General features: G+C 39.3%; 3 protein-coding genes across 6 annotated transcripts in view; all 3 read left to right on the top strand.

Annotated features, from left to right (window-relative positions):
* Positions 1-14,465, top strand: part of MATN3 (matrilin 3) — a 15,762-nt gene extending 1,297 nt beyond the window's left edge. Inside the window, exons 2-7 of the mRNA XM_014956763.1 lie at positions 676-1,245; positions 5,640-5,762; positions 6,199-6,321; positions 7,443-7,565; positions 10,090-10,212; positions 14,167-14,465. Coding sequence (XP_014812249.1) covers positions 676-1,245; positions 5,640-5,762; positions 6,199-6,321; positions 7,443-7,565; positions 10,090-10,212; positions 14,167-14,291 — 1,187 coding nt within the window. The 3' untranslated portion in view covers positions 14,292-14,465. The remainder of the gene's footprint in view (positions 1-675; positions 1,246-5,639; positions 5,763-6,198; positions 6,322-7,442; positions 7,566-10,089; positions 10,213-14,166) is intronic.
* A 5,865-nt stretch (positions 14,466-20,330) lies between these two features.
* Positions 20,331-62,802, top strand: WDR35 (WD repeat domain 35). 2 transcript variants are annotated; one of them, XM_014956913.1, is made up of 28 exons: positions 20,331-20,435; positions 21,167-21,284; positions 22,050-22,121; positions 24,283-24,375; positions 25,895-26,023; positions 26,218-26,351; positions 27,826-27,991; positions 28,089-28,234; positions 30,278-30,403; positions 33,681-33,866; positions 34,486-34,518; positions 35,654-35,714; positions 44,989-45,133; positions 46,370-46,439; positions 47,548-47,601; positions 49,347-49,456; positions 50,989-51,199; positions 51,782-51,862; positions 51,993-52,129; positions 52,758-52,961; positions 54,854-55,000; positions 55,531-55,663; positions 56,603-56,713; positions 57,810-57,974; positions 58,996-59,136; positions 59,954-60,110; positions 60,744-60,984; positions 62,067-62,802. In XM_014956913.1, exons 1-28 carry the CDS (start codon positions 20,412-20,414, stop codon positions 62,212-62,214), a joined length of 3,543 nt encoding a protein of 1,180 aa, XP_014812399.1. In that variant the 5' UTR covers positions 20,331-20,411; the 3' UTR covers positions 62,215-62,802. The 2 variants fall into 2 exon arrangements, with proteins under 2 accessions (XP_014812399.1, XP_014812400.1); XM_014956914.1 differs by lacking the exon at positions 34,486-34,518.
* Positions 62,803-64,033: 1,231 nt separating this feature from the next.
* TTC32 (tetratricopeptide repeat domain 32) lies at positions 64,034-66,421 on the top strand. Of its 3 annotated transcripts, none has more exons than XR_001413648.1 (4): positions 64,034-64,164; positions 64,254-64,414; positions 65,469-65,672; positions 65,731-65,946. XR_001413648.1 is itself a non-coding variant. In XM_014956727.1 (4 exons), exons 1-3 carry the CDS (start codon positions 64,046-64,048, stop codon positions 65,594-65,596), a joined length of 408 nt encoding a protein of 135 aa, XP_014812213.1. In that variant the 5' UTR covers positions 64,034-64,045; the 3' UTR covers positions 65,597-65,618; positions 65,679-65,946. The 3 variants fall into 3 exon arrangements, 2 of the variants coding, with proteins under 2 accessions (XP_014812213.1, XP_014812214.1); XM_014956727.1 differs by having other exon boundaries at positions 65,469-65,618; positions 65,679-65,946; XM_014956728.1 differs by lacking the exons at positions 65,469-65,672; positions 65,731-65,946 and adding an exon at positions 66,247-66,421 and having other exon boundaries at positions 64,254-64,374.
* The last annotated feature ends 4,531 nt before the right edge of the window (positions 66,422-70,952 follow it).

Here is a 70,952-nt window from a genome sequence, read left to right as displayed (position 1 = left end):
AGCTAGAAATATTTGTGTGAATGTTCATTTTCACAGGTAAAATTCCTTCATAAATAATAAATTCAATTATTTCTCTGCTTTGGAAACCTTTAAACAATAACAACTTTTACAGAAACATTTATCACAGCGTCGTTTGCATCTTTTTCCTGTTGGCCTTTATTTCTTCTTCTTGTGTATTTTGGATTATGAATTACAAACAAGAAATAATTCCTAAGCAGCAATCTAAATTGTTTCTATCCTCAAAAATATCATTAGGATCTGTTCACTATGTAATCTAGTCAGTTGTTTTACCTTTTTATTGCTGTAGCTTATAAAAATGGCTTTCAGAGGCTTTCTGAAAATAAGAAGTAAGTATATATTATTGCTACACTTGTGTGTTGGCTGCTAACATGTGAACTACAACCCTTTGTTTCGAGGATAGTTAAACATTTTGTGGGCTCAAATGTGGGCCTATCTTTTAATACTTAGAAGTGTTCAATTATTTATTCCTTGTCAAAGTTAATCTTTAAGAATTTCTAATGTGTCTCTCACTGTAATTTTAAGCCTCTTCCTAAAAAGTCCAGAGTGCCAACATTTATCTGGCAGTAGTTTGCCGCGACGGCTCTCGCTGCCCCGCGGTGCGAGCTCCGGTCCCGTGCAGGAGATGACTGAAGTGTTTTCCTTCCTCCTTGACAGACTCTGCCTGCAAGAACCGGCCCCTAGACCTCGTCTTCATCATCGACAGCTCCCGTAGTGTCCGACCTGAGGAGTTTGAGAAAGTGAAAGTCTTTTTGTCAGAAATGATCGATACCTTGGACGTCGGTGAAAGGACAACCCGCGTGGCAGTCCTGAACTACGCCAGCACGGTCAAGGTAGAGTTTCCCCTCCGGACCTACTTTGATAGAGCATCTATGAAGGAGGCTGTATCTCACATCGAGCCCTTGTCTGCTGGCACGATGACCGGCCTCGCCATCCAAACTGCCATGGATGAAGTCTTCACTGAGGAAATGGGCACCCGGCCAGCAACCTTCAATATCCCCAAGGTGGTCATTGTTGTGACAGATGGACGACCGCAAGACCAGGTTCAAGACGTGGCAGCGAGCGCCCGGGCAGCTGGCATCGAGATCTACGCCGTCGGGGTAGACAGGGCAGACATGCAGTCCCTGAGGATAATGGCCAGCGAGCCACTGGATGAACACGTCTTTTATGTGGAGACCTATGGTGTGATCGAAAAGCTGACATCCAAATTCAGAGAGACTTTCTGTGGTAAGGTGGTCGGTCCAAGAGGGTAGTGTAATTTGGCTCATTTTGGCTTCTCCTGTGGTTCTGCTCCCTAAGAAAGAAGGTTTTCAGAAGTGTTATGTATCACATTTAAATATTTCCTTTGCCACCCGTTAGGCAAACAAGCCATCCCTTTTATTCAGTGGAGGCCAAGTAATGACCTTTCGTTTTGAATAGTGACCTTACCATGCAGGTTACAGACCTGGTTTCAGTGGACCTCCTTGTGCAGTTGGTCCCATTTAGTGCGAGAGAAAGCAGGGCAACCTGGCTGGCACTCGGCTACAGACATTTTCTGACTTGCCGAGAGCGCACGCTGGAAGGGTGGAAGGGTGGAAGGGTGGCTCCAAAGAGTTCCTTATAGATTCAGAGTCAGAAAATCAGTGTGGTGTGGGAACCGCCACGCTAGCTTGAGAAATTTGTTGCAGGATGAAGAAGTGCCTGAACAGAACGGCAGGTCATCTCAGGATAGGCTTTCTTTCTGAGCTGCCATTGCTGGGCTTTTCCATTATTCCAAAGTCACACCTTTCTGTGTTTCTCTGCACCTTGATTTAGACAGGGAACTGTGGGATGGTTTGAATTAGCTTCGCTCTCCCCAGGCTGGGCTTGGAAAAATGCTGGATGTATGTTTGGTTTGGACTAGAACTCCAATAACGATGCTAGGCCAGTGTGGGTTCTTACTGTCATTTACAGAAACAAAAAGGTCACCTATCTGGAGTATTTAGAAATGCCTATAGGTAGGTATGACACAGCCCTACTCACAAAAATCAAACAATGACTTTTTGGCAATTAAAAAAGTAGGTTTTTCTAGTAAATTTCAAGGAAATTACTTGTAAAATAATTCTCCAGCAAGTAATGGGTAAAATCAGGTGTAAAGAACATTTAAAGAGAATTAAAATAACAGCCGTTGCCTTGGGCACTTGGTTGGCAATGTGTTAGTTTGTTATTTCAGAGCCTTACTAAAAATTACCAGCATACGTTTGGAATACGTTTAGAGTGAATAGACCTTTTTTTTTCTAAGTATGAAATAAATGTGTAGGACCATCTGTAGGCAGGACACTTTGCCCAATAATTAACATAGGAAATGCCTTGAGGTTTGGCTCGACATCACGCTGTGTCGCTGATGTGACCACATCCTCTCTCTGGTATCTGGAAGTGTGTCCAAGTGCCCACCTACCTGGACAGGTATGTGAGCTGTGAACATAGCACTAGTTTTCCACCGATGTTCTCGCCAAAGCAAGTCCTTTTGTAGCACCAAAGAAAAATCTCTTGTTCCTTAGAGTAAACCTACTGTTTATTGTGTGAAAGCATAGGAATTATTCCCCTGTGAAGCTGGAGGATAAACCAAAGAGGGCTCACACATACACACTTCTGAGTTTCCTACATGCAGTTAGCCAGAATATGTGGGATTCATGGCCAAATGTGGGGTAAAGAGAACAGTTTTTCAAAGGGTTCCTATGAACCAAATGAATCTAAGAGGGCTTTGTAAGACAGTGTGGGTAAACTGGGTCTTTTCCAGCTCCAGACTGCTTCTTGGTCAGAAATCTAGACTCACCAGTGACAATTAGGATTTTCTTCGCTTTGGCCAAAGGCAAATAAATTTGTTTGTAGGGTGAACTGAAAACAGGAAAACTAATGTTCAGGGGCAGAATAGTTGGCTAAGATCAAGTTCTTGATGCATTGAGAGCATCATTCAACATGAGACCATCCTGGGGATGGAAAATCTTAGCCTTGAATTGGTGTCCAAGCCAGTGGAAGCTTGACTTTCCTACCACAAAAATCTGACCAGTTCAATCTGAGCTTCTCAGTTATGGTTGAAAATGTCACCCGCAGATTTTTTTCGTAAGTCGTGGAGATGAATCCTCTTATTCCCGAGGGTGTAGCAGAATGAAAAGATGCTGTCTTGGTTTGAGATTTGGTTTTGCCAATGGAAATATAAGACACACTTTCTATCAGCCTTAGTAGGGCACATCTAAAACTTCCATGTTTCAGAAAATGGGCAATGTTGCCTTGTCTTCAGAAGTACATGTGAAGATTCAAACATTCTTGCTTCATAGAATCATAGAATGGTTTGAGTTGGAAGGAACCTTAAAGATTGTAGAGTTTCAACTCCCCTGCCATGGCAGGGACATCTCCCACTAGACCAGGTTGCTCAAAGCCTCATCCAGCCTGGCCTTGAACATTTCGAGGGGTGGGACATCCACAACTTCTCATTTCTTGTCTCACCACTATTGCTTTGGAGTTTGATCTTACCAGTAATCAATAAGAGGGTGTAGCAGAATGAAAAGATGCTGTCTTGGTTTGAGATTTGGTTTTGCCAATGGAAATATAAGACACACTTTCTATCAGCCTTAGTAGGGCACATCTAAAACTTCCATGTTTCAGAAAATGGGCAATGTTGCCTTGTCTTCAGAAGTACATGCGAAGATTCAAACATTCTTGCTTCATAGAATCATAGAAGGGTTTGGGTTGGAAGGGACCTTAAAGATCATCAAGTTCCAACTCCCCTGCCATGGGCAGGGACACCTCCCACTAGACAAGGTTGCTCAAAGCCCCATCCAGCCTGGCTTTGAACATTTCCAGGGATGGGACATCCACAACTTCTCATTTCTTGTCTCACCACTATTGCTTTGGAGTTTGATCTTACCAGTAATCAATAACCACATTGTAACTATGCATGTGAATAACATCTCAGGTAATAACAAACTTGTCTTTCCATTTTTCTCTTTTTTTTCCCTTTTATTTTCTCCTCTTTTCTTCCTTTCTGCAAACTTGTCTTTCCATTTTTCTCTTTTTTTCCCCTTTCATTTTCTCCTCCTTTCTTTCTCCTTTCCCACCTTTTTCCTCCACCTTTTTTTTCTTCTCTCCTCACCACCTTTTTCCTCCACCTTTTTTTTCTTCTACCCTCTTGCTTCATAGAATCATAGAATGGTTTGAGTTGGAAGGAACCTTAAAGATTGTAGAGTTTCAACTCCCCTGCCATGGCAGGGACATCTCCCACTAGACCAGGTTGCTCAAAGCCTCATCCAGCCTGGCCTTGAACATTTCGAGGGGTGGGACATCCACAACTTCTCATTTCTTGTCTCACCACTATTGCTTTGGAGTTTGATCTTACCAGTAATCAATAACCACATTGTAACTACGCATGTGAATAACATCTCAGGTAATAGCAAACTTGTCTTTCCATTTTTCTCTTTTTTTTCCCTTTTATTTTCTCCTCTTTTCTTCCTTTCTGCTTTCCCACCTTTTTCCTCCACCTTTTTTTTCTTCTCTCCTCACCCCCTGCCTTCTCTCTCCTCTTCCCTTTTTCATCTCATCTAAATTTAGTCCTCTAAAAATCATCACAGTTTAAGTGAGTAGCTAGGTTTGCTTCACAGTTTGTGGAGAGAAACAGGGCATCTTGAGGCGACCAAAGAAGCAGCAGATCCAAAGCTAAATACACTTGAGAAGACTTGGTCAGAAGTTAATTATGTAGTTAGACCATCTGTGAAGGAAATGACTGTCAGCACACACAGTGCATTGCAGGGACAGCCCAGCATTGCGACAGTCATTTTGCCTGCCACACTTCTATCAGCTGCCATCCATCACGCTGCTTTTCATGTCACTGCTTTCTGTTTTCTCAGACTGATGAAGTAGCCTTATTGTCTGCTGGGCATTTAGCTGGTCCCTGAAAATCGAATCTCATTGTAGTTTGTAGTTTCAGCTTCTCCAGACATTATTTCTGTACTGTCCTTCAATGAGGAGGTTCACGTGCCCGTAAAGCTACTTTACTGTAGAAACATTTCTCCATATCCTCTTTTAGTCTTGACTGTTTAAACCTGATGGACCAAGGCAGCTTCAGCCCTCACATACCCATCTTGCACTGGTGGGTTTCTTTGCTGGCTGATGCACCTGGACCATCATTACACAGACACTCTTCTCATCCCTGAGAAGACAGTGTGTTGCCCTGCTGCCTCTGAATCATTTTTCTCTTCCTCCTGGTCTCCTGGGATTATTTGAGCTTGTTGTCTGTAATAGAAAGGGACTGGATACAAAAAGCCAGAAGGTCCTTTTCATTGCCGAGTTCTCATTTCCAGTGGAATGTTACTGAAGGCTTAAAATCTCTCCCTGTTGCACCCTTTTCAATTCATCTTGTCTTTCTGCTACCTCAGGTGGTGAGTTATTTCAGTGCAGTTGTTCCAGTGTCATTTACGACCTCCTTCTTCTGGCTACAGAATGATGCAAAAGATGCCAGTAGCTTTAGTGATAGTGACACCGCACTGACATTTATTACTCCTAATCCAGCAAACGGTGCAAGATGAACTTTTGTAAACATAATAAATTATTAATGACTGTTTCTTTCCTTTGGGATTAAATGCCTTTTCTGTAAATGCCCTTTGTAGCTGCGAATGTGTGTGCGCTTGGGACCCACGACTGTGAGCAGGTCTGTGTGAGTAACGGGGGCTCCTACCTTTGTGACTGCTACGAAGGCTACACTCTCAACCCGGATAAGAGAACCTGCTCAGGTATTGCTCCTTTGGTAAATGTTTTTAACTAGGAAAAAAATAAATCACTTTTGAACACCGTAATGGGATTTGAGAAGCTACTCGTGTACTTCTGTTGAAACAGTGAACTTCTCTGTCTCCTTCAATAATAATAAATCTAATCATAAATAATACATAAAAGTCACCTGCAAGTAATGATGAGAAATAGTTTGATTCCATCACCATCCTTTTTATTATGCCTACAGATCCATGCATTAGGGCCAGATGCCAAAACACAGTCTTCAGATGTAGACACTGCATAGATATTTTCTCCTACCTCTTATTCTAATTCCTTCAGTTACTATTGACATTTTTGAGCCGATTCCAAATAAAAATATATTCAAAAATGTGAACATGCACTCCGTCCCAAACTGCTTTGTATTAACAATGAATGGTTTCTCTGACACGGCTCTTGCAGCTGTGGACATGTGTACACCTGGAAGGCACGAGTGTGATCAGATCTGTGTGAGTAACAACGGGTCCTACGTCTGTGAGTGCTACGAAGGCTACACCCTGAATCCAGATAAGAAGACTTGCTCAGGTAAGAATTAATAATACATGAAACTCACAGAGACATGTTTTCTCTGAGTTACCCTCATTATTTCTTGTTGAAAAATTGCTTACAGACATCAACTCTTAAAATGAGAAGTCACCTGTAGCCTTTCCCCTTGGTTCCAATAACAATAAAATTGCATTTTTCTTTAAATGTTTTGATTAAAAAAATGCAGTTTGGCACTTACCTACCATGCTATGGTATTCACAGTACTTCATGAACATTACTTATCCCCTGGGAGAGGATGAACCTATTTTAGAGATGCCTGCCAGTACTGTGTCTCCACTGGAGACTGAGTGCCATGAGGCCATAGAGAACTTAAAACTTGATGATTTTCTCACGTCCTCTCTGTCTCTTCTGTTGAAACTCAGGGGTTTTTACTGCTCCCAACGTTGTGCAGGGCTCTGCTATATAGCAACCCCAGTCTTTCACTGGCAGCAGTTTCTTTCCTACCCTCCAAATACTTTTCCGGATTGTTTCTTTAAATCCAGAAGTTTGAAGCAGCACCAGCCTTAGGGTAGCTATTTTATAACTAGTAAGTGCATCCCTCCCTTTCAGAGCTCATAAGCGTTCTTCTCACTGAAGTTTTCACTCCTTATTTCTGCTTATTTCTGAAGAGAGAACATAATCTTCTAGTGCTTCTGCTTTTTTGTTTGTTTGTGTTCTCACGAGGCTTTATATCTCTTTGCCACTTAATAGTATTTCTACATATCGTGCCTGGCTTTTTGTGCCTGCTTTCAGCTCATGGATGAAAGTACAGAGTTAAAGCTGGATTCACCACAGTTACTGCTAATACCGCAAGAAACAAGTTCTGCCTGGGCACGTGGCAGGTTATTGCTCATCTCAGTATGGTGTTTCAGCTTCATCCTTCCTGGGGATATCCAGGACTGCTAGAATTGCTGAGGAAAATCAGAATTGAGTGAGATGTGGTACAGTAATGTCTTGCAGTCCCAATATCTGCTTCCTCCATTAAATAATTAGTAACTGAATTCAGTTGTCTGCAGCATAATGTAATAATGTAGTAGGGCACTGGTTGAATCCTAATTAAATTGTTTTTAGAAATGCTGAAGCATTAAGAGGTTTCTTTTCTCAAACACGGTTGACCGCAGCCATGGACATGTGCACACCTGGAAGGCACGACTGTGCACAAGTCTGTCTGAGCAATGATGGATCCTACAGCTGTGACTGCTTTGAAGGCTACGCTCTGAATCCGGATAAGAAGACTTGCTCAGGTAAGACCTGATTTCACTGAATTTCACTGAATTACACTGAATTTCACTGAATTTTAGAGTTGGAAGGGACCATAGAGATCATCTAGTCCAACTCCCCTGCCGAAGCAGGATTGCCTAGAGCTAGAGCATGTTACTCAGGACTGCATCCAGGTGGGTCTTGAAAATCTCCAAGGAAGGGGACTCCACACCCTCCCTGGGCAGCCTGTTCCAGGGCTCTGTCACCCTCACCGTGAAGAAGTTTCTCCTCATATTTGAGTGGAACCTCTTATGTTCCAACTTGTGCCCGTTGCCCCTTGTCCTCTCACTGGGAACCACTGAAAAGAGTCTGGCTCCCTCCTCCTTCAACCCTCCCTTGAGATACTTGTAGGCATTGATAAGGTCTCCCCTCAGCCTTCTCTTCTCCAGACTAAAGAGTCCCAGCTCTCTCAGTCTCTCCTCATCAGGGAGATGCTCCAATCCTTGAATCATCTTTGTTGCCCTTCGCTGGACTCTTTCTAGTAGTTCCCTGTCCCTCTTGAACTGGGGAGCCCAGAACTGGACGCAGTACTCTAGGAGGTATTGTGTTCAGCTAAAAGCATGTAGCTTTTAAAAATCAGGTTAATTTATGTTATTTTTCTGATAAATTATGCAAGAGTTTCTGCACTGAAAACACAGTGCAACTTTATTTCTTTGTGTGTCCAGTAATAATTTGAGACCCGTGACTCTTCAACAGTTGTGTGAAGCTTGTAATTGGTATAATTAAAATGCCACGTGGCATTTCCCTGAGGACTTTGCAGCATTTTCACACCCACGGAGCACAAATTGCCATATCCACCTGAGAGAGGAGAAGGATAACATATTTGGTGGGAACATGTGATGTGTAGTACCTTGTCAGAAAACTCTTCAGCAAAGCAGCACAAGGGAGTGAGATGAAGGAGAGCAAGGACTGTGCTGGGAGAGAGGTTACAGTCTATACCATCATGAGAGTGATCACTCTTTCTGGTGGATGTGCTGGGACTATAATAAATATTCCAGCCTTAGAGCTCTAGAGGATGGAGGGAAATATTCTTTCCCAGTTTTGGCCTCATGCGGCGAACAGGAGCATAGATGTAGCCAGTACTTAAGAATGTATATATAAATATATAGTACCTACAAATTAAGATGCATTCTCTACCCTTTTCATTTATTTAGGATTTGAGCTTCACTCATTTCTTGGATGTCTCACTGATGCTTTGTTTACACAAAACTCTTTTTTTTTACTTTCGTCATAACCCCTTTCCTTACTACATTTTGTGTGACAAAGCACTGAACCTCGGCTTCCCGTTCCAGGAGGCTCCCAGACAAATCTCTCCAGTTAAGTCATGGGTTTCGCATCTCCAAGAGGTGAAGCTGAAGGGCCTCAGTATTACTTCCTGCCTAGTTTAGGAGCTGATTTTATAAATACAGTTCCTAAGATTAATTCTCCCCTGGCATTATACAGATGCATTAAAGATCTATGAGGGACTGTGAATTCAGTTAAGCATTCCCTTTAGGAGCCCAATCCTGAACCTCCTTTCATAGCACTGATTCCCCCTGCATAATCAAATTTCAGATTATTTCCCTAACATGCTTGCTTTTTTTCTCTTTTAAATCTCATTTTGCAATAGGCTGCTGATTTCTCAACCATCCAGGTCTATAATAAAAACAGTTCAGGTCCAGGAGGTGGTCCTTTCTCTATTTCTCTCTTTATTTCTCTCTCTCTTTAAGATTATTTCCCTAACATGCTTGCTTTTTTTCTCTTTTAAATCTCATTTTGCAATAGGCTGCTGATTTCTCAACCATCCAGGTCTATAATAAAAACAGTTCAGGTCCAGGAGGTGGTCCTTTCTCTATTTCTCTCTTTATTTCTCTCTTTTTTTATTTCTCTCTCTCTTTTTATCTTTCTTTCTTTCTTTCTTTCTCTCTTTTTCTTAATCTTCTGTCTTTCTTTGCCTATGCCTGACTGAACCTCCTTACTGCAAAGATATCCAAATATAGGAACTCCTTCTCAGCTTGGCCTTCAGAGTTGACGTGTTAAATTTGGCAGAAAACATCAGCCTCACACATCAAGTGCCCACTTTGTAACTGGCAGCGGGTGCCACGTCTCTTTTTTTTTTTGCAGCCATGTATACTCTTCTGTTTATGGTCTTTTTACTCCACAGAACAGTGTCTTACCCAACTCAATTAGAGCTGAAATAATGCCAAATACTCTCTTAAAATCCAGCTATTTGTTCTCTGAAATTCCTTTGGATAATTATTTTGTAATTGGGTCACTGCTGGTTCAGTTCCTTCTGCAATTTGTTACAATTGCAAAAAAAGGTGTTGCCAGTGTTCCAAAAATCGTATTAATTGACGTGGATAGCCAGATAAAAACACACTCTGTATACCCCGTACGGGTAATACATGCTGGCTACAACCTGGTTTGAATCCAAATGAAGATATGTTTGCAAATGGGAATTATTAACATCAACCAAACTGAGGTTTGGGTATGAATTAATATTCTTCTCTTCTCTGATGCCTTCCTCAGCTATGGACATGTGTGCACCTGGGAGGCACGACTGCGAGCAAGTCTGTGTGAGAGATGATCTCTTCTACACCTGTGACTGCCACCAAGGCTACACCCTGAACCCAGACAAGAAGACTTGCTCAAGTAAGAGCAGATTGCTGTTCCCTATTTCCCACACTCTCCCCAGCTAAGGACATGTACTGGAATTGCTCTCAGTAGCAGGTTAATGCATTTGGATCTGTTTGAGAAACTTTCACATGCATTCAAGTGTTACAAGACAATTCTATATCACTCTGCTTTTTCTACTTCAAGCAACATTCAGAGACCTAAAGCACTCCCCAGCTAAGGACATGTACTGGAATTGCTCTCAGTAGCAGGTTAATGCATTTGGATCTGTTTGAGAAACTTTCACATGCATTCAAGTGTTACAAGACAATTCTATATCACTCTGCTTTTTCTACTTCAAGCAACATTCAGAGACCTAAAGCACTTTATATGCAACAATGCTAATAACTGCTTACCATTTGGTCTTTCTTTATCATCTTATAACTAAGGCCTTCACTCTACTTAAAAATAATATGCAATATTCAGCAAACCTAGAACTGAGAAATACCTGAAGAGAGAGGAGCTGAGGTTAGTCACGTAGTCACACACTTTGCAGTACTGTGGAAACTGTGTGCCACTGTGCAGGGGACAATTTGAGGTGGTGTCCTTCCCTCCAGCCTGAATTCCATGTTGCTGTTTCTTTCTTTAGTTTCTCACCTTTGGAGGTCCCTTCTGGCCTGGGCAATTCTATGATTCTATGATTCTATGATCTTATAACTAAGGCCTTCACTCTATTTAAAAATAATATGCAATATTCAGCAAACCTAGAACTGAGAAATACCTGAAGAGAGAGGAGCTGAGGTTAGTCACGTAGTCACACACTTTGCAGTACTGTGGAAACTGTGTGCCACTGTGCAGGGGACAATTTGAGGTGGTGTCCTTCCCTCCAGCCTGAATTCCATGTTGCTGTTTCTTTCTTTAGTTTCTCAGGTAACTTAGTGTTATAGTAAAAATGTGATTTTAAAAAAAAAATATTTCTTTTCTTCCTGGTCTCCTTACTGTAAAGTTATTGTGTGCTGGAAACTTTTCCTAGCACGCCTTTGGAGGTGATCTGGCACTTCACATCTGGTGGGTTTAGGCAGCTGTGGTCAGAGTGAGCGTGGACTGTACAAAATAAGGACCAAGGGAGACCCCAGTAAGGCCATTAGTTCATATCGCTGCCCCAGGGTGAGATCAGTTACACATCTCAGTAGTTCCTGGTAAGATCCACATAGGATAGGCTCCCAGTACGGAAAAAGATTGCCATTGGGAAGCCTTAAAAAAAAGTTATCTTTTTTTTGGACAACTTTCTCCAAAATGCATTCTGTAGGAAGTGTAGTATGAGCACCAGGAAGCCATGGCTGTGAGCAGGTGGATCGTATACCTGCAACTGCTATGAAGGCTTAACCTTAAATCCAGAGGAGAAAACATGCTCAAGTAATTATTTAATGTTTGGGTTTTTTTTCCCCTGAATGTATCTATTGAAGTACCTCTTTTAAATCTGTTAAATCCTTTTAATCTGTTTGAGAAACATTCTATGAACTCACAAACTCCCTGGAAGTATAAAGCCTTCTCATTCTTTTCTCACTGCGTCCACTAATATTTTGAGCTAGTTTCATCCTTCTTGTTTAGTTTTAGCAGATACTGTATTTAAAACTGCAGTTGACTCTTACTTATCACCACACATTAAAGGACTTCACTGTATTTAAAAAAAATTAGTTTCATCCTTCTTGTTTAGTTTTAGCAGTTATTGTATTTAAAACTGCAGTCGACTCTTACTTATCACCACACATTTAAGGACTTCACTGTATTTAAAAAAAAAATAATCAGTTATAATCCACATTTCCTTATGAAATGGGAATAATTGTGGGGAACTGTCAAGGCAGGGTTCTGTGGCATCTCTCTCCAGGGCATGAGACGCAACTGTGTACCAAAATGTGAAGGATGGTGGGGAGTCAGAGGTAAATGGAACTGGTGTCAGAAGAGCTACTGCAATGCTACACCGTATGTTCTTGTCCACTCCTCCAAGCTGAGTGGGGCAGGCATGAACTCACCAACTGCTTTCCCTCCACATGGGCAATAAAGGCATCAACTGCTGGCAGAACCTCCGCACCATTTGATGGAGAATCATAAGTAAAGTTGGGTTGGAAAGGACCTCAAGAGGTACCTAGTCGGATCTCTGGTTCAGAGCAGGGATAACTTGCCATCAAGTGGCTAAGGACCTTGTGTAAGAGCAAAGTTATAAAATACATGGATATAGCCAAACACCATCTGCAAAAATAGTAATTTTTTTGTAGGTCTGGACTTAAAACACAAATGCAGTATAAAAACACAACCCTAGTGTGCTTTGTACGACTTGTTGGGCATCCCAGTGGCAACGGGAGTGTCCAGAATTTTGCATACCAAATACTGCAAGACTCTACATTTCACAGAAGGGCTGTAGAAGACTTCATGGTACCCTTGGGTGGTTTCCAAAGTTGGTTGGAAAAGTAATTTCGTTAAAACAGACATCATCCAAGGAGGATCTGTATCTGTCATTGGAGAGTTTAAATGCAAACATAAAAAAATTAACTGGCAGTTGGTTGGAAACCAACCATGTTGGTGTGATATTTTGAACTGGCCTTCCTCCAGCTGAATCTCAAACAGCTCTTCTTTGTACACGCACCATAAAGCTGGCAGAGCGTTCCAAAAAAGGGAACTGGACGAATATGGGTTCAGTGGAGTCAAGGAGACAACAGTTTCAACATTGGCTCTAAGACAAATGAATTTCTATGCTGCCAGAAGTGAATCTGTTCATAGATTCTTTCAGTGAAACACTGAATGAACAACCTTTAGAAATGGATATATTTTAGTCATTATCTATAATACAAGCAGCCATCAGTTTCCTTGCAAAATGAAGATATCAATGTCATAACACAAAAAGAGAAACCAAAACAATTCAGGAAAAAAGAGGAATTGTATCAAAGTATAACATTTCTATTACAATGCTGTTATAATGTTCACATAATTTGTTTAGCAGTGATCAGCTATGTACATAGAAGAGTAATTTAATAATCTGCTGCTCTTGCTTTTGCAAGCAATGTAAAAAAAACTCAGAAGTGCTGTGTTTGGGAGTGGTTAAGTACCCAAAATGCCATTACAAACCAGCTTTGACAGGGCAGAAACCTTGGTTTTGGATAGATAGCTTTAGATTCTATTTAGGTATGAAGAAGAAATCCTTTACTATGAAAGTGGTGAGATACTGGAACAGGTTGCCCAGAGAAGTTGTGGATGCCCCATCCCTGGAAGTGTTCAAGGACAGATTGGATGGGGCTTTGAGAAACCTGGTCTAGTAAAAGATGTCCCTGCCTATGGCAGTGGGGTTGGACTAGTTGACCTTTAAATGTCCCTTCTAACCCAAGCTATTCTATGGCACTATGATTCTTCTGAAGAGAAGCCCAACAAGTTAGTCATGGTCTTAAATACAGTCTGTTTACAGTGACGCCAGTGTCCTGTGTGGACAGTCTGATGGTCAAAGTACTACTCACAAGACAGAGAACTGGACTGCAGGTTCATCACAGCCTGCATGGCACTCATTTTTATTCCGAGGGTACCCTGCCTCTTGGGGTGGGGGATATTCTAAATGAGAGGGAGAGAGAACAAGTGAAGGAAAGATTCACTTTAGTCTAGCAATTAGAATTGATAGGGGAGGCTTGTTGGTCTTCACCTCTTTTTGTATGTAATCCAATAATGGTCTAATTTAAAGAGTGCAGAGGATGCAGGTAAGCAGGTGAGGAACTCCCAGATCTGGCTCCTCCTCAGTTAGAGTCAAGCTTTCTCTTGCGTGTCCTGTTTTCAGACTATGACATTCATATCTCTGGCTGATGACAGACCCCTGTTCATTGCCATCCCTCCTGCCTGGCTGCCCTGGGTTGCAGCTTGCTGTAGTCTCACAGCATGAGTTCAACTCCCATTGCAGAATCAAGCATCTTAAATGTTCAATGATTGTCATAAATATTCTGTTTTCTCACTTAGGAGCCATAACGAGCAGTCTTATAACTGAAGAATCCTGTAAGTGTGAAGCCATAGCTGCCCTGCAGGACTCAGTGACCTCAAGTCTTGAAGCTCTGTCCACAAAATATATCCTTTTTCTTACATGACCTTCTGCATTCAGCTCTTTACCGGTATTTTAGAAGCAACTGCTTTAATGGTAGGCAGGGAAGAAACATACCTCAAAAGAGAATGTATTTTCCTGGTAATTTTAGAAATGTATTGGAGCAAAATCTTGGTTGTTGCAAATACCATTATGTTTCCACATCCCATGAAGGGCTTTAGTATCGAGATACAGATAAAATGCACATGCCCACGGCACCTAGGTGCTATGTTGAACATCAAGCACTGCTTTGTTTGTAATTTCACTGAATTTCACTGAATTTTAGAGTTGGAAGGGACCATAGAGATAATCTAGTCCAACTCCCCTGCTGAAGCAGGATTGCCTAGAGCTCGAGCATGTTACTCAGGACTGCATCCAGGTGGGTCTTGAAAATCTCCAAGGAAGGGGACTCCACACCCTCCCTGGGCAGCCTGTCCCAGGGCTTTGTCACCCTCACCGTGAAGAAGTTTCTCCTCATATTTGAGTGGAACCTCTTATGTTCCAACTTGTGCCCGTTGCCCCTCGTCCTCTCACTGGGAACCACTGAAAAGAGTCTGGCTCCCTCCTCCTTCAACCCTCCCTTGAGATACTTGTAGGCATTGATAAGGTCTCCCCTCAGCCTTCTCTTCTCCAGACTAAAGAGTCCCAGCTCTCTCGGTCTCTCCTCATAAGGGAGATGCTCCAATCCTTGAATCATCTTTGTTGCCCTTCGCTGGACTCTTTCTAGTAGTTCCCTGTCCCTCTTGAACTGGGGAGCCCAGAACTGGACGCAGTACTCTAGTTGTGGCCTCACCAGTGCAGAGTAGAGGGGGAGAATGACTTCCCTTGACCTGCTGGCTACACTCTTCCCTATGCAACCCAAGATACCATTGGCCTTCCTGCCAGATGATTTTACTGTCGCAGCAAATGCTCAGTTTTGAACCCTACCATTAGTAGTGTGTGTATGTCCCAAAATTTTCAAGTCACCGAAAACAGGCAGCGTGACAACAGTCTGACCCTTGCTGCAGTTATTCCTCTGCATCCCAGCTCTGTAGACAGGCACTGTCCCAAGGAATTTTCACGCACCTTCTTCTTCTCCGTGAAAAGGTGCTAGCCTATTAACATCCAGCTGCTGGGATCTATTAGGATGGGAGAGCTGTGAGGCAGGGTGCTGAGGCTGGAGGCACGGGGTAAGCCTCGGATCCGAGGGACACCTGAGGTGCAGGCTGGCTGGTGGCGCTGGAATTTGCCGGCTTCATTTGTTGCACTGCGATGCCTGTGGCAGCGAAGAGAAATGTGGTCAGTCCCTGGATTAGACATTTCACAAACAAGTAGGAGAGAAAAAACAAACAAAAAATGAGAAAGTGGTGAACTCTGTGGTACCACAGCAAACCTGAGTCCTAGAATAAATGCCCTCAGATGGCATGGCAGGGATTAATAAATGGACGTTAAAGTTGGGCAAGCTGTGATTCAACATAAGGCACAATTTTTAGAAGTGCGAGCTGTTGATCACTGGGACAATTTACCAAGGTTTTCCTCACTAGAAATTTTTGAGACTCCACGCTTTTTTTTTTTTCCTGTAAAAGATGCTCTTGTTCAAATAGGAATTGATTTAGGGGAGCACTACTTCTGTGGTTGTCATCCTGATCCCAGCATCTTCAAAATCAAGGAAAAACGGGGTATTTAGAATTAATGAAAGAAGGAGAGCAAAGCAGGTCACTACTAAGTTTTATATGTTAAGTTATTGTTTATACAGATAAATGAATTTTTCAGTTCACCAAAATTTCTGAAAGACAAATGAAAGCTTCTGTGAAGGACACAAGACTTTCCCAGTTCTTGAAAAAATTCAAGGTTATTTTTATAAGGTGTAATTGCGAATCCCTCTTCTTGCAGCATGCCTGGAGTTCAGTTTATCTGCCTGGGAAAGGTGAAGGGAAGACTCTGATTTTCCTTGGATTATAATTCCAAGAGTCTAAGTATTGCATTATAATATATAATTCCAGGAATCGAAGTAGTTAAAACTGAACACCAAGATAATTAACCCTGTCATGTCAATAGTAGCACATCCTTCAGAGAACAATCTTTCTGCCTGAAAGAGCTAATGTTAAACAAGAAAATGTGGTGGTTTGAAGTTATGAATATATTTTATTACAGAGAATTGAGACTTTCTTTCAAAGTTATTCTTTGGTGTGGAATTTGCATCCCTAGCATCCTTCAAGACAACTTGGAAAAAGCAGCAGAGAAAATCACCTCAGCTCTGAACATCATTTGGTCCAACTCCTTCTAAGAAATTAGGGTTGTTGAGATCATTTGGCAAGTTGCTAGACCTTGACAGATCTCTAAAATGTTTTGAAATCTCTGGTTCAAGCATGCCTTTACCTCATTTAGAAAACAGACTGTTTGTTGAAAATGCAGCAATGAGAAAGATTACATATTGTCCTTAACAACTGACCACTAGATGAAGTGTCTGAGAAGCTGCAGGCATATCAAAGCAGACAGCAGGTTGTCTGAGCTGTCAATCTACTTAATTCTAAAATAATCTTTCAGAAGCAAACCTTTTTATTGTGTTCAGCAAGCTTTATCATGTTGCACAGCTTACAAAACAGCAGTCGGTTTGTTATTATTGACTAATGTCAAGAAGACTTCAGGAAGACAGCAGTCTTGAAAATGCAGTTACTCTGAGGATCTTCATGTACTGTCACTTCATAACCATAAAGCTACCTGTACCTGCTGTGCTTCAGTTCATACTACAAGTAGTACAGCAGGTATTGCTTTTCTGCAGTAACTTTTCTACAAGTAGTACAGCAGGTATTGCTTTTCTGCAGTAACTGTGTTTTTATTCACTTATTTAAAAGTAAATACAGAAAAAAATGAATGGATACAGTATATCACATTATATAAAACTGTGAAATGGCAAGGCAGAGTAAAAAATGTGCCTATGTCATCTGTCCATTAAATGGGAAAGTAATTTGGGGTGTTGTAACTTATTTTAATAAAATAAAGTATTATCAGCACACGGATGTTGGAAGGTTTTTTTGTATACAGCTTAAAGGATGTGTGTTATGAAATAGTGTTTAACAAAAACAAGGGAGCAAAACCTCAAAGATACAGGAGGCATAAATGGAAAAAATTCACATAATTAAACAGGACACTATCTCCAAGTCACACAGTTGTAAAAAGAACCATTTGATTTTAAAACCTACAAGCCCTTGTTAATACAGATAAAAGGTTTAATAGTAATTTCAAGCATTAATAATGTTGTTTAACACTCAGAAGTATGAAAGATGTCCTCCAATTTAAGGCTTTTATCCTGCAAAAGTTACTTACGTTATTAGTCAGTCATTCCTGTTGTCATATCACGGACTTTACTGGGGCTACTTGTGTCAATTGAGCTTGTAGGATAAAACAAGCTAACAATTAAAAAATTTAATTGTTAAAGAAACCCACTCATTTTGCACACTTGACATTTGTAATCGTCCAAATGCTTTAGAAACTATATTTAAATACATCTGAAGATGGAATGAAAACTATGATTATTATTCTTTTCCAACATATTTCGTAGAGCTTTGCAATATAATTACACAAAATTCTGTATCAGTAGCTGGTATGCCGAAAAGATACTATAATGACATCTGTGCTTGCTTCATACTCTGCAGATAATAGACACAAACAATTGGAAGGAAAATCAGTGGGCAGAAGTTCAGTTATGTTCACTGCACGTGCGAGTGAAACTTCAGATATATCTATACAGGAATGTTAAGTTAGAATATAACGCTAACTAGCACAGGTGAACATGGGACACTGCTAAAAATGAGACTATAAACTCTCCAAGACTGACGGATTGGTCTGTGGTTGATATTTTGTGATATTAATTTGCTATAGTTCAATTAAAGTTAGTGTGGGACAACCTAGCTATGCTACACTTGCTTCCATACAGTGCTGTGTATGCATATTTTTTCTCTAAGTCATGGAGTTTTACATCCAGCACTTTTCTTTGCTTACTTTCATGTCCTCTGCTTAGACATGGGTATTATAAAAGGATTTATAGGGCCAGAAGCATGCCTTGGCCTCCATAATTGGTAAGAATAAACAAGTTGTAAATATAATGCAAGACTTTTCAACTTCTTGGCAACTGGGAGTGGATGACATCAGTCCCATTTACACTAAGGCCAGTTGTCAGACGAGATGTATAATTCTATACAATAGTGGAAAATTGTCCTGGAGGCCAGATGTGTCTTGCAAGCTGTCAGCTGGGCAGGCTTTGTTCCATGCATTAGTATTTGTAACTCCGTTTTACATTAAAAATGATAGTATTTACATTCAACTCCTCTGAGTAATTATCTTTTCTCACTTTGTGAGCACCAGATAAAATTCCAAGGATATAAGCAATTTCTTAAAAATAGGACATACCAGCATGTTCTATTGCCTGAACATCTTTATTTTAAAGAAATATGTACTTGTTGATACGGAATAAGTAAGTATGCTGTTTTAATTATTGGGGCAGTAGAACTTCCAGAGAACTGTTGTGAAAAGAACTAAATTTGATCTTTTGGATAGTATTCTAAAATTATTTTTATTCTGCTTAAAATGAGAATATAATAGATCTAATATTTCAATTGGAAGGGACCTACAACAATCATCTAGTCCAACTGCCTGACAAGCACCTTCTAATTACCTTTAGCTATCTTATTCAGCTCCAAGATGCTTACAGGGGTTCAGCCAGCTTTGCTTTATAGTTCTGTCTTACATATGTGCTTCTAAATTGGCATCAATCAAATAGCTGGATGTCCAGTGCTCCTCACTGATACACATTCACGTAACTTCAATAAAATGATGTGACAATGACCTTTGGCTGGTTCTATTTCTCTACATTTACAGCTAGCTTCTCTGAGCAGAGGGAACGCGCTAAATTTGACAAGACACAGGTCTGAGAACTTGGCTTCACCATAGTCTTTGACTGTGGGAAACTAACGGAAGATTGGCGAGGAGGACTGTAAATATGCTCAAGTGACTCGCATGTGGGATGCTGGAAAACACATATTTTACACTAATTGTTGCTTACTTTTGTGCGCTCAACAAGTAGAACATCTGCACTTAGATAACATAGGCCTGGGGTGGACTCAGGGGCACCTTATCAACCATGCCTGGGATTCTTGCCCTGCTGTTGAAGAGATCAAAGCACAGCAGAAAACTCTGCCTGCCAGAAGAATCCTTGACATACAGGCCCAAGCAGCAAGTGGGAGCTCTCTCGCTCCCTCACTCCCTTGCTAACAAGGACTCTCGTGCTATTAAGGACTCTCACTCTGTGGTGCCTGCGTCCCCTGCTTGCCTGTCTCTGCTTGGGTGCTGCTTTAGAGGTTCCCCGATCCACGAGGTGTTGACATTAAATTTGTTCTTTGCCCTTAATCCATGGTTTTGTGGTTGTTCCTGCGTCCTGCCTGCATCAGCTCACACATCGACATTGAACAAATCGCTTGTATTTTAGTGTTTGTGTTGTGGCTAATTGCACTGTGGAGTACTTAACCGCCATGAAAGTGAGGGGGATGCCCTTGGAGACACGGCACTTCTATTCCTCCCACATCAAGGCGGTGAGTTTTTAGAGCAGGATGCAGAAGACACAGGACAGACTGTACATCTCCCTTTCCTGTCAATCGGCTACAAAACAGCTTTATTTTGCAGCTAGGTCCAACCTAGCTTGGCGTCAGTGCTGCAGAGCCCCGCTGCTCCCGAAGGCCCCTACACTCCTCCTGTGGGCACACACCCAGGGCTTGACCCTTCCCCCGGCCCTCAGTGTCCAAGAGCTTTATAAGAGCAGCCACCCGGCTTGCTTACCGCCTTTGACCCACCGAATCAAGGCGTTATTCATCTGTGTGTGTGACTGACTGACCAGACTTGGCTGTGGGTGCCGGCAGCACCCTGTGAAGGAGCGGGTGCGAGGCCCGCCGACTGGGGCCTTGACCACCGCCGCCATTTACCTCAGGGAGCCCGCGCGCCCCAACCGCCGCCGCGAGGGGCGGGCTCCTTCTCGCGCTCCCGGAAGTAGAGCCAACTTCCGGCGGCCGTTGCCAGGGTGACGCGTTTGCCAGGGAGGCCGCGCCGCCCTGAGGGGAGCGGCGTGGGTCGGCACCCCTTCGCCCGCTCCGCCAGGATGTTCATCTACCTCTGCAAGAAGGTGCTCCCGGGGCACGGAGGACAGTAGGAGAGGCGGGGAGGAAGGGCGGGCAGGCAGGCAGCCCTCGGGGCAGGCGAAGGATCCGTCCCCCTCCCCTCACACCGCTCCCCTCCCCTCACACCGCTCCCTCCATCCAGGAGCCCCCGGGAATTGGGAGCGGGGGGGCCCGGGGGGGGGGGGGGCTGAGTGGGCCCTCAGGGCTCCCTCCAGCTGCCCGCGGCTGCTGCAGCTCTGCTGGCTCCGGTGGTAGGGCCGTGGGCCTGGTCCCTGCTCGCTGCTCAGCTCTGTCCTGCCAGCTCCCCCTCTGCCTGGGTTTGGGGCTTAGGGTTTCCTTGCTCTTTAATGGGCTCCTAAACAACTGCTCCCCCAGGAGACTTTGGGTATAGCTCTTCTGCTGGAGGCCAGCTCGTGGCAAAGCCCTGTGCACTTTGTTATCCTACTCACCTGTTGCTCATGGCACTTTCTCTGCACACCCTTGATGTCCTGATACTATTTTTTACTACGTATGTCAGATGTCAGATTTCCCTTTTCTCAAGTGTTGTGTTGCACAGTTTCACTAGTGCTTGCAATTCAATTTGTCTTCTGTCTCTTTTTGCATGTACTGATCTGTTGGTAGAAATAAGTTTAATTTGTGTGCTATCATAGGTGTCTTTGAGGTGTTCAAATAGAGTATTTTAAAATAAAGCATGATTCTTACAACTATGTAGAGATGCAAAATATTTCTTTTTCAGATTGCAATTCCTGGTAATGTTAGATTAAAATGTATTTCCTGGAATAAGGATCAAGGTTTCATAGCCTGTGGTGGAGAGGATGGGTTACTGAAAGTTTTGAAATTAGAAACACAGACAGGTAAATGAGCCTTTTTTTTTTTTAATTAAGAACAAAATCCACAACACTTCAGAATTCTGAAAGCATAACTTTTCCACAAGTTACTTGACTATATTGCATATGTTTTAAATCTGTGCATAGATAGTTATGTATTTGCATAGACATCGAATGTTCTGTCACTTTCTTTTGAACACTGTTTTCCTCCAGCTTGTCTTACATGACACACATGTAATTTGTCTACCTGCTATGTCTGCTGAAGTTTTCTTCAGTATTTCTTGGGTTTTTTTCCGAGCATACATTCCATTCTTGTACTTTTTGTATAGACTTCTAGTTTATTTTGAAACTTACTTGTTTCTTGATTTTGTTTGATTTTGAATGCTGTCTACCATCTTCATTGTTTTAGGGAGAAAGCTGTGTATTTTTTTAAAATATAAATAATGTTCCAAGGAAAGTAAAATGTAATATATTTTCAAATTCATTTAAACCTTTTCCTGCATGTAATGAAATGTGATAGCCATGGTTTTTGTTGTTGTTGTTGTGTTTGGTTTTGTTGTTTTTTTTCCTGGAAAACTGCTAGACCATAAAAAGTATATGAATTTGGATGATAGCTGTGAATAGCAAACTTACTGAACTTGAGAAGCAGAAAATTCATCCTGCAGTTACAATTTACTTACTTTTAGGTGAATAACTTTGTGTAAATGCTGATTAGGGCTGCAGCACTGATAGAGACACAGTAACATGTATGCTTTATTAAGTTGATTTTATAGCTATTTTTGTTATTTTTAGATGAAGCAAAAATTAAGGGACTTGCAGCTCCCAGCAATCTTTCTGTGAATCAGACTCTTGAAGGTCATAGTGGTAAGTGTCTTTACATTTAATGTACTTTTGATTAGAATAAAAAAATACATGATTTTGTGAAGTTGATACAGTAATTTTGCTATAACTTTTTATTGTAAGACTGAAATAAAGATTATCAGTATTCAACTCGGGTATGTAACAGCTTAGCTTCTATTTTTACCAAGTTACCTGATGAAAGACCCACAATCAATCTTTCATGATCTGTCAATGAATTACTGGGTTGAGAGTCAAAGTGATGTAGCTCACCTCCCTTCTCCTGGCTGATATGGGATGCAGAATGCGTGCTCCACAAACCAAGCTCTGCTCTGCCTGCCTACAATTTAAAATTTGCTTATGGATTTTGCAAGGTTATGTCCGTGAACTTTGACATTACAGCCTAACTTGTGTTTTGTATTACCTCAGGTTTTGCTTTTTGCATATTATTTGGTCCCCAGTCATTACCCTGCGAAGGAAGTATTGATTTCTGTTTAAGTGGATGATGCTATTGTATGTGTTATATTACAGAGGGGTTTGTTTTGTTTTGTTTTAAATTGTGCAGTGCTACTGGTATAGTACTTGTTACCTCTGACTTCACTATGGTTAATCTGGAAGTGCTAATCAGTTGCATGGGACTGGAATGTATTTTTAGGTATTTACATAAAAGATCATGATACGTTTGCTTCCATACATTTATTCACACACTGCCTTGGTAGATGACAGATAAAGAATGCTTTATAACAGAAGAGCTAAATTGATAGGCAGTTAGTGCTGGAATTGCTGACTTAAAGAAACAGCGATGTTCTAGTGTTGGTTTTTTTTTTAATAATTTTCTCTTACACTGTATATATACAATTTTAAACTCTCTACTATAAGTTAAAGTGAGGAGTGAGACTAAAAGCTGCCTTAAGCATTTTTTCTAGTAATAAACCTGGGGATTTTTTGATAATGTCTATGAGATTTGGTTTTATGTTACAGCAGCTTTACATTTTCTTCTGCAGAAATTGAAGTTAGTTCAGTAAAGCTGATCTCTGTCTTAAATATATCTTCTTTTCTCCTTTATTGACAAACCACAGAATGGGTATGTATGTAGACTGCAGAATAGTATACAAAGTTTCAAGAGGTTCGGTATGTATGTAGACTGCAGAATAGTATACAGACAAAGTTTCAAGAGGTTAGAAAACATGCTGGAAAAAGATGGTATGTGAAAGTAAAAAAGTCAGGGAAATTAGACAGGGAGGAATGAAACTCTCTCATGATAAATGTTACTTGGCCATCATCCATGGACAGTGGGATATGAAGAGAATGCTAAAGTCCTTACTTTATTTAAAGACATGGTCTTTTTATGAGAATTTGCAGTTGAAGCCAACAGTCAGGTTCTTTTAGGGGCCTGTTAGGGATGATTGAAAAAATGAGTTGTGAGGAATTGATTTAGTGAATATTTTGAACGGATGCCTTCAAATTTGAACTACATTGCTATTACCTTCAAAAATACACAATGTTTAGCATGTGTTTGATTGCATCTGTTGATAAAAATCATGATTGGAATGCTGAAAAATGGAAAGGATACAGAGGAAATGGATGACTAGTGGTGAGGGCATGAAAATGTGATGCTTGAAGTGGCCAAATTCATATCCAGTGTTGAACTGAGGAAATAAGGTGCCTCTTAGAAATGGTTTCAAGATGTTTCAAGTCAAGTCAAATATTTATGGGTAGGATCCCATATGACACTTGAGGGTCTGAAGGAATTGTGTATAGAGTGCTCTTTTTGTTAATTGTGAGGGAGATTTTGTTTTAAAAGTACAGCACTATCGAGGATCAACTACTAAGAGTAAGTAAAAACCAAAACTTCTTACGAGAGTGAAATTTTGTCAGCTTCCCAGAGTAATATGTCAGAGGTGGTCAGAAACCACAAAACTGTGATTTGGGTTTTGCGTACTGAAGCAATGTTCTGAGCAGAATTTGGAGAGGATGTTACTCAAGTGGGTGAATATGGAAGCAAAATGAGTGGTTTAGCAGAACTTTGAGAGGAAACGAGTGAAAGATGCCTAAAACTAAATCAAACTTGGCAGTGCACGTTTCTGAAATGTTCCAGATTGATTAACGATGTGGTGGTTTTATTAACTTATTTAAATGGTGTAAAAAAAACCCAAGAAAACAAAACAAAATGTGTATAATTTTCTAGGTTCTGTGCAAGTGGTGACGTGGAATGAACAGTATCAAAAACTGACTACCAGTGACCAAAATGGACTCATCATTGTGTGGATGTTGTATAAAGGTATTTTACAAGACAAATTTGAGATGGGATAGTATTTCGTGCTGTGAGAAGTCTTGTTTCTTTTCTTTTTTCTTTTTTTTCAGCCATTTTTACAATTAGTTTTCAGACTTTTTATTTTGCAGACTGTAAAGCTCTAAGTAGATTAAGACACTTTCCAAGTTTTTATTGTAATATTTGTCTACACTTTTCATAGTATAGTTGCTTATAAAGAGGCATTTGTCCTGCAGAACTACCTTAGGAGAAAATATCAGTTCTTAGCCATATGCTTGGTAAACTGTTCTAAATTTCTTATTTTCTTGTCTCTGTTACTTTATTCCCTTGGAGGAAAATAGTATATTGAACAACAAAAAAAAAAGAAGCAGTGCTTCTTTGTGTAGGTTCTGTTCTGGGTATCGTAATATTTAATTAGTTCTGCAAAGCACAGCCATGCTGTTAGAACTACAAGAACTTAGCAAACCTGCTTGGAAAATCAATTAAATACTTTCATAAAAACAATCTTTAGAAATGTTTAATTAAGACAATGAACTAACATGACTAACCAGTGTATTACGGGAATTGGCTTTTATTGGTTTTGACCTTTTCACACATACTTATACTTCTTTGGTACACTTAAATTCATTTGAAAGCCAGAATACCTCTCAGTCGAGTTAACCACTTTCCAACATATGTGGGGAAGAAAAACAAAAGAAAGGGTTTTCTTTTTCTCCTGTTTTTTTTTGTTTAATGAAAGATGGAGACAAATAAGAGTTCAGCTTCTCATTTCAGGAATCAAGAATATCACTTCATTAGTCTTTCTGCCTGATAAGTGGTGGCTACTGTCACATAAATCATCTCTTAGTTTTGGAAAAGAACCAGTAAATTATTTAGTACATATTCCTATCAAAGGCAGTTGTTCCCTCCGTTTATGTTTCCTAGTGTATTCTTGTCAGTCTGAAATTACGTATGCACAGATCTTTTCCTGTAGGGCCCCTCTGGACTTTGGCTCCCCTCTCCAATTCTTCATTTGTCAGGTTCTTTTTGGAAATAACTAGCTCACATCTGAACACTGGGTTTCACAATAATTATTGTCTATGTACTTTGGGGGACACCGTAGCATAGTTTGGCTAGAGTTTTACTGAAAGGGCAGAAAACTTTGTTTTTACTTCCTTTACAAAGCTTACTGCTCCTGTAGCTTTTTGTTGTATGTTACAGTATGGAGTCATGTGTAACCTACTCTCTCATGTTTACTTACAAGCAGACCATTCCCAGGTTTCTCTATTTCATTGAACAGCTAATTTGATTGCTTGGGTAACTTTTATAAACTTTTTGTGTGTCTGTGTTATGTTTTAGTCTTTTTGTTTTTTTAAACGACTTCAGGAATTCATATTGCTAAGAAATGTCATTATCATCCTATTTGAATATCTTTTTAATTGAGAGTAATTTTACTCTGAATTTAGTGATTAACATGTACCATTTTTGAATCCACTAAAGGATTATTAAATCAGAAGTGTAACTCAGTTTTTTCATTCACTACTAATAGGTGCTTGGTATGAAGAGATGATTAACAACAGAAATAAATCTGTTGTTCGAAGTATGAGCTGGAATGCTGATGGACAAAAGATTTGTATTGTATATGAAGATGGAGCTGTGATTGTTGGATCAGTGGATGGTAAAATTTAAGCTTTTGTTTTCAGTATTATGTACGCTAAATGACCGAATCATAGAATTATAAATACAATTAATAGTTACTCTCTAATTGTTGCTTTTACTTTCTTCAGCTGTTTCAATTTTTATGTTGGTAACTTGCACCCTATTTTTAATTTTATTGTATATTTATTAAGTACAATCAATATTCTGTTACAGGTAATCGCATCTGGGGAAAAGACTTGAAAGGTACCCACCTGTGCCACGTGGCCTGGTCCTCTGATAGCCAAGTTTTACTTTTTGGAATGGCAAATGGAGAGATTCACATTTATGACAGCCAGGGAAATTTTATTGTAAGTTCATGGTGGTATAATAAAGGTATTAACTTCAATGGGTATCTAAAAACTTACTTCCTTTTAATTTATTTCATGTTTGTTTAGTTGGTGGACTTCAGTACTGAGAACTAGACAAGGTCTTGTGCACAAAGTTTTTATTCAAGATTTATGCAGCTGCAGCTTTTTAATATAAATATTCCTTTCTTGGTAGCTAAATGAATATCACACACAAATGAATATCACTTTTTGCCTTGCAATAATTACTGGAAATGTAAAAATATGTGTGGTGATACTAATTAAATGAAATTAAGCTCATCTTAAAAATACTACTGTGCTTTTAGAATAAAGCAGTAGTTTATTTTCCTGTTGATCTTGTCGTTCTTTATTACTTAAGAAATGTTACATGCTTCAGAGAACCTGGTAATAAGTGGAAAAAAAGAACGGAAGTAAATATAATATTATTGCATTCCTACAGTTTCAGTTTACTTATTTTTATTTACTTATTTGAAATTTTGAAATATGAATATGACAAAATGCTAAACAGAAGTACAATGCTGCCTTTGAGAAGTGCAATGTAGCTGGAACCATGTTCTTGACTTTTAGATGCCTATTATGGTGAATTTTCTCCTTCTTGCCTTTCCTTCCCTTCCCTAAGAAAGTACCTGTTACCTTTCCCATTTTCTTTTGTTTAACCCCTCACTGGATCTTTCTTTCTTCCTACTGTGTGAGTCATAGGCTTTCTACCATGTGCTGTAAATTACTGAAATTCTTGAAATAAGTTGTTGTCGCTCCCCCTGCTTCCTGTCTCTGCCTCCCTAACCTTTTATCAACCCTACACGTGGCTGTGTGCTCCCCCCTTTCCCTTCCTCCATAAGTTACCTGGTAGCCCTCCTCGAAGTGATCCAGGTGCACTCTTATTTTTCAGAAAAAGCCCTTGCCTGTGTTTCCAGATGTATAGGGCTAATTTTTACAAAAGTAAACATCTTAATTGGTGTTCTAACTTGGACACTTATTTTTTCTGTGGGTTTGTTTGTTGGGGTTTTTTTTAATATATATTATTCAAGAGACTTATTAAGATAAAGCTGACAAAAGGTTTCTTTTCAAAAAAATTCTGTGGCCAGGAATGAATTGAAATTATTGTTATTTTTGCAAAGTTGCAGTGAGGTTCCTTGTGTGTGTGTGAATATGTATATGGTGGGGTTTTTGTTTGTTTGTTTTCTTTGGCTTTAAGTTACTTTTCAAAGAATTAAAACGCCAACATTAAAGTGCTTCTTTGTAGTTAAAATACATAGTTTTCATATGCCTGATGTGGCTTTGAGTAAGGAGGTTTTTCAAACTCTTAACATTTTAAGAATGTGAAAATTTTTTCTTGGGACAGGAAAAAAAATTTGCATAGACATCTGGTCTTTTGCAAGCTATCAGTAGAGATGTAAATTATTCCCCTAAATAGCATGTTGTAGATGACTTCAAATAACTAACCATTCTTGTCTAGGTGAAAATGAAACTGAACTGTTTGGTGAACTTGACTGGAGCATTCAGCATTGCAGGAATACATTGGTACCACGGCACAGAAGGCTACATTGAACCAGATTGTCCTTGTCTTGCTGTCTGTTACGACAACGGAAGATGCCAGATAATGAGGGATGAGAATGACCACAGTAGGTACAAAATGTGTGGTGTTAAATTACTGACCTACTCGTCACCCAAAAAGTCTACTTGTGTTTATGTTCTTAATGTTTATTTCTCAAAATCTAGATCCTGTTTTGATTGACACTGGTATGAATGTTGTATGCATTCAGTGGAACCACTGTGGAAGCGTATTGGCGGTGGCAGGCTCCCTAAAAGCAACTTCTCAAGATAAAGATGTAAACATTGTGCAGTTCTATACTCCGTTTGGTGAGGTAAAAATATTTAATATATTTATGTGACTTAAATGTTTCTGTTTTTTTTTTTTTTTTAATCTTAGTATGTTTTGTCTAATTGGTTGTTACTGGTGGAATTTGGATGCCGAAATGTAGGTGTTGAGTGTGTTTAACATGCTCTAAGGTGTCTAGGATATCCACCTGGATCTGGAAAGATGACACAGGACCAGGTACCCTTTTAGAACATCTAGTGGCCAGCATGAAAATCTGAGTGCATCTCATAAAATACTAAATGATGGAATAAGTATAGCATCTGACTTAGAACACCTAACTTGGATAGGTGAGTTCAGACTGCAGTCGCTAAGGGGGTTGGAGCACTTAGGCAGCAGTCTGTGTATCCAATCTGGAAGTACTTGTCTTTCTCCACTGGCTGTGCAAGAGACCCAGGTGTCTCTAGATCAGGAGTGCAAAGTAAGACAGTGAATATTCCCCTCTATTTTTATCGAATCAGTAAAACTGAGTAAATGGCATCTGGTAACAGTAAAAGCAATGGCTTAGAAACCTCAGAAAAGGCAAACTGTTTCTAATCTTCATTTGGGGATCTAATCTCCATCTGTTTGGGATATTTTTTTGTAAATGTTTTTTGAACTACCTGTCATGTTTATAAGATGTTAAATGTTCAACATTTGAGAGACAACGTTCCTATGTGTTTTTGTTCATCATGCTACCCCTGCCTAGCAAGTTAGTGTTAGGTATCAGAGTGTAAGGAAGTTTGTCCCTTGCACAGAGGAAGTGCTCATCAGCCCTGAGGGTGACTGTGGTAAAGATGAAGCTGTGAGCTGTGCTGTGAAAGGGGTTTGAGATCCAGCATCATCTGCAGGGGTTTCCTTAGTTGAAAGTATTAAGCAGAACCAAAGGTTTTGGTGATAACGTTACATCTCTGGTTCCTAATGTCCTTCATCACAGGTGTCCTAGATTCTGTCTCTAGCGTTAAGAAGTAAATTCTTTAGAATTTAGAATTGTTTTGTACTAGTTCTGATGTTCAGGTAAAACTTTTAACTTTTTGAAAGATGGTATCTTCTGTGAATAATGTGTAACCAGTATTTGGACTTGGTATTTACACCTGATCAAAGGCATGAAAGAGGTACTAAACTGTGTATGTTCATTGATAACAGTTCATTTAGGCACAAAGCTATGCCCTCAAAAGGAAAGTTAGATGTATGCATGTGTTCTGCTCAGTAGAACTTGTGTTTTTTTTTAAAGCCTAAGTTTATTCAGAATCTTACAATAACAGTAGATTAATGTATCTTTATTGCATAAATCTGTATAATTTGCAAACAAGAACCTTCCCACAAACAAGTGCTTTGTGAGACTGAAGTTACAGTTTTTGAAAAAAAAAATTTTTTTCCAATTGTTTGCTTTGTTCCTTCAAATTCTACAGCAAAATAAAGATATAAAAGAAAGGTGGAAATGTATTTCTTTGCTTGCTCCTCAGTTGTAAATGGATGTCTAACTGCCTTTCTTAGACTTTTTTGAAAGGGAGTAGGGAGGAGGAAAATGTCCTTTGCCCCACTGCAGATTGTGCACCTCTGCAGCTGATTCATTGTATGCTCTTGACATAACTACAGCTGATAGTTTAAACAAATGAAAACATATAGCTGTTCTAAGGATATTGTACATCAACTGAAATACACTTCCAGCATAAATGAAACTTCTGAGGTATGTCAGGTATCAGTACTATTGTTGTGTTTATTTTAGTAGTGACTAAAGTCACTAGTGACAGTAGTTTATACTGTCATTCTCCATCTATTATTTATTTTTGTAAGTTTGACTATCACCAAGTCCCATTTTTCCTATCTCTCTGACAAAAAAGAATTGAGGCAAAAGAACACTTCATGGCAATGCATGTTAAATATCTCCTGCTTTGTTGGCACGTGTATCATAGTTTGGGAGTCATTATGAAGTAGTGTAAAGAAGATCTATGTTTGGTTTTCATCAACTATCAAAACTGTTGTTTATGTACTTTGGAGTAGTTTTCCAATGATGAATTCAGAATATTTTCCTTTCTTTGTTTTAACCAAGCATTTGCGCACACTGAAAGTTCCTGGCAAACAGATATCTGCCTTGTCTTGGGAGGGAAGTGGGCTGAAAATTGCGCTAGCTGTTGATTCTTACATATATTTTGCAAATATTCGTCCAGATTACAAGGTATGTAGTAATGTGACACTTAAACGTATTAATAAGTTTTCTGTTATTTATTCTCTATCTGAATGGGTTAAAAAATCAGCTTTCTCTAATACAGAAATCGATGCTTAACTTATGATTACTGTTTGATCAGCACGACTGACTTGAAGTTTTAGTGGAATGTGAGCGTCTGTCTTGGTGATGTAATGACTTAACCGTTACTTTTATAATGAAATTGTGATTTTATTTTCATAATAAGGAAAAGTTAATATTATATTATTGTTAATATTAACGGAATTGAGCATGAGTCTGAATTTGGTAGTAATTGAGGCTGTCATGTAAGTATGGTTCCAGAGTTTTCATTGCTGTTTGGTTAAGCTGAGTGGGTAAGTGATACAATGGGAATTGTTTGAACCTTGCTTTTACTGTCATTTTTTGGTGGTGAGTTATTGGTTTGAACCAGGAGAGCTGTGTAGCAACATGCATGAACAGTAGAAGTGAATGCAACCTGATAAGTGTACTTCCTGCTTATATTTCAATTCTCAATATGCTTTTTACAAGTGTGCATTGCATTCAGCAATTCTAAAATAATGTTTTTATCTTGTCTACCATATGAAGGGCTTTTTTGTTTGCTTGGTTTTTTTAAAGAGTTAGGACTATTTCACTTAAATGTACAGTTTAACAAAAATAGTGATTACTGTCCAGTATACAGTATTGTATACTTTTTTTCTCAGCACAGGATATGCTCTTTAATCATCAGCATGTAACCACTGTGATTAGAGAGAGCGAGCTTATGTGTGATGGGAGGAACACACTCCAGCTATATTGAAATGTATTGTTCCACTTGGTTGTGAAAAATAATTGGTCAGGGAGTTATAAACACAAATCTGTTAGGAAGCGATCTCAAATAGTTTGTTGTAAATCTGCTGGAAAGGATTTTGGAAATTTGAGCTGGAAATTAGTCTAGCAGGAAATGCTACCTAATGTTTATTCTGGGAAATGTGTAACAGCTGGAACACAGGCCTATTGCTTTTTCTTACACATGGTCTCATAGATACTGATGAGTTTATTTCAAGATCTGGCAGAGTTTGCAAATGAAAAATATTTTGAAACCTTAGTTTAGAGACTGCATGTGTAAGCGCTCTCTTTTTTTTTTTTTTATTTGCCTTTTCCATATTTAAAGTGAAAAAAAGATGTGCTCAAATTAGTTTCTTTCTGCAGCAAATAAACTTTTAACCTGTTGGTAGTAGAATCAGGTTCCATGTTAAGTATTTTTATGGTGAATGGTATATGTTGTCGTTCAATAAATAATACACATTCCTACCTCTATGTTCTTTCTGATAATACCAGTAACTCCCTTTTAGGAAATAGATATTCTAAAAGGTGACAGTCATTAAACTGTAGTGTTTCAAAGCTGTCATTAACATAGGCTGGATTGGAATTAATGACCTGGAATGAAGTGTTAGTATCACATTACCAATCTACTGAATAATCAAGTTCCCTTTATTTTTCAAGTATTACCATAATAAGAGGAAGACGGTCCAAAATTATAATATGATAGTAAAAACGATGAATTGAGCTGATGTTTTTTCAAATACTTGTAGTTTAAATGGTATCTTTTGGAGTTGTAATGCTAATTTAGAAACTATGTCTCTAGTTACATTTCTTTTAGTAATGTATATTACCTTGTTCAAATATACTTTGGATTTTACTTTATAACCTTGTTATCCAGCATTCTCAGGTCCTTTGCCACATCTTGAAAGCAGTTGCAGATTTGACAAATGTGATTTACAGTTTATTGACTTGTTACGTCATAACTTACTCCTCTCATTTTGAATATTCAGAATAGTGTAAGTTCCAGTTTGGATCTCTGGGAAGGATCCTGTGGGCAGTGCTCTCAGTTGTCAAAAACTACCTTTACTCCAATCCTTTTATTTTTCTTCCTGTACCTGAAATGAGCTTGATTCTCTTGAAAATTTAAGTAGATTGTATCAGTTGGCTCATGTTCATTGGCATGCCTGGTACCTCTCGGAAAGGAAATAATAAATGAGTGAGGTAAAACTTCCAGGGCTAAAAACATGATAGCTATCAAGTGTGTTACATTTATCCATGCCCAGCTAATTCCATTATTTTTTATATTACTATTTTTTTAACATTTCTACATTGTGTGAAAGCTGGATTTACTGATTTACGATTCCCAGAATCATAATGCTTTTTACATCTGCTCACTCCTGTTCTTCTGGCTAAACTCCAGAGCATTGTGTTTCAATTCCCATAGAATTCTACTTGAGTGAAAACCATTGGGTTCTGACAATTTATTACCATTCAGTTTAGACATCTATTCCAAAAGTTCTTTTGATGATACTTTAGTTTATCGTCTTGTTTTCATTCCCTGTAGCGTGTGGGAACCCTTCTGGCAAGCTCTCTAACAAGCTTTCTCCTCTTTTCCAGTAAATGCTGATGCAGAGAATTCTATTAGTTTTTCTACAATTGCACCATCATCCTTAAGTGGTTTGCTTTTTACATCTTGTTTGTCTGTCAGCTTTACCTCCTTTCTGACATATCTTTTGATTTGGCTCTGTTAGAAAGGGTTTTCATTATCAATTTCTATAATTTAATTAAATCAGTTGAACGCAATAAAATACGCCTTCATGGTTTTCGCAGTGTTTGGATATTCCATTTCTTCTTTGGCCTTTTTGCCCTTTCTCCTCCTTGTTACATGAATAATATTCTTTTGGGGGAAAGGGAAGGCTTTTTTCATCTTACTAATATGGAAGAGGTGATGTGAGTTATTATAGTGCTCTATTATAATGGCTTGTTATCCGCTTCAGGAGCGGATTGTTTAAAAAAAACAAACAATTTGAGGTGTTTATTATATTTCCCCTGGGAAATTAACTTTGGGTTTCCAAATCCATAGTCATAGAGGAAGCATTTTCATGGCAAAAACCATCATCACAGTGGGTATTTCTGTGGACCTGCTGAACAAGGAAGAAACAAGGGGAAGTGAGATCTTGTCACGTTTTGAGGTTGATCCTCAAGTTCTGACTGTCATAGATTATTCTGCATAATAATGGGAAGTCTTCTTTTGCCAAAACTGGCAAAAGTTCTGCAAATAACTTATTACCAGAGCTGTGTTCATGTACTTTTAATAAATCTGTTTATCACTTGACAGGTAAAGAATATTGAATACTGATTGTGTATATGAAATAAACATTTTCTTTCATGGCTGTGAACAATTTATTATTGAATTCTTTATTATTGAATTTCTGATAGGTTTTATCAAAATTGTCTCTCTTGGCAGTGGGGTTACTGTTCCAATACAGTTGTTTATGCGTATACCCGGCCTGACCGTCCAGAATACTGTGTGGTCTTTTGGGACACAAAAAACAACGAGAAGTATGTGAAGTATGTCAAGAGCTTGATTTCCATAACAACTTATGGAGACTTCTGTGTTTTAGCAACTAAAGCAGATGAAAATCAACCTCAGGTAAAGTCTTTCTTTTAGTTTTCACTTGAAATGCTCTGTTCCTCATGTTAGTGCTTTACAGCCAGAATAAGATTAAATTCTAATAAAATTCTGAGTCGGTCTCAGAGTGTGTCACTCAGTTGTCATTTGACAGCCTGGCACTTTAATGGGCCCAATGTTTAATAGCAAAGAACCCCAACAAGCAACAAAGTAACAGCAAAAATTTGCAGAACTGATTAATTGGCGCTATATTTTAACTACTTGTAGCCATTAGTAACTTAAGGAAAACTGCAGCCTTCAAGAGCAATGTTTATTTAGAAAATATATAGAACAGTTCTCCAAAGAGAGAAACTAAAAGCAGGAGAGCATCAGAATAGTAACAAATATTTAATTGGTCAGAAGTGGAGGAAAAAATAAGGGAAATTTTTTAGGTGATATAAATCAGGTGTTACTACAAACTGCTCCATTTGTTTGTTTATTTATTTATTTTGATAAAATGCTATGATAAATGATATCATATGATAAATGTATTCTTTGGTTAATATATGTTCAGTTAGTGTTATGGTAACCGTTACATGTTTTTTCTTACTGCATTCACTTCTGAATTATTTTCTATATCACTTGTACGTTGCTTACAAAGGAGGAGCATGAGATGGAGTCAATTGGTGCAACGGTAAAAAAAAATGCTTCAGTGCCATTTTGCTTAGTTGTGCAATAAATGGTGTACTGTCATATGGAGTGGAAATATGGCATACATGGCCAAAACCATATGGTGAAATTGGGTACAATAAAATGATATTTTGCTGGGTTTTATTTTTAAAAGAGGAAGCAAACAGTGGAGAGACTTAGTGTAACTTGCTTGAGCATAAATAAGAGATTTAATTGTAGCAGCTGAAAATTACAGATAATAAGCATCTTTCAGTGGTTTTTTTTTCAGGTGGCTCCAGTGTAATTATTAACACTGTGGGGAGTCAGCTTTTAGGAAATGAAGTGAACAAGCTTATTCTTTGGGTAGCAGTTCATTAGAGTTGCTTTCTGAAAAACAGATTTGTTTTGCAATAGATTTCAGTCATTAGAATTGTGATTTCAAGATGACAAAATGTACAGCACAAGCCGATTGGGCAAAAAAGACTCATTTCAGTTGAAAGGTATTGCAAGCAGATGTGAACATCAGTAAGTTACGAAGAACTTAATGTTGATACTGATAGCATGGCTTGAACTTTCTCCTTTGTTCAAGTCAGACAACCCAAACTCCCTTGTCCTGGCACCAGCCTGTGTAGCTCATGTAGCTTCTGTCTCAGATACTGTTACTCCATTACCCCTTGGCAGTCTCTGATCTACTGACTAAGAGTCTCAGAAATAAGTAAAAAGGGCATAAAAGAGAAATCGGTTAGAATGAATGTTGGAAGAACATACCAGAGAAGAATTAATATAAACTATAATAATACACACATATATTGTTTCCATTATGTCTGTATTAATATAGTTTAAAAAGTCAGGTGTGTCTGATGGTACATCCAGCATACTGCATTTTGTCTGGTAGATTTGCTCCTTCGCTTTAAACAGCTGGTCATTTTCCTGTTTTGTGCTTGGCTTTGTTTATAGTGTTAATTGGCAACTACTCATTACTGTCATGCTTATGCTGCTTTATATTTACTGCAGTCATGGTCCCTCTGTTTTCTGTTGCTGATCAGCATTAGATTGTGTAAAATGTGTGTTGAGAGATAAACCTTCACAGAAAACCTTGTAGAGTTTACTAATATACAAAAAATATTGTAGTAATGACATTTGCTTTTATTTCCATACAGTATGTGCTGGTTCTCTGCAATTCTATTGGCACCCCTTTGGACCCAAAATATATTGATATTGGTAAGCGACTTATTCTGTTGATTCTTTTCTAGTCTTTATAATAAATGTCTTACACAAGTTTGTTGTTCAGTGAACCAATCACTCTGTGGTAACACCCCTTGCATCCAAATGTTGTGACCTTCCATTCTGTATGTGGTTGTAACTATGATTTTATATTGGCTTCTCAGTTCTACTTGGACTCTCCCTAAATGTAAAAACCATGTAGTCGTGGGGTTCCCATATTTTGAACTGTAAGTTTGTTGGTAATGGCCTATTACTCTGTTAATGAAAATAGTGGCTTATAAAATCAGTCCTATTCCTTTTAAAAATTGGCTATATTTAAATTGATTCTTCCAGTTAATACAAACTATTTACAACAGAATTTTAAAATTTGTTATTTTACTGTTTTCTCTTTTTTTTTTTTCAATGGATGTTCTTAGTGATTCTTGTGGTCCTTCACAGCAGTGGTAATTCAATTCCTTTTTAAGAAAATGTACTTTTTTTTTTGAAGAGGGTCTTGTTTCTCAGAGCGATTGAAATAGTTTGATCTGGATTTTCATTTCAAAATAACATGTTGCTGCTTCCCGAATATCTTAAAGATCAATTTCTTATATTTCAGTGTGGGTAATATCTTTTCCTTATTATCTTCCTCACAATTGTTTTATCTAAATAGTTTCAGATTATAAATTAAAAATCAAAATAAAAAAAGCCAGTGGATTATAACAGAAGTGCAAAAATACCCCCTAAATCTTAAATAGATCTGAATTCCAGGATTTCCCTCCTGCTTGTTTGCTGCAGATGTGGTACAGAACATTGCCAAAAAATGATTGTTTTCTGGGAGAAATTGCCACTGTTTTCTGGGAGTTTTGCTAGAGAGTAAATATCATGAATTTTTTCCTTCAAACAGATGAGGGAAGTGCAGACAAATTGATAAATTAATCAGCTTTTTGATTGAGGAGAAATTGCCACTGTTTTCTGGGAGTTTTCCTAGAGAGTAAAGATCATGAATTTTTTTTTTCTTCAAACAGATGAGGGAAGCGCAGACAAACTGATAAATTGATCAGCTTTTTGATTGCTTTATCCACTTTTGTTTGTTCTGGTTTTTGCTTTATTTTTGGTTTGTTATCCAGACAGATCTGAATTTGGCTTCAGAATAGACACTGTGTACCCCATTTACAGTTTTTATTTTGAAGCTTGATTCTTTGATTAACTTCTCTGTTTTGTTGAAAGGCTAAATGATGTTTCGGCAAAAATATTTATTTGCTTTTGGAATGAGGGGAAACTGTAGTCATTTAAATGAATTTTTAGAACCTCTTAGCTAAAATAATGGTAAGTAGAAAGTGCAGTTGGCAGTAGACATCTAATGTGATTCCTCTGTTAGAAAGGTGGGATACACTATACCACTGCTGTGCTCAGTGGTAGAGCACTTTCTGATCACACTGAAATACTTAGGAAAAATAAATAACTTGTGTGCATGGTTGATACAGCAGAGAAGCATAGCCATATTGGAACAAGTCAGGGATAAAACCAGGTTGTGTATTGTAAACCTGGAAGAATTCCTCCCTGCTTATTTTATCAATGTAAAGGTGTCTACTTAATATGTGTGTATAGCTTTGGTACTTACATGCTCTGATTCTGCAGAAATTAGGTTTAATTTTTTTAAAAAACAAACCTTCTCCCTCTTCTGGGAATTCTTCTCCCTATCTGTGCCAAAAGACATGTAGCTGTTATAACAACTCATGAATTTTTTTTGATGTAAATTGCCTCCTAGAGCCATTGTTCCATCCTCTCTGCAAAAAGTAACTCTTCTGTCTAAGCTAATCTCATTAGAGAAGTTAGTTCCAAGCCAGAGAGCTAATACTTGATATTAGTATTAAATGATAAACAGCCATTCGGTGTGATAAAATAGATGGGAAAAGTGTCTAGCAAAGTTTTGTAAGATAGAAATGATGAGGAAAGTAAGGTGAAGAACTATAAGACAAGGAAGTAACAACAATTCACAGAAGAATACAGGTAGGGAAAGAAAATCAATGAAAGAATAGAAATAGTTGAGACCATGAAAATGTTTATTTTCCTCAACCAGTGCTACTAAACGGTTTTATTATATATTAACTAAGTTTGTAAGTGTCATTTTCTAACGTTGTTCAGTTTTTCACTGACAGCAGGACCCTATATTGTAGATCATAATTAAAATGAAGAGCATCCTGCTCTGATGAATGAGTTTGAATTCTTTGTCGTATGGAATATGTATGAGATATTGTAGTACTACTTAGTGTCGTAACTTGTGTTTATGTCAATTTGATGAAGGTTTTGCTACCTCTTACAACAGGGGTAGCATATCAGAATCTGAAGGAATGAAGTGCCCAGGAAATTCAATACTAAGAATTTTACAATGCATGGAGGGGAAAAAAAAAACACCACAAAACAACTCAAAACTGAGCACTAAAGTGAGATGAAGTGGTGGGTGGTAGCAGTGTGGGTGGGGTGTCTGCTGTGTCCCCTCTGTCCATCCCCCCTCCTGATCAGATGTCTGCACTGTATGTGCATATTAGTCTCCTGGACATACTTGACAGGTGGGATTGGGGCGGTGGGAGGAGGATTTAGGGACCTATAGGGAGTAGTTCATCTCGTTTGTACAGTTGACATCTAAAATAAGTTCAGTGAATCATTCCTAAAAAGGGTCTTTTTGCTCTCCAGTGGGTACAAAGAAGCCCAGGGCAACCAGCTCATCTCTGTCAGAGATGTCTAAAATTGAGACAAATCCCACTCAAACGGTCAAAATTAGCTTTGCACGTACACCTCTGACTGCATTTAACTCTTTTCTTTGCATTTTTTTAATGTTCTGTTTATGTGATCTTTCTAAATCTATCTGTGACAGTTTTATTTATTTATACTGTAAGCGAAGGTATCAGTTTCTTTGTTTCCCTTATTACAACCCACCTCCTACAGCTGTCTGTACAGAAGAAAAGAATCTCCTCCAGTGACTGAAAACAGTTAAACAGTGTTTAATTGAAAAATGCTGCTGTTGTTCCAACTGTATTTGAATTGTGCTGAAGAGATTAAACAACCTAGAAAGAGGTTCTCTTCCTTTAGCTTAAGTGAGCTTTCTGGAGTCTGCTTTTGTTCCCTCCAGTGTCAGAGGATCAGTTTAGTGCACAGATTTACAATGCTCTTTCCTAGAGTAAGTTTATTTGTGAAAATGCTCAGCGTTATAGACTTCAGCCTCATAGACGGGCAAATACTTGAGGTTAGGAATATTTGCAGTTTTGAGTCCTGAAAAATTTCTGTAGTCTCAGTAGTCAAATGTAACAAGCAAGTCTTTCATTGCTGTATAGTAAAAACAGCCAAAGATTATTTTTTTTTTTTTAATATATTCATCCAATAAGACTCCTTTAAATTTAGCCCACCAAACTTACAGAAGGGATTGGAGATGAAAGTGAAAACCAAACAGCTGTAAATGCAGCACTTTTGGAACACATTGCACTGGTTTTATCGTAGCTGCTTTCCTTTTCTGTAACCTTTGAAAATACAACTTTCTAGAACAACTTGAAATATTTATAACATAAGGTCATTTTGTACGAGGTGTAGACACTCTTACGCAGTCAAGGTCTTAATAGACAGTATATCATGCTGTTTGTCACAGTTGGAGCTTCTTGGCAGTAGAAAGTATAATTGTTCCAGTTTGACAGGGTGCTGAACTTAAGCAGCTGCCTGGCCTTGCTGAGGTCAGTAGAGAGAGAAGACCTTGTAAAAGCTTAAAGGCAGAAGACTTTCTGTAAGTTCTTTTAAGATTGCAGTTAGGGCATAATTTCTAACAAAATCATTATCCTCGTATCCTTTTTATAAATGCAAAAAATCAGCTTTAAATCAGTTATCAGGGGAGCGTAACTGGGGAGTGCAATCATTACTAGTTCAAGATATAAGCTGTAGAAACATATCTCTTACTCAAGGTAATTGGAGGGGTGTTATTGACCTATGAAAAATAGGTTATCTGTCTGAAATCCTTTTTTTTCTTTGTTCCAAAACAGTTTTTCAGGCTATTCTATTTTAGAGAAGTGATAAATTGTTGCATTGAGTTCTGTCCAGAAAATAAATTGCTTAGGTAATTTTTATTTTGAACTTTTGTTTTGGACTTGTAAATGCCATCTTTCAGAATGGTTTAAAAAAACACTTAGGTTGTTACTTTATTTGATTTTCATAAATGCTTATGAAAACTGCTTTCTCATGTAGTAGGATGTTCCTCAGCAGATGAGTCGCTATCTGTGTGCTCCTGCCTATTCTTAAGTGGGTGCTCTTGACTGCCATAAGTCTAAACTATATTTTTTTTTGACTGGCTGTAATTACTGCAAATTGAACACAAATATCTTTGTTTTTTACCAGGCTGCCCTTTGTTGGAATATCAGTCACCTGCCGCTCTACTGAGCAAAAAGGTTTTGCTCTTCTTTGAGAGTTTGGTACCCTGCAGGTCTATTTGGCTTTGACCTGGTAGGAAATTGATAGGGGAGAAAAAAGGTTGCTAATCTAGGGATGTTAAGTAGCTGACAGAGCATTTGAATAATGCATCTGAGAACGTCTGTTAAGGCACAATTGAGATTGTTTCAACAAAGTGCTATTAATCTCATAATGAAAAAGTAATTGTAACACTGTGCAATCTTTGATTCACCCCCAGGAGATGCAGATCTTATGCTGTTGGGCTCTGAGCCCATTATGTCATTACCTTTTTAATGCTTGCTAACAATGGCAAAAAAGGATTAATCGGTAATTATCTGGTGAAAGGCTATCACTCCAACTTTCTGTAGACATTGATGGATGGCTACACCTTAAAGCTCTTCCTCATGTAGCTCCTTATTTTCTCCAAGGGCATTTTTCTCCCTGTGCTTCCTGTGCCTTGTTTTTAGTGTCCTTCACAATAGCTAGTGTTTGCTAGCCCATAAATTAATCTTTTCTCCGTTGTCTAGCATTATTATGTTTCATCCCACTTGGGTATAGAAATTAACCAACACAGTTTCTTCTGTTTTCACAGGCTCCCGGGCTTTCTGTCAAAGTCCTTTCATGAAAAACTAAATATAAACTACAGAAGGTTAAATATATTGTTATATAATATCTTTTTAATGGAAACACAGCAGATGGTATCTGCTAAGAAAATGTCACTCAGGCTGGATTATATCATCTTCTTACATGCACTTAGGAGCACTGACAAAGTGAAGTGTTATCTTTCAGGTGTGTCCTAACACCCAGTGAAGTGAATTCAACAGCCTGACCAATGTACAGGTGGATTAAAGGCAGAGTGCTGGAGTCCTGCCTGAGTGTCTCACCTCCACCCTGAATGCCTTAAAAAGGATGACTGAATTACATGTGAAACAGCACTTGAATTGCTGTTCCTTAAACTTGATCATTTTACAGTAAACCGTAACTGATTTTTAGTATTTCTACATGTTCTGTAAACTGTGGTCATGAGTTGTCTCATGTGCAGTTCAGTTGTCCCTGCTGCTGTCTGATGTTTTCTTCTATTTATGAGCTAATGCTTCTAGAGACATTTCAATCAAGCTCTAAAATTAGGTAGATGTTAATGATCAGAATAAGTTCTTCCCAGTTTCTCAGGAACAGCCTGTAACAAGCTTCTGTGAAAACAGCAGTTTAGTCTTGTGTCTGTCAGATCACTTCCTTTCCATCAGATTTAGGTGGGATCACTTGTTCTCTCTTGTGTTTGTGTATCCTATTTCATATACTAAAAAGTCTCAGCTTTTTCATGCGTTGAAGTAATATAGTCATGCATCAAGTTTGTTCTCCATCTACTATTTCTTAAAGAAGATTAGACATGAAATCAGGTGTTTTCTAATGGTTTTGAAGTGAGATGGAGTGAGTGTGGATGAAACAAAGACATCACACAAGGTTTTTCAAAATTCCTGGATATCTAAGAAAAAAATTTTCCCTCTTTAGGGAGGAGGAGTGAAGAAGAGAAATGAGATGAGAAAGAAGGGCCAGAGAAAACTTAAAGGGCAGTTGTTTCACAGGTTGGCATTGTTTTGGTGTTGTGATGTATTTAGTCCTTTTCAGTATTTGGTCACTGAAAAGTAAGGCACCTGTTTAAATGTTCTCCATACATATTTTCAAGGTCTGAAAATTAAGTATTAAGGCATTGATACTGAAGTTACCTATCAGCAAAATCAGTGGGAAGAGCTAGACAATCTAAGAAGTCCACATGTTTAGGCTGGAAAGCTGCCATGCAGTGGAAAAGCTGAGCAGAGCAGCGTCCAAATCTCTTGCCTCCTCCTGACTTAAGGTGCTTGCTTTTCTGTCTGCTTAATAATCGGAGCGTGATTGCTTTGAAGGGCACTGATGCCCAAGTGAGCAACACTTGCTGCTAAAATCAAGGCCACTGTATAAGGTGATAATACTTCCCTGCACTAAAGGAAACCTAAGTAGGTAAACCAGCTGCCTAGAAAGAGATTCTAGATCTTCCTCAGCCTGAAGGGATGGCAATGAGCATCTTTCCTTTCTCAGGAAAGGAAAAATCCCTTCCTTCTCTGCCCCCAGCATCAGCCCAGACTCGGAGCGGCTGGGGCATCCTTTCCTTGTGTTGAAGCTGTGCTGTTACGCAGCCAAGGAGGAGAGCATTTCAGGAGCAGAGTGTAGCCCAATGATTAAGGCTCTGAGGTGAGAAGGGGGAACAGAATCAAAATGGAATAGTTCAGTTGGAAGGGATCTGCAACCATCTAGATCCAACTGCCTGGCCACTTCAGGGCTGACCAGAAGTTAAAGCATGTTATTAAGGGCATTGTGCAAATGCCTCTTAAACACTAGCAGGCTTAGCACATCGACCACCTCTCTAGGAAGTCTGTTCAGTGTTTGACCACTCTCTTGGTAAATAAATGCTTCCTAATGTCCAGTCTAGACTTGGACAGATTATTCTCTTTGTATTTTATTTTTTTGGTGTTTGCTTGTTTAGTGACTGTCCAGTATAAAATGGTAAACCAATACTAGAAAAAAAATCCCTTACATCCTACTTTTATGTAATTGTTTAGGCTATATAGGCAATTTTGTAAAAGCATTGGTTCACACATACAGATGCTGCTCTTCCAGATGTGATTTTGAATGGATCTGATCCTGATGATTGTGTCTGTGTGTTGTGTGTCCCTCTCCCTGCAATTTCACATTTGATTTAAATCCAATCATCATTTAGCCTGCTGTTGTGAAGAAGGGAAGGCCCTGCCCTCCATGCTGGCTGCTCATTCCTGCCCTCTCCAACATCTGTGATTTTCTCTTTAATCCAACTTAAACTAATCCTTTATTTATTTAATTTTGAGCTCAGTTAAATGAATGAACTGATCCATCTTACTCTGTGGTCAAGCTACTGCTAGAGCTGATATAAAAGCAGTGGCAGGGAGATGTGTCAGGGGTTGGTATGTGGGGTGTTTTTGACAGAAACAATCAGTTTAAGTCTTAGGCATGTTCATGAAATGCCTAATTGTTTGCAGTCCTCTGGATAAAGCATAGATGTGTTGCCATCTTGTTTCTGGATCACAACAGAGCTTCTGTGAACATCCTTTTTTCCCAGATTGGGTTACTTTAAGGTGTGCACAAATGAGTAAGTTTAGGCTCTGTGGAAGCAGTAGGTCAAATAGGGAGTCAGTCACCTGGTGGGTCTGAGGAATACCCATGACTTTCAGATGTGGGCTTGGTTTAGCATTGTCTTGGAGTAAAGTGTTTAAACATTGACTAAACTGAGTCCAAATATGAGGCTAAGTACTAAAATTTTGTGATTGTAGCAAGAAAAAACCTTATTCCCTCACAAGTCAGGAAATTGTCATGTTCAGTTTTGAAAGGATAAAACCATTGACTGTTATGGCATGTACAGCTGCAAGGTGATAAAACCCCAGAGCAAATACATAGAATTTATTAAAGGTATCCTTCAGATGTATGTGACTAATTACTGAAATAAATGTGTTGTAAGTATATGAAATAGACTGAGTTGCATATAATGTAAATAATTGTGCTGCTCACATGTTAAGCGTCATCACTAAGCCTTCTTATCCAGTATTTACATTTATACTAAAAAGTATTCTAGAGCCATCGGGTAGCTTATATAATCCTCTTGGTTTCAAAGAAATAAAATCTGTTCAACCAGTCTTCCCCCATCTGTCTCTCGTAGTGCTGCTCTTTATGGCAAGCTTATAGCTCCCTCCAGAGTTCTCTTCTGTGCTAAAATACAGAAAAATTGAGATTCGCTGTAAAAGAATCAGATTTTGTGCTCACAGCATGTTATCTGTATGACTCTGATTCGCTAATGGGCTGGGCTACACAATTCTTCTGACTTTGCTTGTTTTGTCTGGTGGCATACTGATTTACTTGCAGAATTTGAAAATATTGGGGGATTTACTTAATAGGTTTCTCCATTTTTCTGTGCCTTCTAATGTGCATTCACTGGTTTTCCGAAAGATGAAACAAAGAATTGTAAAAGGAAAAAAGAACCACAATACAATAAAGACTGTATTATAAAGAATAATGTAATGGTTTGAGTGCATATATATTTTTTTTTTTCTTTGTTCACTAAACATTGACAGAAAGAATGAGATACTCAATTTATCTGCATGTTCTAAACGGGCTTAGGGCTAAAGTAAAGCAAATGCCCTGCCTTCCTACACTGTCATCTTTGGGTGCAATAAAGTAGACTAAGGGCATGCTTTGCTAAATATTTAATTTGCTGCCATGCAGATAAAGAACTGTTAGTTGGCCCAGCTGTTAACTAAGATACAAACAGCATTTCTAGGTCTCGTCTAACTCAAAACTTGTTGATTGTTTGGAAGTGGTGCTAATCAAAGAATCTCTTCTAGATCGTCATTTTTTTAATAATCTCCCTTTTATTTATATTTGATTAATCACAAAGATGTCAGATATGGAGGCATTTTATAGAGCTTGTTAAAGATTTGAGATATTTCTGAACTGGTCATTAACCTGAAAAATTGTCTATATGTATTTGATGTCTTTTGCATTAACATGTGGAAATTTGCTGAAATAACTGGGGGGAAAAAAAGTATCCATTTTAAAATCAGAACTTGTAAAGAATTTCTCAGTTCTTCTCAGCAAGGCCCCAAGGGCCCAGAGAAATTTCTTGGCAATTAGTGAAAACTGCTGCTAGATTGTGTGGTGTTAGTTTTGGGGTTTTTTTGTTTGCTGTTTGTTTTTTGCTTTTAACCTATGGAGATACGGTTTCATCCATCTAGGAAGAGCTTTACAAATTAGCAAGTGCAATACTTGCCACGCTAATTTTACTACCATTTGGGTTTCATAACAGGGCCGTTGTTTGTCACAATGACCAAAACGCATGTGATAGCAGCTTCAAAAGAAGCATTTTACATCTGGCAGTATCGTGTGGCCAAGAAGCTCACAGCAATGGAAATTAATCAGGTAGCACGGACCAGAAAAGAAGGCAGGGAAAGGTTTGTCTTCAGTTTGTCATTTTTTTTTTTTCCCTTTGCATTGGTATCATTGATAAGGGTGGTTTCTTCAGTGCCTAAAATATGAACTCCTGTCTTCTCATTTTTCTGCTCTGGTTTGTTTGTTCATCTTGCGGCCTGTAAGATTAAATACTAAAGAATATTTTTTCATAATAAATGTGTGTTTTCTACCCAAATCTGTTAGACTTTTTTGATGTTATTTCCTGTTCAGTGTCTCCATTTGCTTGCTGTGTTCTTCCCTTACAGAGCTGTCTGTCTTGATGCTTTTTTTCCCCCTCATCCCCTTTTTTCTCCTCCATACTTTTAGTGTTTAGGTACCTATATTCCCTCTGATAACTTTAGCTGTAAGGACGTAGTCTATCCAGCTAGTTCTTCTCTAAATACATTTCTGTTTGATTGTGTCTTTGACGTCTAATCCTATATGGACTTTTATCCTCTCAAACTAAACAAGCTGAAGTCAACATCATCTTGCCTCCAAAATATTTCCTTCCCAGGTGTTTATTAGTGGCATAAACTTTTCTGTCACCTCCACAAACTTGTGACTTTGTTAGGATTTTCTTTTTTGTTATGTTTTCTTCCATAGAGATGCTGTAGCATCTTTCTATAAATGTGCCATCTCCTGTCACCATATATCCATAATAATGAGTAATTATTTGTACATGGTGTAAAAACTTACATTGTTCTAGTACCTGAATGTCCTGGCCTTGGACAAGATTTTAAATTTGATAGAAATGCTGAAAAGGGAAACAGCTGTCATTCAGCATAAACTATGATTTTAAAATCTTTCCTAATGCTACTTTTTAAAGCAAAAGAGAAGTTATGGTGAAGTGTTGAATACAGCACACATAGGTTTTGTGGATATGAATATGAAGCTCTTCAGATGTATGGAGAAGAGCCTGAGGAAATATGGAAGTGCACATTTGAAAAGAGATAACTGGGGTGGCTGATGGTTTGCAGGAACTTCTTGTTTGAAAGTTTATAGATGATACGGGAATAGACCATCAGAGGCTGTGAAAGTGAAAGGAAGTACCATATGTTTCTATCAATACAAAACAGGGTTATCAAAGGGGAAAATACTGGAACATAAGAACAGGTATAGCTTTTAGTCTCTTTTCCAGTTGCAATGGTTTCTTCTTCAAGGACTGAAGATAGCTATATGCTGTCAAAAGTGATTCTTTCTTTGGACTCACTTTTTCTTCTAACTTTCCTTTTCTATAGGATTTATCATGTTGATGACACCCCTTCAGGATCTGGAGATGGACACCTGGATTACAGCAGAGCTATTGAAGTGAGTGATCATTTTAACTAGTTCATTGTGGTGTCACTGGTAGCTTGAAAGAGCAGTTAGCATTGCTTTATTTATTTTCATAGAATCATAGAATCATAGAGTTGCCCAGGCCGGAAGGGACCTCCAAAGGTCATCTAGTCCGACCTCCCCGCAGTCAGCAGGGACACCCCCAACTAGACCAGGTTGCCCAGGGCCTCGTCGAGCCTCTCCTTGAATATCTCCAGGGAAGGGCCTCAACCACCTCCCTGGGCAACCTGTTCCAGTGCTCCACCACCCTCACAGTGAAGAACCCCCTCCTAATCTCCAATCTAAATCTGTTCCCCTCCAGCTTGAAGCCATTGCCCCTCGTCCTGTCACTGCAGGCCTTTCTAAACAGGCTCTCCCCAGCCTTCATGTAGGCTCCCTTCAGGTACTGGAAGGCTGCTATTAGGTCTTTCATAGCTTTTCATTAGTAGAAGTGGCCATACTTACACTTTCTTTTCTACCTTTTGTACACAAGTGTTATTTTTCTTCCCTCTGGTTAGTGTCTTGTTACTGTGTCATTGTGTGTTACTGGAAATACACAGCAAACTGTAGGGAGCATAGAAAAAGTATCTTCTGGAGCCCAGTATGTAGACAACGGCTGCTATCTTGGTGAGCAGCAGCTCCCCTTACTTCAGTTAAGTACAAGCTTGTTGAAACTCAGGAGCTCTTGTAATGTTTTCTAATACTTTTGGCTTTTTTCTCTTTGTGTGTGTGTGCGTGCACGTGTGTGCTCGCTTCTATACTTACCAATATACCTGAAATTCATTACAGGCCTTGCAAGTCAGGGATAGTTGCCTTCTTGTGTTTTCTGTTAAATACCTGTTACTTTTGGGGTTTCTTATTTTTCTGGAGGAGGGACAGGAGAAGAAAGGAAGCTGTTAATAATATTATTGTCATGATTCCCATAACGAAGGCTACTAATATCATAAACCATGGATTTTCTGTATACTGACAAGATGTGATAGCCCCTTTTCATGTGAATACTTAGCAACATACTTGTATATTTAAATAAAACTTCTTTCTTTAGCAGGACATTCTTACTGTTGCATTAAAATTGATACTGATACCGCTTGTATACTTTCAGGGAACAAGAGATCCAATTTGTGCAATAACAGCATCAGATAAGATATTACTTGTGGTAAGTTACATTATTAAAATAACTCTTAATTGCATCTTGTGCTGTAGGCAGGAGATTCTGCCAGTACTATATTCAGAAAGGCTTTGAAATTATAACTTATACAGATGAAATATCTTTCTAGACATCTTCAAAGATAACTTTAATAGGTTCTTCCATTAACCTGGACTCTTTCTTTAGGGGGGTTAATTTACTAAGTGCTTACAATTTAAGTACAGGCTGGTTGCCTGAGTTAGTACTTACAGGCAGGGTTTGATAAAGTGCAGATCAGGACTTAATTCTGTAATGTGAGTGCTAGGAAGTCTCTTCTAGGCTGTATGTAAATGCACAAAGATTTGCAAAGTTTGTCTATTTACATATTAATGGTATAATGTATGATGATAGATAATATGCTATATACATATGAATACATTTATGGATTATATGTATGTATTATGTATTAGGTATTGTATCATGCCAAACCCTTGGTGTGGTTGTTTTTCACGATTTGAAAAGAGTGATTTAATTTAGAAGAACAAACATATGGGTGGGCTTTAAAACAAACTAACCAAGCAGAACAAAGACAGAAAATGAACACACTTTCTTCATTTCATCTACCCTCCCAAGAAAGATCTTGAGGTTTTCCTGAATTCCTACTACAGCGGGTCATGGGGAAAAACTTGAATGAAAAAAGTGTGATGGTTAGTAGATGACTGTGGGATTCTGTTTGTGCTTAAAGAATAAGAGTGAGAAAATGAAATTAAGAGGATAATTAATCTGTGATTTTGGTTAAAAGGAAGGGAATGAGAGGAAATATCTTTGAGATTAGATCTGGCTAAATGTGCTGCAGCTTGATGCATATTACAGTGGTTGGGTTTTCTAACACTTCTGACCAAATCTGCTTTTCAGTTTATAGGGTATACAGATGAGGAAAAAGTCAAAGATGAAAGGTGATTTATGCTGAGGATCTTAGGGGTGGCTTTGGGGGGAAAAAAACCAAATCAAACAACTTTGGAGTACCTTAAATTTTAATATTGACTCATTTCCAGCACAAAGGTTAAACAGTAGATGAAATAATCTGGATATATTGTTCAGTCTGCAGACACACCATGAGAAAATAGTGCCAGTGATCATTTCAGTCCAGGGATGTCAAACTGAGTTTGGGCTGTTGGCCTGATGGTGCCTTGACACGGGACATGGGTGTGTCATTCGGCAAAATAAAGATAAACCACATCAGTACTTAGATTTATTTACTGTTACTCAAGCTTTTGAATAAGCAGTGTATTTTACAGCACTTACTTTTAGAGCTAGCTCAGGTCTTCAAGTAATTGGTGAGACTTGTTAGCATGCAGATAGCACTACGTGAGCACTGCTGTATCGCTCTCAGACCTGAGCTGCTACTGTCACATGGCCAGTGAGGGACAGGGGATCTTTTCACTCTTCTCCTTTTTTGTTAAGTAGACCATGTCTGAAGGTTCATGGGGAATTTTCAGGCTGCTGAAGCTGTTCTGTGGGTTGAATGTGGACTATGGATTTTCGTTTTAATATCGCTGATTTAAGCAAATCTGTAAATTGTAGCATCTTAAGAAAGTACCTTGTTTAAATAGCAGAATTTGGAACTTCTAGGGTGATGGCATTCCCTCTCTCCACTTCTGCTCTGTCACTTACTCAAAAACTCTTTTTGTCTAGAACGACATATAAATAATCACTTTATAAAGAGATTATTGATGGAAAAATTCTCTCAATAAGCAAGCATTGCTTTTCTCTAGGGAAGAGAATCTGGCACTATTCAGAGATACAGCCTTCCTAGCGTTGGGATGGTACAGAAGTATACCCTCACCTGTCGTGCACATCAGCTGTCCTTGAATTGCAACTCCAGGTGAGTTACAGACCTGCTTCAAAGGCAGGTATCCCATTTTAAAATAAACCACGACAATTTATGAACATACTAATTCTATGATACTATAATAATTATGTACTAATTTTACTTTTAAATTAAGCTATTAATTTTAGTTGTTGTTAATGGTTGCTTAACCATTTATTTATTACTAATTAATTACACCTGGCCAGTCTTCAGATTGCTCTGAGACACTGCATTAGTGAAGCTCTCATGTTTTAAACTAGGGGGTGTGTGGGAAGTTTAAGGAAATATACACATAAAAAAAAATCTTTGTTTTGTTAGATGAACCAAACATGAACTTCCTGTGATCATGACATGAACTGGCGAAATGATGTCATAACCTGACATTTTATATCTCTAAGGCTTTTTATTTCTGTGTCCTAATGCCTGAAAACTTTGTTCATCCCGTGCTAATTTTCCATTGTTATAATCTGTAGCTGGTGGCAATTCTTCTCGCAAGACTGGTTTTCCTAAGTTTCAGCTGCTGCTTCCTACTTAACAGCTATTTTTTTTTTCAAGAGAGAGCCCAAGAGTCCTAGCAGAAAATGCAAAAATATACTGACTAAAGACTTGTAAGACAATTTTAATCACTTCAAAATAACTTTGTAATTTCAAACAAAATTCATAATGCAGTTGTAGATTGCTCACCTTTTTAGGTGTAGACCCAAAATAGATTGCTTCATTTAAAAGGCAACGTGATGTAGTCACTCACATTAATTTTTTTTTTTAATCCAAACTGTTTCCTTCCTAAATGACTTTGTGCTTGTGAAAAAGGCTCAGATCCATAACCATTTTGAAGTTAATCTTCTAAACTGCTTTTGAAATTTTAATAGGGATTATGGATGTCTAAATACTATTCAACATTTAGAAATGCTTTTAAAATGGCATTGTAGTAAATACAGGCTATTATGATTCACTGAAGATCTATGTAACAGGAAATTTTCAAATGTAACCCTTTAGACATTGTATTTTTCCCACATCTTAAAGGACTTCAAAGATTAATTTGATTATATTTAATATTGTCTGGAAAAAACCTAAAGAATACGCTTTGTAGAAATTCAAGAAATCCTGTTTTAGACATTAGCAGTCTATATCACTGCACTGTCTTTTTCATTTAAGAATCCCCTTCGTTGCCTCCTAGTAAATAATGAGGAAGAAATCTATTTGGTTGTTAGTTTTAGGCTCTGTGAAGAAAAGTGTGGCGAGGGACAGAACCTGCAATTTACTCAACTTGGTATCTGAAGTACTAAGGATCTTCAGAATGCTGGATGAAAAATGGGCGTATTTCACAATGTATGACCAGATGAAAAACTTCTATGTCTCTGGTCTCTCTCTGCTGTGCAGATAAATGAAAACCACATGCATCTTGCTGAATCTATGGACTTATACTGGTATTAGATTAGAGGGGAAATTTGGCCTGCATGTGCCAGTGTAGGGAACTAGTTCAGATTTATAACTTTGACTAGTATTATTCAGCTGTCTTATTTTTTCTTCCTTTGTTTTTTCTGTAGTCGTGTTGCTATCATAGACCTTTCAGGTGTTTTGACATTCTTTGACTTGGAGGCACGGGCAGTAGACAGTACGGGGCAGCAAGTGATAGGTGAGCAGCTGAAACTGGAGCGCAAAGACGTCTGGGATATGAAGTGGGCCAAAGATAACCCAGATTTGTTTGCAATGATGGAGAAGACAAGAATGTATGTTTTCAGAAACCTAGATCCAGAGGTAAATATTAACATGTAAACTACACATTTTGCAAATTAGCTTGTAAGTTAATGGCTCTACGCTGAATACTATTATTCTTGTGCTTACTGTTCAATTAGGCAAGTATTTATATAAATAATCTTGCTTTTGGAAATCTCAAAATCCTGTCAGTTCTAATGTGGGAGTTTCATTTAGGAACAAATTTGTAAAATGAACTATCAGTCCTGGAAAGATAAAAATGCTGTCATACTTGTCTTATATGTATAAGACATTTTCAGGAACATATTTTTTGTATGCTTTGGAAAATATAAACACAATTTTAGTAAAGATATTTGTAAAACACAGCTTAGTAGAATTGAAATATTGGCAGGTGTTGCTTTATCTCTTTCTCAGAATTTAGTTATAGAAAACATGAGGCTTTTAAATTATGTCCATGTATATGAAATTGTTAATAATGTTAAAGATTTTAGTATCTGTTTCCTGTTGGAAATGCAATTAAATCCTAGTTTGGAGAAGAAGAAAGTATCTTTATGTATACATAACAGATTTGGTCAGGATTTAATCAGACAGAATACAAGTTCATTCCTTTGTAACTTCTTTAAGGAACCTATACAAACTTCTGGATATATTTGCAACTTTGAAGATTTAGAAATCAAATCTGTTCTTCTGGATGAAATATTAAAGGTAAGGATAATTAATTTATTTTGTAGGAAAAGTTGGTGTCTCTCTTCATGATTTGAACAGTAGATACCTATGTTGGATGAAAATAAAGGTGACATGGAATAAAATGATGTTTCTTTATCCATTATGTTAGAATCCTGAACATCCTAACAAAGATTACGTCATCAATTTTGAGATTCGGTCATTACGAGACAGTCGAGCGTTGATTGAAAAAGTTGGCATTGAGGAATCTTCCCAATTCATAGAAGACAATCCACATCCCAGACTTTGGTAAAATCTCTTTATAAACCAACTTTGTTTAAATGTATGTTCTTCTTGTATTCTTTTCTTGTTCAGACAGATCTAGTATTAAAGTACAAAACCTCAAATCAAAACCAGCCAAAGCATTGTACGCTTTAAACAGAATAATTTAAGGAAGAGGAGGGAAAAAATTAACTGCTGTTGTTAAATTGGAAGTCTCTGATTTTCCAAATGTTGCAGTATGTAGGATGGAAGGCAATGCTGTGTGTGTCATGGGTACAGGCTCAGGACACCTTTTTGCTCTATGAGCCCCAAAACTCAGTGCTCCCTGCTTTTAGGGGCAAATGTAAAGGAAACTGCGTTGAGATCAGCAACACTTTACACTTAAGACAACTGCAGTGCTCCAACCCTGCCTGTTCCTTCCAGAGCAGTGTCCATTTGAACAGCTGAACAAAAGAATATTAGCAATTATTGGAATATCTTTCCCTGAGGAAGTACTGGATAGATCACAGAAGGTACCGGGGACAAATGCACCACTGAATAACAATACAATTGCAGTAACATGAATGTCATCTTTAAATAATGACTAGTTAAACGGATCCTCATTTCATTTCCTTTATAGCGGCTTTTCCATCTGTCACGTTTGTTTTTCACACAGGCGTCTCCTGGCTGAAGCTGCTCTTCAGAAGCTGGATCTGCAGACTGCTGAGCAAGCTTTTGTACGTTGCAAAGATTATCAAGGTATTAAATTTGTGAAGCGTCTAGGCAACCTGCAGAGCGAGTCAATGAAGCAAGCAGAAGTGGCAGCCTACTTCAGCAGATTTGAAGAAGCTGAAAGAATGTATCTGGATATGGACAGAAGGTAATTAATTGCATGTAGTCAACTCAGCAGCAAATAAAGTAAAAAAGGCTGGGGAAAAAAAAAAAAGGTTGCCTTAATAAGGAATGGCTGTTTTAGCACTGAAGACTCTACGAGTTTCTGGAAGGACAGAATTTTAACCATAGATAACCAATTCTATTACATATCGTGCATTCCAAACTGCTTGCAAAACCTCAGCTGCTCAAGGTAGTGCTATGTTTCATAGATGTTTTCGCAAGTATTTTGTCAGTATTTCAAGTGGGATTCCAAAAATACAAACAAACAATCTTAACTAATGTTTGATTTATGTACTGTTGCTCTGAGCTAGTAGCCAAGTACACATTCTTTCCAATTATACATACAAACAACAGAGCTTTTAATGAACTGTAATCTCTGGAGAGACAGAAAGGACTCTGGATGAAATTGTGGACTGATCAATGGAATTTTTGCTCAGGAATGAAAACAAACAAAAATAATTATAATATTACTGGGAAATATAAATTAACACTAAGTAATTAGCTAGAGCACTGCCTTTACTGAAAAAAGATAATGAGAAATAATAAGCAGCAGTTGTACGATGTAGCCTGTAGATGGTGGTCAAACATGGAGAAGCACGAATCACTTATGCACATGCAAAATTTTTAAGCTTTGATTAATAGAAGCCATTAAAAAAAGTAGGGAATGATGGAGAAAAATATATTTCTTCTTTCGTGCTGCAAGAATGAGAAACCTTCCTTTTCTCCGGTATGGAGGAGGTGGGGAAGGCAGGAGCTGGGGAGAGATGCACATTAGAGCCTGATAATGGAAAACTTTCTTGCACACAATTAATTAGCCCATGGAAGTACTGTGGTTTGGAGAGGCAGACTGCCTCATGAGCACTTCAGTCGCACCACTACACCGATTTTTAGGTATGGCACATTCCTTTCTACATGGCTGAAAAGGAATTTGGCCGTTATAGGGTTGCAAAAGTCAGAGACTTTTTTTTTATTATTATAACTGGTTTCTTCAACAGTAGAGCATCTTATTCTTTAGCTACAAGAATGTGGGAATTCTGTATTAACCTTCTGTGCCTCCTTACCACTAGAAGTATCTTGATAAGGACCTACCGTAAATCAGGCTGAAATAAATCTATTTTTCAAATACAGTTTTGAATTCTTAGATAGATACTTTTATTTAGCTGACTGCACTGACTTTCTGTTGCCTTCTTTAACTCACTTGTTAGTTTAGGGCATTTTTAAAAGAAGTATATTTATCTCTACCATTTATTTTCTACGCACCTGCAGAATTATTTCTATATGAAGTAATGTAGAATTATCCTATATGGTGGAAAAAACATGCCAGACAGACAAATGGTGGGTCATATGTATGCATGAATGATAAAAAGGAAGATTGTTGCTGAGTCCTTTCACCTCCATCCAAAGTCATCTTGAGCCTGAAAGAGAAGTTTCTGAAATCTGTTTTATTACATCTCAGCTTTTGCTTCTGTGATTCATATTTCTTGCTGCTTGGCCTTTCCCCTCATCTCCCTTCTGCTTTTAGCCTTTTGCAGCTGCTGCCATCTATTGTTGCAGTCAGCAGTGTAAGATAAAGAATAGTGCACAGAATAAGAGGAAACCTGAAGGAGACACAGACCAAGTGTCTCACCAGCAGTTTATTTAACTCCTCACACAGAAGTATTGTTAATAGGGAAGTGCATATCTATGGTATAACCTATGAGCTCTCTGAGCAGTTGCTTTTCTGAAATACTGTTTATATTGTAAACAAGCTATCTGGGATCATTGTGATACCTACGTTGCAGGTGATGGACATGAAAATACTTTAGATACTTTTCACAAGATTTTTGTTAGCTATTTTACTGTCTTTGAGTTTTTCCTGCTGTTTTCTCTTTATATTAGAGATCTTGCCATTGGGCTAAGGATAAAACTGGGTGATTGGTTTCGAGTATTGCAACTATTGAAAACTGGCTCAGGTGATTCAGATGATGCACTTCTTGAACAAGCCCACAATGCTATTGGAGATTATTTTGCAGACCGTCAGAAATGGTAGGTAAATGACCTAGTAAGAAGGAAATTACAAAGGAAATGATAGAACTGATGCCAAGACTTAATTTATGAGGAGGGACAGACATCAGGAAACTCAGGATGCAATACATGGAATAATTTAAATATTTTTTGTTTTAAATATTGTTTTAAATATTTTGTGTTTTAAAATACGGAAGCACAACAGTGAAGCCCTTTTCTGAAAGTTTATTGTAAGTTGTTTTCCATTGTTAGCCATGATCTGTGCAGTTGTGGGAATACAGTTTTCAGATTCCTTGACTTCCTTACCTTATGCTAGTCAGACAATCCGTTTTGCTTCTACTTCAGTATAATGATCTCTGAAAACGTAAGCTTCTAGAAATGCAGTTTAGAAGAACAGTGACATTTTAGCTACAAAAGCTCTCTCAAGCAAAGTTACCTATTTAAAAGAATGTCATTTTAAATTTACAAATGTAAAAGGCTTACACAATGAGAAGCTTCACTTGTGTTTATATATCAGAAGCCACCATGTATTTGGTTTTTTTTCTTACTAGGTTAAATGCTGTACAGTATTATGTACAAGGACGAAACCAGGAACGTTTAGCTGAATGTTACTACATGCTAGAGGACTACCAAGGGCTGGAGAATCTCGCTAACTCACTTCCAGAGAATCATAAATTGCTCCCTGTAAGCAGAAAGCACCTTTTTTTTTTTTTTTTCATTGTCTTATACTTAACTATTTATTTAAAATTTCCCATCTTGGGAAGCTTAAAAAAGAACGAGAGAAAGAATGTAGTATATGACCTACTCACCTATGTGTGCTTTGTTCTTCATCTCCAGTATTACTGTTGTTTTCATATTCCATCATTCTTCCTTTCCCATAATAATCAGGTTCCCCAGAAAGACCTCATTATTGGTCATGCTTTATGGCTAAGTCATAATTCACTGCCTCCCTCCCCACATTGTGGCCTTTCTCTCTAAAATAGCTGTGCTTCACTGTCCAGTCCCTTCTCGTGGCTAGACAGTGAGTTTAGTTTTCATTTTGTTATCTAGTCTACACTGGGGGATTTTTTTGTCCCAAATTCACCCTGGTTACTATCCCTACATGGTAGCTCTGGTGGGAATGGTAGTGTGTGATGAAAACTGAAGATACTCTGCTGAATGGAGGGTAGGTATAGCCTGAAATGACCTACTGAGTAATAGCTAATTAAAAACAATGAGAGGATTAATCCGAAATGCTTAAAAAAAAGCAAAACAAGCTCATTTAATGCCATTTTCAGTTGCTGAGCAAAGCAAGGCATGGCACTTTCTTTTTAACCTCTTTCTAATAGTGAAGTTTCATGAAATACTCTAACTAGTAAGAACACAATCCTTCTGGTATGATTTGATTTAAAAGAAAATTTTTAAAATAGCTTTTTAAAAATGAATTTAGCAGCAGTGTGTGAAAGCAGCACACTGTTCTAAAGAGCTACAGCGGTGCGTGTTGCCTTCAGTGGATCCATGAAGCAAACGACCCCTTCCCCGCAACTTCTTGGAATTAAATTAAGCAAGAATATAACAGTATTGCAGTTGGTACAAAAAATACTAAAAATTGTGAATTTAACATGGTGCTGATGCTTTTTGCAGGATATAGCTTATATGTTTGTAAGAGTGGGGATGTGTGAGCAAGCTGTGGCAGCCTTTCTGAAATGCAATCGGCCAAAGGACGCGGTAGATACCTGTGTACATCTCAACCAGGTAAAACAGCAGCAGATAATCTGCTTTACCAACACCAATTTAGCAGTGAGATTTCTGTACTAATGCCCAGTTGAATACAAGTCCTTGTTAAGTCTCTGATTTGTCATGATTTCTGGAAAATTCATACTTCAGTGCTTAAGCAGTTATCTGAAATGAGGTTTAGACCATTGAAGGGACAAAGCTATATGCAGCAGTGCTACTTCTGCGTGCGTGTGCGTGGTAAGTGTGCTCAGCACACAGACACTTGTGGCCTTTGTAAAGCCGTGCTGTGCTGCCTCCTGGTGGGATGGGAGGAATTCTGGAGAGCTTCTGGCTGCTCATTTTCCACATTCCCCCTCCTTCCTTGTACAGATGCAACCTATTTGTGGCTGCGTTAGGATGTAGCTGGAACAGAACTGATCTGAAAAATGGACTGTATGTTTACAGCTAGAGCTGTTCCCCAGTATGACTCACCTGTTCACACAATAAGACAGAAACTGAGGGTGGCTATAAAGAACTTGATGTATGGGAACTGCAGGACTTGCTAGTGCTGTCTTTATATGAATTTCCTAATTTATGGATCTGAAGGGCTATTTGGTATGAGATACAGCTAAGTTTCTCGGTCCTGCCAAACTTTTGATTTAGGGCAAACACAGTAATTGAACTGTTGAAGATCAGAAAAAGTCACAGACAAAATGGGGTGTATAGAAGGGTAAGTAAAGCGTTTGTGCCTTCAGCTTACGGGCTGAAGTCCTCTTTTAGACATGGTTTAGAGAGTCTGGGTTTTAGAAACATCAGAAGTACTGAAATCCACATGTCCAGCTATGAGCAGCAATGAAATGATTCTTGCAAAACTCTTACCAAAGCAGAAGCAACTGCTTTGTATGTGGTTTTAGACAGAGGTCCAGCATTTGTTGGGCTGGCCTGAGGATCACACGTTTGGCACTGATGTTAGCATTTGTATTCTCTTGCTTTTTACTTTAATTTTATAGTAGCCTGGTTCTAAATGGTGCTGAAGTACTGCACACAAATGTTGCAGACTATTTGTGAATAACCAGCTTGTTCTGAGAATGTATTTGAAAAAATGAGGTTGGTAATTGTCTGCTTTCATTTCTAGTGGAATAAAGCTGTGGAGCTGGCTAAAGATCACAATATGAAAGAGATTGGCTCCTTGTTAGCCAGATATGCAAGTCATTTACTGGAAAAGAATAAAATCCTTGATGCTATAGAACTGTATCGTAAAGCCAATTACTTCTTTGAAGCTGCTAAGCTCATGTTCAAGGTATTCTAAGTTTTATTTTTATGTCAAATAACTGGGGTTTTGGACTAGCTCTTATTAATTCCATGCTACTTTTATTTTCCTGGGGTTATTTTAGTGTTAAAAATGTCCAGGCAATAAGAAGATGTCATTCTAAAGGATACTGCAAAGACTAATGCAGCTCCTAAGTTCAGGTATCTCTGAAATAGTTACCCTGAATGTCCTCTGTAGCAAGTGGAGAGGAAACGCGCAGGGCACAAGCCATCAGACTTATTTTGAGACTTTCTCTCCAGAATGAGCTGAACTGCACCTTAGAAGAGGCCCTGTTGCCCAGCATTGCCTAGTACAGGAGTATGGCAGGCCAGCCTGGGTGCGACATCCACGTTATTTCATGTGTTGTGTGGATTAGTTTTATCTCCTTTATTTTTTTTAAATAGCAATGTCATTAACTAGAAGTTAAATTCTGGTATTTCTTCAGTTGGTACGTTCAATTAGAAACTGCTGTGGTGTGCTTTTAAGATAAAGATGTTGCTTAGATTTGGTTTGGCTGCAGAGATTTCTGTACATAGCTTAAAAAGTCTGTAAGAGTGATATGTAATTTTTACAGCAAATATTTATAGAAATATATATATATACACATATATATGTTATTTTCAAAAGCCATTCTTTTCTGGGAAAACCACCAGACCTTATTGAAAGCTATGTATTGCTTAAACTTCAGTGTTTAAAAATTGCTATTTTTTTAGTTTATTTTTATATTAAGTCAATAGACTTATAGATGGTTACACTGATTTATCCCTCCCAAGATTCTGGCTTTATATACTTGTTAGCTAAATAAATATAGAATAATGTGCATTCTTCACTTCGACGTTTTCATTTATAGTTCTGTTTGCAGTCTAAATTATTACATTCAAATGCAGAATCGCTTTTTGGCATGATTTCCTAGGTTTGTACAAGTGTGCAATTGTCCAAGAAAATGAAGCAACCCTTCTAATATATTTGTTTAAAAAAATCTACATTAAATTCCTTGATTTTGTTTTTTAAGATTGCAGATGAAGAGGCGAAGAAAAGGACAAAGCCTTTGCGAGTTAAAAAGCTTTATGTATTATCAGCCTTACTTATAGAACAGTGCCATGAACAAATGCAAAATGCACAAAGGGGAAAAGTTAAAGGAAAAAGTTCAGAGGTAGAGTAGTTTGCTCTTTCTTTTTTTTATTTTTATTCTTTTTCTTTCTGAATTCTGGTACATGCTACTTCATTAGAATAAACAAAGCTATCTTCATGTGAGGCTATTATGTTTTGTTAGTAATGCTTTTTCCTGCTAGAAACAAACCTTTCCTTAAAACAAGTCTTCCAGGAAAACATATTGTTTAAAACATTATTTTAAAACATTTAAATCACATGTATTAACATATATTTTGCTTCCTAAGTTTAATATGTTTTTCCTAATGTTTTCACTATAACAATGAAAATCATACAAAGAAACTCCAGACTTTTTTTTCCCTGTGAGGCTCTCATTTTCCTGTCATTTAGGAGTAAGTACCAATCCCAAAGAGAGATCTGTGCTTAGATTAGGTTATGTTGGCTATAATTTAGCAGAGCGATGGCTCCAGATATGGGGGAAGCAAATAGAAGAATTTTTTTTTTTTTTCAGCTGACACTTTCATCTTCATATGCACAAATGAAATAGTTTAAACAAAGTTTTAAGAGGTCTGGTGTTGAAATGCAATATTAATCCAAGCTATGAACCAGTCTGCAGATGTGCACAGAATATATTTGTACACATGTATATGATATTTACTTTTGAAAATCTGCACCACATGTTCTGCCTATGCACTGTATAAAATATCTAACAATGTTCACTTTAGGTCCATGTATTTATATTTTCCCTAGTTAACACAGTAGTATAATCACCAACTACAGAAAAGTTCTTTTCGTAAAATCCCATTTCCTGATGTATCTGTTTTATATAAAAATTGCTTGTGATACTGCTTTGTTTTCAGACTGCTTCAGCTTTGGCTGGTTTGCTAGAAGAAGATGTTCTTTCTTCAACTAATCGCTTTGCAGACAATGCTTGGCGAGGAGCTGAGGCTTACCATTTTTTCATACTTGCACAAAGACAGCTCTATAAAGGTTCTGTAGATGCAGCACTTAAAACAGGTAGGATTTCATTTTTAACTCTGTAAAGAAACTGTTCTAATTTTACAGACCTGCACAGCACATAATTTCACTTACAGTTGGCACATTTCTTCTATTCTTGCTTGATCCATGAGATTTAAAACAAAACCACGTAATGAGTTGAGTATGGCTGCAGTTAAGATACCTGGAAAATATTTTCTCGGAGACAATGGAACTTACCAAATATTACCTGGTTAAATTGGACAATCTGTAGATGTGCTGTTGATTGTTTTCTTTCTTTAGCATGCCTGAATTCCTGTCAGACCTCCCTGAAGAGCTTAATAAAAAATTTGTGGGAGTTAGAGAAGCTAATAGCGCCCTATACTTTGTCCAAGTGATGAAGGTCCATTTCAAATACTTCTAACATGTTTTTTTAAAAAAAAGTCTCAAAAAGACACTTTGATTTCTCAGTCAGATCCCTTTATTTTTATTATTTATTAAAAAGGGTTGCAGAGTCATGTCAATGAAAAGACATTGGTTGGCTCATTGTGTCCAACTTGTAAGATTAAATATTGTCTACTAGTAGCAAATGTTTCATACAGATGCTTGCACTTCTCAGAAGACATGTAATAATTTCCCTGTTGTTTTTTTGTTTTTTCTTTTTTCATTTCTTAGCTCTTCATTTGCGAGATTATGAAGACATTATCCCTGCAGTTGAAATCTATTCCCTTCTGGCACTCTGTGCATGTGCAAACAGAGCATTTGATATTTGTTCAAAAGCCTTTGTTAAACTAGAATCCCTGGAAACTCTTAAACCAGAGCAGAGGCAACAGTATGAAGAGCTTGCTCTAGAGATATTCACGAGACATTGTCCCAAGTATAACATAAAATCTGATCTGGATGACGTTCTCGAGAGGTGGGTTTATATGATACTGTAATAATACACCAATTTTTTTTCCTGCTATTGTCTGTATTTTGGATTTTGGCAGGATTTGTGTCACCAAGTTAATTAGGTGCTTTGCTGCTTAAAGCAAGTTTTGAGCAAGAGTGATGCAGGTGTTGTACAGTTTGTAGAAAGTGTAATACAACACTATTTTATTTGGGAACATAGAGTCTGACTGTATTTGAGGAAATGGGCATAAAGATACAACTTCCACCTCATTTTGAAATGCATGTGGACAGAGCAGAGGAATTTTAGGGCCTTTGATAAGGTGTCACGTACCATTAAAGTAACGTTCCTGTTGGTATCACTGTTGTGGTGTGATGCAAATGTCAACTAGTGAATGTTTAATCACTATTAAACAGTAAGTATCTAGTGTTTTGTGTTACCTACATCTGTGTGGTGTGAGAAGATGAATATGTTAAGTGAAAGAATTAGAATATGAAGGGCACGCTCAAGGGGCAAGTCCTTGGAGCAGCTGTACCCCAGTGGTGGCTTTGACACATTTCCTGCTAACGGCGTGGAATTTGTGAGTAGGGACATTGATTGTGAATCAGTTCTCTTTTTACTGAATAGGATTTGAAGCTGCCTTTATTTTACTGTGCAGATGTAGTGAATCTCACTAGTGGCTTTCGTGTTGACGCTTCAGAGCATTAAATGTAATAGTAGTGCAGGTGTCTAATTGGACCTTACCTTCATATGGCCTTCACTGCTGCTTTTCACTTAATCTTTTGGATCTGCTGGTGCTTATTTGTTGACTGTGTGGCTTTTGGGGTGTGCATTCTCTTGTGTGGAGATTTACATACTTGGCTATGTCAACAGTGAAGTAATACATGATTTAGTAACTTCTAATAAAGAAGTGTCACACACATGAACAGAGAAGCTGCATTTTACAGATGAGCATCTCAAGTTTAGAGACTAGCTGTAGGCACGCAATTAAGATTTTATGCCGTTTTGCAAATTTCTACAAAACAAGTCTTTGTTGCTATTTTAAAACCATGTTTTTATTCTTTCAGCTTTATTTACTCTTTTTTTTTTTTTTTTTTTTTTTTAAATAGTGAAGATGGGAAGCTTCCTGTGTGTGTTGCAACAGGGGAACCTATCCTGGAGTATCGATTCTGGATGTGCAGCGTATGTAAGCACTGCATGAAAGCCAAAGAAGCAAGTAATTATAACTTCTGTCCTCTGTGCCACAGTGCAGCATAGCAGGGGAGAGTCCTTTATCCTCCTGTTACGTCTTCTAGAAATACTGTCTAAAATGTTATCCATGTACTATATTTTAAAATAAACTCGGGTACTGTATTGTAACAGATAGTGCCACTGTCAGAGAAACGTTTTTAAAAACTCACCCCACAACTCACTAGAGAAACCTCGACTGGTTCATTTATGTGAAGAAAGGACTGTGTTAATGGACTCCGATTTTTTTTCCACAAAGTTTTAAGGTAAAAGAATTATTTTCTAACTGTAAATTGAGCCTAGTTTCCAAACCATGCAAATTGAATGTGGGTTCATCTTAATACATTTTAGTCTGAGCAAGCTCCATTTTTTTTGTTTTTTTTTTTTCTTTTGTAATTCCATAGGAAATCATTGGCTTTTCTCAAAATTCACTGGTTTTGGAAGGAATTAATTCCCAAATTGAAATAATGCCACAGTAGTTGTGATGATATTGTTGTACAGGCTTTTCTACTACCATGTTACTGGAGGGAAGGTACCAACTCAGGCAGACATCAGTGTCATTTCCTTTTGCTGCGTATATTTAAACCCAGGGTGGCAATAAAGGCCTTGCCAACTTCAGCAGTGAGTGCTGTTTCTCTGCATCTGGGGCCATGAGCTTTGGCCACTTCTTCAGCCGGTCCAGGAAACCTCCAGGAACCTTCAAACTGGCATCTGCTAACGAGCTACTTCGCTTAAGTAGCTCAAAACCAGCAGCTGCCATCTGTGGAGTAGATTTCCACCGCTGGAATTTCCGTCACCGTTGTTAGAGGTGGAGGTTTAAGGACGCTGTTTTACCTCGCTGTTGTGTTTCATGGCTGGATGTGTGCCTCTGCTCCTGCTCCACGCCCAGATGTCATCCTTGACGTCTGCGCTCCTCACCAAGAGCATGAGGCCTCTTCTGCGCCATCTTTCAGGGCAAGTAATGCCTTGTGCCCAATCAAGGCCTGGTAAGAAGAGACACCATTTTGTAGAGAAAATGTTAAATACTAATTACTTTTTTTTAATTTTTTTTATTTCTCCTGTTATTTGAGCTGCTTTTGCCTTCATAGAAGGTGGTGCTAGTGACATCATATCCAAGCTATCATGGAATTGCTGGAGTTGGAAGGTACCTTCTAGAGATCATCTAGTCCAACTCCCCTGCTAAGCAGGGTTGCCCAGAGCACATCACTCAGGACTGCATCCAGGCGGGTCTTGAAGATCTCCAGAGAAGGGGACTCCACGGCCTCCCTGGGCAGCCTGTTCCAGGGCTCTGGCACCTTCACCAGAAAGAAGTTCTTCCTCATTTCAGTGGAACTTCCCATGTTCCAGCTTGTGCCCGTTGCCCCTCGTCCTGTCACTGGGAACCACTGAAAAGAGTCTGAATCCATCCTCCTTCAACCCACCCTTTAGATACTTATAAGCATTAATATCCTCAGCCCTCTCTTCTCCAGGCTAAAGAGCCCCAGCTCTTTGAGCCTCTCCTCATAAGGGAGGTGCTCCAATCCCTTAATCATCTTGGTTGTCCTACGCTGGACTCTCTCCAGCAGTTCCCTGTCTCTCTTGAGCTGGGGAGCCCAGAACTGGAGGCAGGATTCCAGTTGTGGCCTCACCAGTGCAGAGCAGAGGGGGAGAATGGCCTCCCTCCCCCCGCTGCCCACACTTCTCCCTCTGCAGCCCAGGATCCCATTGGCCCTTTTGGCGACAAGGGCCCATTGCTGGCCCATGGAGAGTCGAGTAGCCACCAGGACCAGCGAGACCCTCGGGTCCGAGGAAAAGCGCCCGTGACGTAACGCCGCGCCCGGCCCGCCCTGACGTCACTGCCGGCGCGGCCGCGGCCGCCGCCATGTCGGGGGAGGCGGCGGAGCTGCTGGCGGCGGCGCAGGCGCATCTGTCGGCGCGGCGGCTGTCGGCGGCGGAGGAGCTCTACAGCCGCTTCATCGACCGCGGCCCCGCCGCCGCCGGGTACGTGCCGGGGGGCGGGAGCGGGCTAACGGCTCCTAACGGCCGCTCGAGCCCTAACGGCCCGCTCTCTCCTCTCTTCCCCCGCCCAGCGCCGGCCGCGACCTCGCCACGGCCCTCAACAACCGGGGCCAGATCAAGTACTTTCGGGTGGAGTTCGCCGCCGCCATGGAGGACTACACGGCCGCCATCCAGTGCCAGCCCGCCTTCGAGGTGCCCTACTACAACCGGGGCCTGGTGCTCTACCGCCTGGGTACGGGCCGCGCCGTCGGTCACGCCAGCGCCGCCTGACCCGGGGCAGGGTGACCCGGGCCCGCTGTCTGCGAGCCAAGCGGCGGGCCTTGACCCACCCCCGTCGGCCCCAGCACGGCTGCTATCCAACCCCCTCGGGGCGGCCGCAGGGCAGGGAGCGCTCCCGGGGCCACCCGGCAGCCGAGAGCCTGGATTTATCCCAGGATTCACCCGGGGCTGCAGAGAAATCCCCTCCCGTTTACAGATGGAGGGAGCTGCCTGGCTCCGGTGGGGAAAGTCATCACACACACAGGAGGCAGAAATAAATGGTGCAGAGATTTTTCTCAAGCGATCACAGGACGTTTCAGCTCCGAGTCCGTGTATGCAGTTAGATACCCTTATTTGCAGATGTGCTGCTGGCTCATCTGAAACGATGCTCTCTAGGGAAAAATAGGGGGTTTCAATTCAGGAAAAATTTGCATTAGGGGTAAAACTAGCCAATTCTGAGCTTTGCTATTAAAGTAAAGTATCTCTTAAGCCGGTGCAGCCATAGTGAGCACAGGCTCCTGCAGTGGGCTGTGGGTCACCTGTCTCTGGGGAATTTGCTGCCCAACTTTTGAATATGCCATAAGATGATGATACCCCTGATGCTTTTCTTAGAACTTGCCCATTGCAAAATAAAGACCCAGAAGGGACCAGAGAGAGCACAGAGAGAATGGAGCTGGACCAAGGGCATGGGCTGGGAAGCAGTCTGCTTCCTAGTTTGTCTTCCAGGTTTAAGGCAGCCTGGCTGTTAGCTGCCTGAGTGTGGGCCTTTTGGCTCCTTCCCTTGGAATAAGCTTCCTGAATGCCTTAAGCCCATTTTAGGTTCAAAAATAGGCATTTGGGTTCTTGCTCTGAAGGCCTTTGACTCCCACTTGGGCCCCTGGAGAATCCAAATGTAGTGGGTCCAGTAAGTGCAGCTGCTACTTTTTGGTAGTGAAAATAGTAGGAATCATTCAGTCATTCTTTAGTTGTGGTTTGTGAGTTTGAGCAGTTACAGAAAAATAATGCTGCTTTTTTTTTTTTTGGGACAGGATGCTTTGATGAGGCCATGAAAGATTTCAGGAAGGTACTAGAGTTAAACCCCCAGTTTGAAGATGCTGCATTGAGTCTAAAACAGGCTATTCTTGATAAAGAAGAAAAACAAAAGCGGGGTTATTGAAAATGCAGCTAGTGGTGTGAAAATGTACTTCTGTGATTTTTGTCATTAATGGATGAAACACAAAATCATTTACATCGTGAAAATGTACTTCTGTGATTTTTGTCATTGATGGATGAAACAAAATCATTTACATTTGTTCTGACCTACTGAAGAAACCTCATTCTTGGATAAATAAGATAAAAGTGGATTATGATTGCAAAATAAACTATTTTTGAATACTGTAAGTGTTGAGGAAAAGTGAGACACTTGTACAGATTTTGTACAGAAGTACTTCATTAAGGGGTTGGAAGATCAGTAACAGCTAATGAAATCTAGTTCTTTTATTAAAACTTTCTGTGCTATTTCACATTGTTTTAGATCAGTAACAGCTAATGAAATCTAGTTCTCTTATTAAAACTGTTTCTGTGCTATTTCACATTGTTTGAAACACTTTCATGGGGAAGAAAAATCAAACTGTGTAAACCATTTAAATACTTAAGATTGGACCTTGTGAGAAGTACAGTCGTTTAATAGTGATAGTGTTTGTCCACATTTAAATGTAAAATGGATTTAAGCTAAAAGTGCAATTGTTAATTATAAGGTGATTTTTTACTTCAGAGTGGTTCTGTATTAAGAAGCACTTAACCAGTGAGATCATCTGTACTTTGCAGGATGAACGTGATATAAGAATTCAGTCCTTCCTATATTCATTCGCTCCTGGAGATAGCTTTGCATTACGTGAGAAGGTAGGAACAGAGCATACCTATTTTTTGTAATCCCATTGTAAAAGTATTGAACAGATGAATAATTGAGTGAATAAAAACGAACATGGATTTTTTTTATTTATTTCATGATTGTCTGTAAATTGCTTATGGTAGAGAATGTAGTTGGGCTGTTCCCAGCAGGACTTGGGGCTTTCTCCTTTTGATTGAAAAGGTCAGTTGCTTGAAAAATACAACGTGAAATGCGATTGAGTTGGCTGTGAGCACCCAGGCAGCTTCGCTCCTCACGTGGTAGGAGGGACCATTGCTAAAACTGCAGGTTGTCAATAAGAAACAGCCTTGCGTGTTCAGAGTAATACAGGTTGTAATAAAACAGATACTCTTCGATTGTCCACATGAGCATTAGGGATTTTTACAAAATATATTATGCTAATGGCAGTTCTGCTTGTTGCCTTGAGTTTCTCCCTGGATGATCCCGGAGCCGGCACAAGAGCAGGGCTTATTTTGGGGTTAGTCACGAGAACAGACTGGAGCCTCTCAGCACCTTCCCCAGGGGCCGTACTGAGGTCAGAAACCACAACAGCCACAACCAGCAACTCTGGAGCAGGGGGCTGAGGAAATGCTGCAGTTGCCTCTCGTGCTTCATGAGACGTGGCAGCAGCAATTTTGAAGTTACATAAATTTGATAGTGGAGTGTAACCACTTACAGCTTGGAGAGCAGGCTGTGATGTCATAGCAATGACCATTTTTTTTCGGGAGGTTGATTTTTGGGTTTTTCTGAATATATTTAGCACATGCTTTGCTTCCGTTTTTATATCTTAGCGCACTGTCTCCAAAACAACATTTAAGGATAATTTAAGGACTTGGCCTGTTTCAGAGCACCTCAGTCTCAAAAACTGAGAAATCCTACCAGCTCTTGGTTGATGGTGAGAACATGAGCTAAAGCTAAGCCTGTTCCTGACTTACTGTGCCAAGAAAATTAAAACGACGGTATGAGCAGGTGAATATAGAATTATAGAATCACAGAATGGTGTGGGAACTTCACTGGGCTGCCACGAATTCTCAAATATGATGGATAGTGTCTTTGCAGCTTCATCCACCAGGTCCCTCAGGACACGTGGATAAATTTCACCAGGTCCCATGGACTTGTGTACCTTCAGGTTCCTTATATGGTTTTGTACTTGATCTTCTCCTACAGCGGGTGGTTCCTCATTCTCCCAGCCCCTGCCTTTGCCTTCCGTGACTTGGACCATGTGGTTAGACCCTTGGTGGTGAAGATTGAGGCAAAAAAGTCACTGAGGGCCTCAGCCTTCTCCATGTCCCGGGGAAGAAGGAATATGACCGATGATGTTTTACTTTGAGAGAAGTGATCACAGATGTGTTTGTGCACAGAACATTGTTTAAATGACGGGGTACAGATAAAAATCGAAAGATTAACAGTAAATAAATGTTTTAGAAAACAAAGATGCGAGTAATACTATCCCTCCCACTTCCCAGCTTGTGGTGTTCTGTGAGTGTTGCTCAATTACTCCTAATGCATTCCTTGTTGGCACAGAAATACCTCACTGGACTGGGAGCAATTGTGTCACAGATTCTCCGCAGTATTTCCTTCTCTCTGCGGTAGAAAAGCCAACTGTCATGGTGCGTTTCGGCAGAGTTTGGAATTCTTCCAAGGTAATTTTGGCCAGTAAGGTGCTCACACACATTTTCCCTTTCCGTGTGTGCATGAATCACTTAGTTCTCTGGCTTTACATCACAAGATTTCAGTCTGAAATGATTAAAAAGCACTGTGTGGTGTTCCTCCACTCGGGCCTGTTGAAATAGTACAAACCACTGATATCCATATATATATAAAAAAATAATATTGAAGAGGAGGATGTGTTTAGTAACTCCCCTTGTCCTGCAAGGTTTCCTGTTCGTAATCCTTTAAGAATTAAAAGTCTAATGGAGGGTAGTAAAATCCTTTTAATGTAGTGTTTCCACATGAAATTCAGACGACCTCTCAGCTTGTAAAAGGAGCGGGGGTTGTGTGCTTTGGATGCGTCGCCGCGTGGAGGTACGGTGGCTTTACACCTTCCCTGGGCTTTGGGGGTGTCTCTGCTTGAGAACTGCCAACCTCCCTAGAGTGTCTGGGTCAGTCCTGTCTGCCCCCCGCTCCATCAACCCTCCTGGGCAAAGTCATGGTGTGGGACCAGCCAGTCCAACAGGTGGTTGCTGCTAATGTACATCGGCTGCCTCTTTACTCCAGCCAGGAATGTTTCAGCTGTGAAGAATTCACAGCCGCTCTTCCCCAAGGTTTCCTACCTATAAACCTGCTCTCCAAAAGCCCTTGACTCTTCCCTTCACACGGCCTTCACTGGCAGCCCCTCCGTTTAGTTTGTCCCCCATCGCTGGGATTAATTTGGCAACGAGAAACAGTGTTCTCACCTGGTGATTTACCTTTAAACTTCTAAAAAATGTGTGAATTCCTCAATATATTACAGAATGTTGGTTTTTTTTTAATTTTTTATTTCAGTATCTGGAACAACAACCTCTTATAACATCTTACTTATTCAGAGGCAAAGGATAGCACCATCACTCTCTGCTTTTCCCTCGTACCCTCTTTGTCCTTCTACTGCAATGCAGGAGGAGGAGTTGTCACACCCTTGTCAGCCTTGCCCTGGCTTTTGCAAAAAGGTAGGAAACGATGACAAAATCGCAGATTAGCAGGGCACAGAGCAGCATGAGAAGTGTTTCATATAGGTTTAGTGTGGGGAACAAGGAGAGCCATTCCAAAGGGAAGGCTGCGGCACCTTGAGGGGAAAGGGCGAGGTCATCAAGTGGCCAGATACGTGCCTCTTCCATGTGCTTTCCCTCCGAGTGGACAACAGAGGTAGGCCAGCATTAAAAAACTGAAAATCTTTGGCTGTTATGACTGAGGAGTGCACCATGCACTGTCCCATTTTCTGGCTTTTGCAAAAAGGTAGGAAATGATGACAAAATCGCAGATTAGCAGGGCACAGAGCAGCATGAGAAGTGTTTCATATAGGTTTAGTGTGGGGAACAAGGAGAGCCATTCCAAAGGGAAGGCTGCGGCACCTTGAGGGGAAAGGGCGAGGTCATCAAGTGGCCAGATACGTTCCTCTTCCATGTGCTTTCCCCCCGAGTGGACAACAGAGGTAGGCCAGCATTAAAAAACTGAAAATCTTTGGCTGTTATGACTGAGGACTGCACCATGCACTGTCCCATTTAGTAGGTAACCTTGGTAAAAAGCAGATAGTAGAAGTAAAGCCTCCGTATCAATCACGCTCAGCTATGCAGGTCGCGCTCTCCCCTGACTATTAGAGAAAGGTTCAGAAAGAGGCATAAATAATGTTCAAACCTGAAGATTGCCAGTAGAAGGATAATATTCTATCTTCTTTTGTGTTAGCGGATGATTATTGTCGGTCTGCCTAATCCTTTTATAGAGGCAGAGGCTGGATAAGTAGAATGGATTCAACCTCAGCTTGTGGCTTTCATGCGTGGTGGAAGAGCTCGTTGCTTTTCTCAAAAAAGGTTTCTGTGAGGTCCAGTCGAGGTAGTGGCTCACCTAGAAGTATGTTGTGATCATCTGAGTTGAACTCTAGTCTGTTTCTGAAGTTTAACTGTTTACAAGATTTTCCTTGTAGGATCCCTTTAGTCCATGAGCAGGGATTGGATGCAGTCCCACCGCATCGCTTCCTACAGCCCATGGCGGTCAGGTTCTTCATCATTCATGTCTTTGTGTTGCACAATAAGCATGTGAAATGCACCTGAAGGATATCTTCATCTCCCAGCAAGGAACAGCTAGTCAACCTTGCCCTTGGCATCAAAACAGTATCAAGTCAGGTCCCTCTTTTCCTATGAAAAAGGCTGATCCAAGATTCAGTGCTTCCCAGGCTTGTATGGGGACTCCTGTGTGCCTGCATCTGTGCATTTAACATCTCTTGCACTTTCCTAATTCCCTTTCTCTACGTTGGCTGAACAATGATGGCTTCTTCAACTATAGTGGTATGACCAGAGTGGTTTCTGAAAGCCTAATCCAAGAGTTTTAGCCTGTAGGCCTGAAAACTGAAATCTAGGACATGAATTGAGTGCTGAGGTTCCAACTGCAGCAGCTGGGAGGAGAGACTAATCCCAGGAGAACCCAGATACAGAGCAATATGCCATGCAATAGCTTGGCCAAGACACCTTCAAAGCTAAACAATGAATGCCTAACCCTAACAGACTTGTGTGATTGATTGTAAAAAGCATTCTCTGCCATGAACAGCAACCGAGATAGGAGGAGGCAATCAAAGATGCAGAATTTCTCTGGCTTGCCTGGAGAATGTGGGAACCTGCAATGCCGGTGACAATGGGAATGCAGTTCTCTCATCTCCTCCCTTTCACTCCCAACGTATGGAGCAGAGGGAGGTCTCCCCATCTGCTGAGTGCTGGGAGGAGGGATATGGAACACTGCTGGACCCCTTCCTGGGGCAAAAGGGAAAGGTGTGGGATATCCTGCTCGCTGCAGAGAAGTTTAGCTGAGTCTGCTGTGCAAGACTGCAGAGTGAGTGAGCCTCAGTGACACACCACCAGACCCGACGCTCCTCGGCGTGGAACTGGACAGTGACCCTGAGCACTGGGAAACGAAGAGCTCACGTTTAGCCATCGTGATG

The sequence above is a fragment of the Calidris pugnax genome, unplaced genomic scaffold (assembly GCF_001431845.1).
Source record: "Calidris pugnax isolate Ruff unplaced genomic scaffold, ASM143184v1 scaffold171, whole genome shotgun sequence".
NCBI lineage: Eukaryota > Metazoa > Chordata > Aves > Charadriiformes > Scolopacidae > Calidris > Calidris pugnax.
This window is presented reverse-complemented; position numbering and strand designations above follow the sequence as displayed.

Excerpts from the sequence above, each read along its gene's own strand:
- TTC32 (XM_014956727.1), top strand. The coding sequence starts at position 64,046 with ATGTCGGGGGAGGCGGCGGAGCTGCTGGCGGCGGCGCAGGCGCATCTG. Across the intron at positions 64,165-64,253 it reads CGCGGCCCCGCCGCCGCCGG|CGCCGGCCGCGACCTCGCCA; the intron begins GTACGTGCCGGG and ends TCCCCCGCCCAG. Across the intron at positions 64,415-65,468 it reads CCTGGTGCTCTACCGCCTGG|GATGCTTTGATGAGGCCATG; the intron begins GTACGGGCCGCG and ends TTTTTGGGACAG.
- WDR35 (XM_014956913.1), top strand. The coding sequence starts at position 20,412 with ATGTTCATCTACCTCTGCAAGAAG. Across the intron at positions 26,352-27,825 it reads ACAGCCAGGGAAATTTTATT|GTGAAAATGAAACTGAACTG; the intron begins GTAAGTTCATGG and ends ATTCTTGTCTAG. Across the intron at positions 46,440-47,547 it reads ATTACAGCAGAGCTATTGAA|GGAACAAGAGATCCAATTTG; the intron begins GTGAGTGATCAT and ends GTATACTTTCAG.